At 35.4% G+C, this 72,089-nt stretch overlaps 1 protein-coding gene across 2 annotated transcripts; it reads right to left on the bottom strand.

The window, feature by feature from the left end:
- Nucleotides 1-3,005: 3,005 nt before the first annotated feature.
- On the bottom strand, nt 3,006-27,805 carry LOC131158442 (protein STRICTOSIDINE SYNTHASE-LIKE 4-like). 2 transcript variants are annotated; one of them, XM_058113315.1, is made up of 7 exons: nt 27,417-27,805; nt 27,035-27,253; nt 17,385-17,452; nt 10,882-11,118; nt 10,495-10,627; nt 4,212-4,494; nt 3,006-3,174 (listed from the first exon to the last, which is right to left on the bottom strand). In XM_058113315.1, exons 1-6 carry the CDS (start codon nt 27,612-27,614, stop codon nt 4,216-4,218), a joined length of 1,134 nt encoding a protein of 377 aa, XP_057969298.1. In that variant the 5' UTR covers nt 27,615-27,805; the 3' UTR covers nt 3,006-3,174; nt 4,212-4,215. The 2 variants fall into 2 exon arrangements, with proteins under 2 accessions (XP_057969298.1, XP_057969297.1); XM_058113314.1 differs by having other exon boundaries at nt 3,006-3,180.
- Between the last annotated feature and the right edge of the window lie 44,284 nt (nt 27,806-72,089).

The following is a 72,089-nucleotide window of genomic DNA, read 5'->3' on the forward strand; positions in this document are numbered from 1 at the left end:
GTGCATATTGTAGTACGCACCTGCTTAGTTGAGAAGCATCTTTTTGTGTACGTAAATTCATATTAATTGTATTTTAGGCGTGGGCCTGAAGAGGGAGGCTAGCCCTGTAAAAGAGTCCCAGATTGGCTTAGACCCGATTAGGAAAGTTAGGTGCGCCATCCTGGTAAGGCGTGTTGGTTGAGGTCAGCCCCTTGAATTTACCTGGTTGTAACCGATGTCGCTCCACCCATTAAGTGAGCATTAGTGGAATCCTCAAGCTTGCGACTCAAGCTTGCGAGCTAGAGGCGGGGACATAGGCAGTATTGGCCTAACCCCGTTAACATATCGTGTGTCTGTTTATATTTTCACACTTTATATTTACCGCATGTGTATGTTATAGTGTGAATGATGCGCATGATTTAAATTTTGCATATTATACTTATCTGCGCATTTGGGTAGACAGACTCTAGGTTGTGTAATATTGCAAATGTTTGGTTAAACCTATGATGAAATTTAAAATTCCAATTCACCCCCATTTTGGGAATACCCCAAAACTAACAATGGTTAAATACATAAATCTTGTAGCAAGATATAAATATTTTATTTTAATAAACCAGTTGTGATTGCTGTGGTGTGAGTACTTATATGTTTGTGTGATTTAATGTCCTCCATGCATATCGCAATAACGTTGGAAGGCAAATGAGGAGTTCATTTTATTGTCCATGATATAAGTTGCGATATAATGTTGGTTGGATTATGAGGAGTTCGTTATATTGTCATTTATATAAATGGGGCAAAAACGTTGGCAGGATGGATGAGTTCGTTTTTGTCGATGTGCTATGAATGGTGTTGTGTGTATTATATCTGTAAAATTCCTTATGTGAGCCACGTATTGAGATATGCTCGGTACGCAGTGAGAATGATGAATACTGAAGTACTTGTGCATTATCTTTGGTGGGTGTGAGTATGTGAAGGTGAATTGATTACATTATGATTTTGGATATGTTGTGTTATTATGAAAAGTATGGGTATGCGGATTCTATGGTATGATTGATGATGAATGTGTGTAAGTACATGTTTGTGAATTAAAATGCATAAACAAATTATAACAAGGTAAGACTCTCCGTTTGAGGGCTTGCTGAGTAAGGCGAGTGCCCTAATAGGTATCAGTTGTAGCCACACCCAAACTAAATGGGTAAGGTTACATAAGGTATCAGAGTAAAGAGGCGTTACATGTATGGGCTGTAATCTTCCCAATCCTCAGGAACTCTTGCTTTTAAAATAATGTTGCGTATGTGAATATAGTCTATAACTGTTTTAACAGTTGTTGTCATTTAACAAATGATTATATTTTGTATACACTAAAACTCATCCATCACACACTAATAATAATTTATTCCATCCTTATTGAGAAGTGTTTCATCGCATCATTATGAAATATTTTTCAGATGCCCTGTGGAGAGAGACATGATTCAGAGTAGCACAGTGGAAGCGTGGGTGGGGTTTGAAATAGTAGTGTAGATTAATAATTAAATTTATTATTTATGGTTTATCTTAGAATTTCTAAGAATATATTTAAATTTGTTATTGGAGATATTCTTGTAATAAAAGGTTTTTAGTACTCTGGTATATAAATATTGAGGTCTTCCGCTGTATAATTATTTGGTATCAGAGATTTATTATTTTTAAATAACACTCTGGACCCCAATTTTGGGTTCGGGGTGTTACAACGTACGTGGCTTCTCAATGGTCGTCCATATTGTGTTTCTTGCTTACAACTCAGATCATGCCAGGTAATTAATCCGAGTGCCTTGAACGCCCATTGCACGATTAGAATCCTTGGCGACGGTTCAAATCTCTACATGTCAGTGATCCGAAGCAGTCTCCCTTCTGCCATTGGATCTCTACTTCGCATTAACAGCTAGGATTGCCTATGTTAGAAGTCATCATGAGGCCGGCTCCACAACCTGCTAGTCGACACATGGCATGCCCAGCTGGCACAACTTTCTATCAAACGAGATATCCTTTGAGCCGTTGGATCTCTGCAGACTAGTGAACGTTCAAGATGCTGCACGAAACCTATCCCCACTTGCATGCTTCCCCCAATCGTTAGATAATATGTGGTTTGGCCTTGACCTGGCCTAAAACCAGTTGACCACCACCCTTTGACCAGTTCTTCCCAGAGCTGGTTTGGTCCATTAAATAGGTCATGGACCGGTTATGGTTTTGCTTTTTATTTATTTTATTTTATCATTTTAATGATTTAAAAATCATAAAAAATTCAGAAAAATCACAAAAAAAAAAATTTAGAAAAAATCAGGGGAAAATTTTAAAAATATTTTCATACTTAACTTTCATGATTTTGTCTTAAGTACCCTTTTTTTATTTAATTAACATTTGGGAAAAATTTGAAAAAAAAAATTTGGTAAATTAGAGAAGACAGTTTTGAGATCTAGAAAATTATTTTGCAATCTTTTTATCCCGAATGAATTCCAAAAACCTCTAAGAATATTATTTTCATATGTAGAAGAAACCCTTTAATTTTCAAAAATCCCGAGAGTTTATTTTTGTAATATATTTTTCTTGATTTTTCGATTCTGATGATTGCAAGAAAGGGCATCAACTCTTCGGAGTATTGTATTGCCCTAATTCTGAGGGAATACTTATATAGTATTCGCATATGCATTCATATTTTCAAAGGGCTATTAAGTTTATTTTGGGATAATTCTCGATTAATTAGATACCGTTCGTAGAACGGGCGTGTAGGGGGTGCTAATATCTTTCCTTCATGTAACCAAACTCCCGATCCCTATTTTGGTAATACAGACCGATTCTACCCTTACATGGATAGTAATCAAGTCTTCTAGCCACACTCCAAAAGGTTAGTGACGACTCCATTACACCATATTTTCCACACACACACACACACACACACACACACACACACACACATATATATATATATATATATATATATATATATATATATTTAAGAAAACCACCTTGTCCAGTTCGCCTTGGGAACGTCGCGGCAATGGTACAAATGTATTCATACCCCTTTTGATTATAAATCAATTAATACACTTGATGTTTGTTGTTTCAAAACTTGACGACTCTTCGATCACAAAGTCAATACTTCCATCCATATTCCACCTGAAGAATTTAAATTCAATATTGAAGGCACGGAGCTTCCCACTTCACCTTTCAAAACAATAGATAAAAAGTTACCACACATGCAACTTTAAAAGATATTAAAAATATTCAAAATAAATCTTCTCACAAAATCCACAAGTAATCAAGAAATTGAACAAATTCGATCTCATTTTGAAGATTCAATATATCAACCTTCCACTTCCTCTGCTCAACCAAGCATTAGTCAAGAATTTAAAGCAATAAGATCTCAATTGGAAGACTCAACAAATTAGTATATAAATACATACATATATACCATTATATATACATATTAGGAGTAAACATATATATATATATATATATATATATATCCATATATACACAATAATATTTATATGTACATAAATATTCACCAATATACATAAATTACATATATATACTAAATATATATAGATACGTAAGTACATACGAATAGACACCTACACATATATACATATATAAATATACACACACTAATATTCATAACTACATAAATGCATATATAGTAAAATATATATAAAAATACACCTGCTTATACATATATAGATATATATACATAAGCATACATACATAAAAGCAAACTTGGAAACATCTTACCACTGAGCAGCTGGGCAACACATCGTGGTATGTGAGAAATTATTCAGGAGACTTCCCCCTTCACGTGTTCATGTGTTTATTTCCTTAATTATACACTTACTAAAAATGGACTCCTTTTTTATATTAATAAATATAGTATCAATTTGTCACATGTTTAATATTAAGGAAACAGACACACGGAGAGGAAAATATCTTGTATAATTTCTGGTGGTATGATTGGTCTTCATATGCATATTAGCTCGAAGTGGGCTTGTACAAAATGGATTCGGTCAGCTACCCTAATGCTCATGGGGTTGACATTTTAAGCAGTACCTACATTAGTATGTGCATCGGAAGAAAACTCTCTTCATCTATTTATTTAATTTTTCACATCTCAGCTTGTTTAGTTTTGAAATTAAAAGCGACTTGTTCGTAATTTTTGAAAATTGAAAAATAAACACGATTATACATCTTAAAGGTCTTACTTTTTTATACAATATTTTCCAAAGGGAGTTTGCCAATGAAGGTGGAGTTCAGACTTCCCAAGTAAAGATGGTCCTCGAACTCTACTGCTGATGTCACAAACGACATCACGCTTCCACTGGGATCGTCGAACTTTCTTATAATACTCTGGCCATCCGCCGCCACGTTCACCACCGTCGCCCCTTTGCCCACGCCAATGACGAGCTTCATCAGTCCTGGGAATGCTGCTAGAAAGTGTTTAGCAGCCCTGGATGTGTGCACGAACTCCAGCCCCTTGGAAGTGAACTGCACCGCACAATTCCTCTATCAGTTTCGGCTTTAATATTTGATACATCACCCTGCTTATTATGGATTTTTTTTTTTTGGGGGGAGGGGAGAGGTGGAGGTTGGTGGTAAGCTCGGCTTCAGTTTATATTTGAATTAAGTCAAATTGAGCTTGGGCTTCAGTATATATTTGAATTAAGTCAAATTGATGCAAATTTTAAATTCCAAACTTGACTTAAATTGATCATGTTAAATAGTGGTCCAGGACCTTTTCAATCCTAAAAGCTATTTCATGAATGAGACTTTCTCTCACACTTAATAATTGATCACCAGCCCCTTTTACAATCGATATGAGACCCCTCACATATCGGGTTCTAAATTAGCGGTACCACGAGAAGAATATTGAACCATGACTCTGATATCAAGTATTGGACGGTTCAGGATCTTTTTAATCCCAAAAGCTAACTCATGAGATGAGATTTTTATTGGGTTATTTCTTTCCATGTGGAGAAAAGCCAAAGTGGGCTTGATTAAAAACCCAAAGCCTAGCCCTTTTAGTGTGAAAAACCTAAAGGAAGTTGTAAAAAGAGAAGGGAGAAGGGAGGAGTCGTCACTTCTCAAAAGAAAGAGAAAAAAAAAGTGATTTTTCTCATATTGTCCAGATTTCTTCAAGACTCCGATCCTGCTTTGTCTGTGATCTGATCAAGCTGAAATTTGAAGGAGAGATTCATGACTCAAGCAACTACAATCTGAACGATGGAGATCGGATTTAGAGCTCGGGAGTTGGGATTTTTGCCCGTGAATTTGGTATATTCTTTCTAATTCTCTTTGTATTTGCCAAGATTGTTGATATCTTTTTGAGAGATATTTATTTCCTTTAATTACGATTAGAGAAGACTTTGTGTACCCATTATTTGATTGATAATGAAGATTTCAATCGAACTAGGTCCTGTGGTTTTTCTTCCTTACACTGGGGAAGTTTTCCACGTAAAAAATTGCTTGTGTTCTTTGGCTTTGTGTGATTAATTATTTTTCTTATTATTTTTAGTACGTATAAAAGTAGAGATACACTATATTTTCTTACATATAGGGAGAAGAATTATTTTGCTGTGATTGTTTATTGATATCTCTCTCAACAAAGAGGTATTAGACCCCGGTTAACAGATTGTTAGGTTGACAGTTTGAGTTATGGAAGCAAATACCAGTAGAATGATAAATCTCAATGGTTCAAATTATCACATATGGAAAGGAAAAATAGAGGATCTTCTTTATGTGAAAGATTATTACCTACCAGTGTTTAGTGCTGAAAAATCAGAAAAAAAAGTCTGATGTCGAATGGACTTTGTTACATCGGCAGGTGTGTGGGTATATCAGGCAATGGGTAGATGATAATGTTTTGAACCATATTAGTGGAGAAACAAATGCGCACGTTCTCTACGGAATAAGCTTGAACAGTTATATGATAGAAAGACTGGAAATAATAACTTGTTTCTAATTAAACAAATGATGACTTTGAGGTACCAGGACGGGACTCATTTATCTGATCACCTGAATACATTCCAAGGAATTATTAATCAGTTGGCTGAAATGGGTATTAATTTTGATGATGAGATACAAGAGTTATGGTTGCTTGGTTTATTACCAGACTCGTGGGAGACGCTCAGATTTTCATTGTCTAACTCTACTCCAGAAGGTGTAATCACAATGGATATGACCAAGAGTTGTTTGCTAAATGAAGAGATGAGAAGAAAAACACAAGGATCCTCTTCACAGTCAGAGATCTTGGTTACAGAAAAGAGGGGGAGAAGTAAGAGCAGAGGTTCGAAGAACAGAGATAACAGTAGAAGCAAATCCAACAAGTTTGCAAATGTTGAGTGTCATCATTGCAGGAAAAAGGGACACATCAAGAAATATTGCAGACAATTGAAGAAAGAAAACAAGAATGAGAAAGGGAAGGGAATGAAGAATGGAGATGACAAAGATGGTGATGATAGAGTTGCTACTACCACTCCTGCATAATTCCTCATTGTTTATGATGATGAGATGATAAATGTTGCATATCATGAGACCAGTTGGGTGATGGACAATGGTGCCTCCATTCATGCTACATCTCGAAAGGATCTCTTTACATTCTATAGATCTGGTGACTTTGGAACAGTAAAGATGGGCAATGATGGCTTAGTTAAAGTCATTGGAAATGGGAATGTGTATCTAAAGACAAATAATGGCACGAGTTTAGCTCTTAGAGATGTGAAGCATATTCCTGACATTCGTTTGAATTTGATTTCTATAGGTAAACTTGATGACAAAGGGTATTCCAACACTTTTAGTGATGGCTAGTGGAAGCATACCAAGGGTGCTATGGTTGTGGCTCGTGGCATGAAGCACTTTGCATTGTACATTCTGCAAGAAAAGATCTCCAATGACATAGTTAATGCGATGGAGGATAATGGTGCAACAGAGTTGTGGCCCAATAGACTGGCTCATATGAGTGAGAAAGGATTAGCTTTACTGGGGAAGAAAAGTCTACTATGTGGACTAAAAAGTACACTTTTGAAAAGGTGTACCCATTGTTTGTCAGGGAGGCAGAGCAGAGTTTCCTTCAAGAATTCCCCTCATTCGAGAAAGTCAGAGATACTGGATTTGGTACATTCAGATGTGTGTAACCCTATGAAGACGAGAACACTTGGTGGCTCCAGATACTTTGTGACCTTCATAGATGACCATTCAAGGAAGTTGTGGGTTTATATCTTGAAGTCAAAAGACCAAGTGTTGGTTGAGTTCAAGAAATTTCAAGCCCTCGTTGAGAGACATACTGGGAAGAAACTGAGGTGCATCCGAACTGATAATGGTGGAGAGTATTCTGGTCCGTTTGATGAGTATTGCAGATAGCAGGGTATTCGGCATCAAAAGACTCCTCCGAAAACTCCTCAATTGAATGGCATACGAAAAATCCTCAATTGAATGGCATAGCAGAAAAGGACGAACAGAACCCTGCTTAAGAGAATGAGATGTTTGCTTTCACAAGTCCAGTTGCCAAATTCCTTTTGGGGGGAGGCATTGAGCACTATTGTTCATGTGTTGAATCTTACACCCTGTGTTCCTCTACAATTTGATGTGCCAAACCAAGTTTGGATAGGTAAGGATGTTTCCTATAATCATCTGCGTGTTTTTGGGTGCAAAGCATTTGTGCATATTCCAAAAGATGAAAGGTCTAAACTTGATGAGAAAATGCGACAGTGTATATTCCTTGGCGACGGTCAAAATGAATTTGGATACAAGTTTTATAATCCAATTGAAAAGAAAATTGTGAGAAGTAGAGATGTCGTGTTTGTGGAAGATTAGACGATTCAGGATATTGAGAAGGTAGAGAAATCTATGTCTCAACAGGGTGACAGTTTGATTGATGTGGATCCAGTTCCTTTGAAGAATTTTTCATCTTAAGTTGAGAATGATGTTTAGGATGACCACCAGGGTAGAGGTGATGTGGATGTTCCCTTACAGGTTCAGGGAGATGTTGAGACTGATGAGCAATTGATAGTGCCAGAGATTCCACCAGAGATTCCATCCAGGAGGTCAGCTAGAGACCGACATCCTTCCACTTGGTATTCAGCAGAATAATATGTGTTATTGACTTACGAGGGAGAACCCCAGTATTTTGCAGAAGCCATGGAAAATGAACACAAGACAAAGTGGGTTGAGGCCATGCAAGATGAGATGCAGTCATTGTATGATAACCACACCTTTGAGTTAGTGAAGCTACCTAAAGGAAAAAGAGCTTTGGAGAACAAGAGGATTTACAAGAAGAAGCCAAATGAGTTCTCTTCACCACTACGATACAAAGCTAGATTGGTTGTAAAAGGGTTCGGTCAGAGAAAAGGTATTAATTTTGATGAGATCTTCTCTCCAATTGTAAAGATGTCATCGATTCGTATAGTACTCGGTTGAGCAGCTAGTGTTGACTTGGAAGTTGAGCAAATGAATGTGAAAACTGCCTTCTTTCATGGTGGTTTGGAGGAAGAGATTTATATGAAGCAGCCAAAGGGTTTCAAAGTGAAAGGGAAAGAGGATTATGTGTGCTAGCCGAAGAAAAACCTATATGGATTGAAACAAGCACTGAGACAGTGGTATAAGAAGTTTGAGCCTGTTATGGTGGAGCAAGGCTACAAGAAGATAACTTCAGATCACTGTGTATTTGTTCAAAAATTCTCTGATGATGATTTTATTTTTCTTACTGCTTTATGTGGATGACATGTTAATTGTTGGCAGAAATGCTTCAAGGATTGACAAGTTGAAGAAGCAATTGAGTAAGTTATTTACTATAAAGGATTTGGGGCCAGCAAAGAAAATTCATGGGATAAGAATCAGTCGTGACAAGAAATTATATTTGTCACAGGAGGAGTACATTGAGAAAGTGCTTCAGAGGTTCAATATGGACAAAGTTAAAGTGGTTAGCTCTCCTCTTGCTACCCACTTCAGACTAAGTACAAAGGAATGTCCTTCTACAGATAAGGAAAAGGAAGACATGGAAAGAGTTCCTTACACCTCAGCAGTAGGAAGTGTGATGTATGCAATGGTTTGCACAAGACCAAAAATAGCCTATGTAGTTGGTGTAGTTAGCCGATTCTTGTCAAATCCGGGAAGAGAGTACTAGAATGTAGTGAAGTGGATCATGAGGTATCTTTGAGGTACTTCCAGTTTGAGACTTGGTTTAGGAAACAGACAACCATTGTTAGTTGGCTACACAGATGCAGATATGGCTGGGGATGTGGACACTCGTAAGTCTACTTCGGGCTATTTGATAACTTCTGCAGGTGGGACTATAGCTTGGCAATCGAGACTTCAGAAGTGCATTGCTCTTTCTACGACAGAGGCAGAGTTCATTGTAGCAACAGAAGTGACTAAAGAGTTGTTATGGGAAAAGAAGTTCTTGAGAGAACTTGGTTTCGAGCAGCAGAGGTATGTGTTGTTTTGTGATAGCCATAGTTCTATTCATCTTACTAAGAATTCCAGTTTCCATGTAAGATCGAAGCACATTAATGTACAATACTATTGGATCAGAGATGCGTTGAACAATAAGTTATTGGAACTTGAGAAGGTTCACACTGATGATAATGGATCTGATATGTTGACAAAGACACTACCAAGGGAGAAGCTTGAAGTTTATTGTTCGATCGTCGGGATGGTGATTCCCTCTTCATGGTTCGAAAGGGGAAAATTTATTAGGTTATTTCCTTCCATGTGGAGGAAAGCCCAAGTGGGCTTTATTAAAAGCCCAAAGCCCAGCCCTTTTAGTGTGAAATACCTAAAGGAAGTTGTAAAAAGAGAGGGGAGAAGGGAGGAGGCGTCACTTCTCAAAAGAAAGAGAGAAAAAAGTGATTTTTCTCATGCTACCCAGATTTCATCAAGACTCCGATTCCGCTTCGTTTGTGGTCCGATCAAGATGAAATTTGGAGGAAAGGTTCACAACTCAAGGAGCTACAATCTGAACTGTGGAGATCAGATTTGGAGTTTGGGAGTTGGGATTTTTGCCCGTGAACAGTAACCGCGAATTTGGTATGTTCTCTCCAATTCTCTTTGTATGTGCCAAAATTGTTGATATCTTGATGAGAGATATTTATATCCTCTAATTACGATTAGATAAGTCTTTGTGTACCCATTATTTGATTGATAGTGGAAATTTCAACTAGATTAGGTCTCGTGGTTTTTCTTCCCCACACTGGGAAAGTTTTTCACGTAAAAAATTACTTGTGTTCTTGTGGCTTTGTATGATTGATTATTTTTCTTATTATTTTCAGCACGTATAAAAGTAGAGATACACTATATTTGCTTGCATATAGGAAGAAATTATTCCGCTGTGATTGTTTATTGATATCTCTCCCAACAGTTTTACCTCACCACTAGTCCCATCTACAACCGATATGAAATAACCTAACAAATTACACTTCATTTTTAACCTATGAACTTGAAAAATGTGTTGTGTTTTGAGAAGATTGGGTTGTTGTTTTAAAGACTGCGTACCTGTAAGAGGGCAATCCAAAATGTTCCATCTGGGGCTAGATTAATGTTATCAGGTGAGCCGGGAAGGTTGTCAATAAAGATTTCTGTTTTCCCTTTTCTCTCCCCCTTCAGCCAATATCTCAGGCACCTGAATCTGATTACACAATTCAAGCACCGTCATTGCATTAAAAATTTAATTAAAAATTATTCTTATGACTAAGATTACTAGTTCAAACATCAACGAAAATTCGTAAAAAAATAAATTTTCTCATGAAATTTAAAAACTGATAAACGATAATATGGCATCAAATAAAAATTATGAAGAGGCATGTGTTATTATTGTGTAGCGCAGTGGCTTTGGGCTCAATATGAATAAGAAAAAGAAGAAAAAGAAAAGGGTGAACTTACTTCCATGTTTCGCAGACCACCAGAAAATCTTGATTCCTTGAGAGTGCGACGCCGTTTGGGAAGCAAAGATCAGGGAGCAGCACAGATGTGTGGTTTGATGATGGGTGGTACATGAGAAGCCGGCCGTGGGGCTTTGCCTCCAGTACGTCAAGGTACCACTCGTTAAGCCCAAATTTGGTGCTGGCGTCGCTGAAGTATACGCTACCGTCTGATGCCTCCACCACATCATCCGCAAAACTGATGCCAACTATCTAAATAAAATTAGTACCCACTACCTCGCACTTTGATTTTCTTTTATGGCCAAATAATTGATCACATGACTTAATTGAATTTAGAGTTATATTAAATTTAGATGATATGTAATATAATTATATTGAAAATTATTTAAATGCATTCAAATCTAAATTTAAAGTATAAAATTTATATTCTCAAATGCATTATTAGAATTACAAACAGTTTTTGGAGTTGTGTTTGAAAATGTAATTTACACATTAAAATAAATAAATTTAATTTTTTTAAAAAAGTATAAAACATATGTTTATATATTGTCTTAGTTTGAGCCATTTGACATATAGTGTTGGTGATGTAAACCTATAATTTATACTTTTTTTTTTTTATGATTATTATTATTATTATTATTATTATTTTTAAATTTTTGCTTTTTTTTTTTTGATCCATTTAGCTCCATAAAGCATTATGTAGTCTCTAAAAATAGTGTCTGACCTTTGATTTTCTTGGCAATAGAAAAACATACAATGTTGTCAACTGATGTGCCAAGATAGCAGCATAAGATGGCCCATCATAAGTTTCCTCAACATTCAATGAATTGATGATACATGTTGCTAATTTAAGAGCGAGCACATAGATTCTAAGTTGCCTACTAGGCATGATCAAAGATGGACATGGTTGGACCATTGATCTTTGACAAGTTTGCTGTAGTGACTGATTTTGAATTGACACAATTGGATGGTTAATTCGGATATAAGTGTCTCAATGACATATGATGTGTGCTTGTGCATAAGATAAGTTGACCATGGTTAAGAAGAAAACATGCATATAAGGAGTTGAATTGCTATCTGTGTGCAGTGTCAATGTTAAATGATGCAATGTTGACATGTTGACTAAGCAGGGCGATTACTTGACAATTTTCCTTGTATGAGCTGGCATACATGCTTGTCTAAAGGGATAACTTGTGGGTTGACATATAATAATGTTTCTAGCTACTAAATTATAGACATATTCGGTTGTGCCTTGTTGGAAAATGCTGGTTATGTCTAAAATAATTTAGGTAGTTAGGGTGGTCAATTATAGACCCCAGATAGTTAGGGGTGTCAATTGTATTAATATGACATATGAGTGGCATAACACACTAAAGGAAATTCATACATGGTGTGTTGACATTTTGAGTGATTATCTCCAAGCTGTTGCATATTTGTCCATACTCCACAATTGTCTCTTTCTTTCCTATGTTTCCTTTGTTGTTATTTGTACATAATAGACTAGGATCTCTATGATTATTAGTTTGTATCTAGGTAGTTATTGCTTTCCTAGATTATTCTATCACGATCCTAAACTTTAGGATCTTAACTTGTATAGTGGCTATTTATGCAATCGATTAGAAAAGAAGAGAAAGGCTTTTCCAAAAAACCTTCTTTCTGACTTGTTATTAGAGTGGGTTCATATCACCACTGAATTCTTATATTCTTTGCACCATGTATCAAATGCCAAACCTGAATCAACCTCAACACCAATATCTATGTTCAATGAGAAAATTATGGTTTCATAATCAGCGTCATTCTTATTGAATTCAACTATGATGTATGATCCTAAATCATGGAGATGCAGATTGCAGGACGTGAGAAGCTTGAGTATATTATGGGCAAAACATCCCTTCCATAGACTATTGATGCTTCCCATGTGAAGTGGTATGCTAAAAATCAAAAGGTCAAGGGATGGTTGCTCACTTCTATGTCGCCAAAGATTAAGAAGTGCTATATTCGATTGCGCACCGCACGTGAAATCTAGAGTGTTTTTGCCAAAGCTTTCAATGATGGGTAAGACAAATCGCAACTTTTTGCATTGAATCAATAAGTCTTTTATACCAAACAAGTCGGTCGCCCTCTATCAATCTATTATGGTGATCTTGTGGGAATCTTCCAAGAAATGGATCATCGTGATAGGATTGTAATGAAAGATCATGATGATGTTATCACCTATAGAAAATTAGTTGAATGATTGCATGTAAACATTTTCCTGAATTGACTGGATGAAGAATTTGAACAAATCCAAGGTGAGACTCTCATGAAGGATCCTATACTGTATCTTGAAGAAGCCTATGCATATGTATGTCTCAACTTTGTTTATAGAGCGACACTAAATAATGAACTTGATCGTGCTGGGTCATCTGCCATGGTGGCTCACTAGGCCAAGCCTAAACCAGATCTAGTATTTGGTCCCATTATTGACCAAAATCGGTTATATGTATCACAGAATTGTAGCTATGAAATTGGAACAACAAGATCAAAACATATTTGTACTCATTGCGGTGAAACTAGACATACTAAGTCACGAATCTATGAGTTGCATGGGTATCACGAACGGTGGGATCTTGCCAAGGCACACCGTATACGTAACACAAAAACAAATCACCATAATTCAGTTGTAGTGGCTGAACCTTCCACCATCACTCCCGAGGAAGCCTCATCTTTAACTGCTACATCTTGTAAGGCCCTTCATACTTATCCTCGTATTAGTAATAGTGAATGGATTATTGATTCTGGTTCTATTGACCACATGCCCTTTGAAAATCATCATATTTAGTCTATGAAGCCATATGAACAACATATAGTATCCACAGCAAATGGTACTCCCTCTCCTATTGTTGGAGAAGGTTCTATCACTCTTACTAAAAATTTGAGTCTAGATTCTGTTCTGGTGGTTCCTACCCTTAACCATAACTTATTGTCTATTGCTCAAATAACTCTCACTTTGTATTGTATTGTGATTTTTTGGCCTAACCTCCATGTTTTTAAGGACATCCAAACTTGGAAGACAATTGGTTATGGTACTAGAAGGGGGAATCTCTTTTACTTGATCTAATGCTAGCAAGTTCCCATCAGTTAGCACAAGTTTTCTTGGTGAATAAGTTTGCAACAATTATTTAAAGAAATTGTTTCAAAAGCTTTTTACTCAATTATCTATTTCATATTTTAAGAGTGACATTTGTGAATTGGCTAAAAACCATCGTGTTCCATTTCCAATAATTATGAATAAAAGTCCAACACCATTTATGGTTATTCACTCTGATGTATGGGGTCCAACAAATACCTCCTCTATTAGTGGTAGATGTTGGTTTGTTTCATTTATTGATGATCACACTCGTATGACTTAGATTTGCTTAATGAAATCAAAATATGAAGTTAGTTCATTGTTCCAAGAATTTCACAAAATGATGGTCACCCAGTATCAATCTAATATACAAGTTCTCCGTAGTAATAATGGTGGAGAGTTTGTTAATCAAGATCTGAAACAATACTTGGATGTTCATGACATTACCCATAAAAATACTTGCTCTTACACCCCTCAGCAAAATAGGGTTGTAGAGCACAAGAATCGTCACCTTCTTGAAGTTGTACGTGCTTCCTTGTTTGAAGCTCATATGCCTACCGGTTATTGAGGTGAAGCTATCACTGCCGTAGCTTACCTCATCAATCATAAACCTTCTAGTTCATTACAGTTTCAGACCCCCTTTAATTTTCTTCATGAAGCTGTGAGTGCTCCTACTGTGCTGAATCTATCACCTAGAGTATTTGGGTGTGTAGCCTTTGTGCATCTTCACAAACCATTGAGAAACAAGTTGGAACCTCGAGCTCTTAGGTGTATATTTTTTGGCTATGCTCAACATCAGAAAGGCTCGGTGCTATCATCCCCTTTTTTGCAAGCTGTATGTCACTTTTGACGTTGTATTTCATGAGGACAACATGTATTATTCTACTCCTGAGTCTTCAATTCAGGGGGAGAATAGAAACAAATTGCAGACTCTTAATCATTCTTTGGACACCTTGGATCTTATGAGTTTTGAAAAATTGGATAAGAGTGGTGAATGTCCAAGTGGTGAATAATTTGGTAATAGCAATGAATGTATAGATAATACAAATGAGCACAATTTTGGTAATATTTTGGAGCATGAGAATAGTCAAGATCAGATTGAAGTGGCACAACTAGTTACTCAGCCAACTACTTCCCCCTTTCACGATGTACCAGTTGATTAATTGCTTCAAATAGTTATGCCCATGTTTGAGTCTCAAGTAACTTCTGAAACTTAACTAAAGGTACTACCCAATCAAACCACAGGAGGAAAACCTAGAGTAAACAATGAATGTCATCTTAACTCTTAAGTCTCAGTATCCTATATGTAATTTTGTGTTTTACCATAGATTTTCAAAGGAAAGTGAACCATTTGTGAATAAATTATCTACTGCATCTATTCCCAGTAGAGCACATAAAGCTTTGAAAGGTCCTATATGGAGGGAAGCAGAATGAAGAAATGAGGTCCCTCCACAAGATTTCAACATGGGAAGTGGTTGACTTACCTGTAGGAAAGACACCAGTTGAAATTAAGTAGGTCTTCACTATTAAATACAAAGCTGATGGTACCATTGAACAATTCTAAGCAAGGCTTGTCGCCAAGGGATATACTCAAACCTATGGGATTGATTATATGAAGACATTCACACCTGTGGCCAAAATCAATATTGTTTGTATTCTACTATATCTGGCTATGAATCTTGACTAGCCCTTACACCCATTTGATGTAAAGAATGTTTTTTTTTTTTTTGTGTGGAGATCTCCAAGAAGAAGTATATATGGAGTTGCCTCCTCGATGTATTATGCAAACCAAAGGAAGCAAACATGTCTGTAAATTGACGAAGTACCTATGTGGTTTGAAGCAGTCCCTTAGGGCGTGGTTTGGAAGGTTCACGAAATTTATGAAATAAGTTGATTCGAATGCACAGTGAAAACACACATACAACTTGAATCTGAGCAAGCAATGCAAGCACTTAACGATGAATATATGGAACAAGCAATCACAAGGAGAATAAAGGAAAACAATAAATTCAATGACATAAGAAAATTACGTGGTTTGGCAAAGTGCCTACGTCCACGAAAGCAAACGACTAATTTTCACTATTAGATTGTAAAACTTATATCAAGGGTTACAAAACATAGTTTATATTCTAACCCTATGTGCATAGAAGAATTACAATACATCTAAAACACTTTTGTAGTAAATTCCGGAAGAAAAACCTTTGAATCCCCCAATCTACTGATCACCAAATTCAAAAATCCGCAACCTGCACCGAATGAAGTCATCAACGATTTCAAGAAAACCGTTGACGGTTAAATATCGAGAGCTGTTCCTGCTATAGACTAAAACGATCGACGATTTCCCTAAAACCATTGACAATTTGATATCGAGAGTAAATCGTCACTCATACTGTCGACCAAACCATCAATGGTTTGATCCTACAAATAGCTTGTTCTTTGCATTACCTTGCTTTCGTGGCACATGTGTTCCTCTCAATATGAGCCACATCTCCAACAATTTCCACCCTGGCGAATATTCACCACTTAGGAGAAATATGAAAGCATAACTTGTTGCTCCATCTAGGACAGTAGATTAGGACTGCCTCCTGTCTAGCACTTGGAGATGTTGATCAAGTTTAAGCACTGCTTGAACTTGTCCCTTGTGATAGACTTTGTTAACATATCAATTGCATTGTCAGACGTGTGAACCTTCTCAAGTAGAAATTCACGTGAAGTGATAAGTTCTCTGATCTTATGAAACCGCACATCAATGTGCTTTGTCCTCACATGATACACCTGATTCTTTGTCAAATAGATGGTACTTTGACTATCACATTGCAGCCGAACTTCACCATGTTGGACACCCAGCTCCTTGACCAATCTCGTAAGCCATAATGCTTCTTTGGCAGCCTCAGCCACTGCCATGTATTCCGATTCAGTAGTAGATAAAGTAACGAGCGACTGCACCATAATTTTTATTTATAATTTTTATTTTTGTAATTTTTGATAGTAATACCAAATTACTCCTCAATTATTCATTTAATTATAATATGTGTATCCTTAACATATCCTAACAGTGCCTAAACATCTAAATGGTGTAAACATTATGAGCAAAATATTAAGTACACTTGGTGCATAGATTGGATCTAACATGATTTTACCATATGTATAAAAAATTGCAAAATTACATTACATCCAATATATACACACTGTTGACATAATATTTTCTCAAACACTATGAGGTTGTGTTGGGAGTATAAATCTCAAGTTTTGAATTTGAATTTAGATAGATTTTGATAAAATTAACAATTTTATACAACATTTTATCAAAATTGCACAAATTCAAATTTAAGATTTAAAATTTAAGATTCCAAACATGGAATAAGGAAATTATGTAAGCAAAAACAATCTTGTACCTTATTTTGGAGCCATCCGCGTGAGAGGCAAGAATAGTCATACCATCTTCGCCAATTTTAATCAACCCCTATATATCACATAATTGTAAACATTAATATTACATTTGATTTGTTAAATATCTATTCCTATAAATAAATGAAAATATAATGAAAAAATTTACATGAATTTAATAGTTAAAAAAATACCCATTTAAACACTTCTATTATTCCATCCAATATAAAAAAAATAATACATACCACCATTTACTAATAATTTTTTTGAAAGATAGATAGCTTGTGCGGTTATAAAGGTATTTTAAGATAATTATGAGTAGCTATATAATAATTAAAGGTAAATTATTACTTTTCACATTAGAAATTTTTTATTTAAGATAATTATGAGTAGCTATATAAATAATTAAATGACAAAGCCTCCCTCTTTAAACTAATTTAAAACATATAATTAAATTCTCCTCTAGGTAAATATTCTTGGTTATGTCAAAAGGTAAATGTAGTGGGTTTGAACATATCTCCATCTAATAATTTCAAAATTTTGAATTTATAATTTGTAAATAGCAATTAAGTTTCTGGAACTCATCTAAACATTTAAGCAAGTTTTCCAATAAAATAATAATTAATTACCAATATATATATATATATGTGTATATATATATATGTGTATATATATATATATATATATATATATATTCATTATCTATATTATATACTATAGAAAAAGGGAGAAATTGTACAGGGAACCTTCCCTTTCATGTGTCTATGTGCAAATTTTCTAAATTTTAGAGATGAGTTTCCCTCTTTATATGTTTAATATTAATGAATGATCAATTTGTCACATGTTTAAGACTTTACAAATAGATATATGGACATGACTCTCCTATCTTTCTTAAATATTTTGCACCAATTTTACTCTTTTCTTTTTTCATATGACCTTTTTTGAATAAAATTCTGAGGAAAAAAATTTATTTCGAACAAAATTTTAAATATAATAATAATTTATAAAATTCATTTTTTTCTAATATATTTATTTTTGTGAATATAAGAGAAACAACTAATTAAATTATTTATTCCATCTCTTTTCACATATATTCAATGTCATAGTGAGTGGAATTTTTTTATAAGATAATGTGAGTTGTATAGTTTACAAATTAAAGAAAAAAAATAAAAATAAATAGAATGGTGTTGGAGTATGTGACTCATATTGAGCGGAATACATGCTCAGTGAAAGCAAGATGAAATGAGAACAAGAAAGTTGAGCTGTAAGAAGGAACCGTCGACAATTGGGTTGAAGACTTACTCTGAGGAGATAACCGTCAATAGTTTTAGTCTAGTTACTTCAATCTCTGCGTTAAACCGTCGATAGTTTCAGCAAACCGTCAACGATATTGTTCGGTGCTATTTACAGGATTTGATTTGGGAAGATCAGTAGATTGAGGATTTCAGAAGATTTTCCTTCGAAAATTACTTTAGGAGTACTTTAGATAATTTATAAGCCTTCTGCACACATAAGGAAGCCTATAAACTTTATTTTGTAACCTTTGGTTGATACGAAAGTGAAATTTAGCCCCTTGCTCCTGTGGACGTGGGCACATTACCGAACCACGTAAATTCTTGTGTTGTGTGTTTTTATTGCTTTCCTTTATTCTCTTTGTGATTGATTGTTTACGTATTGTTCATCGTTAGTTACTGCATTGCACGATTTGATTCAATTTGTGTTTCTGTTATGCATTGGTGTATACTTGGCACAACAAATTGGTATCAAAGCTGTTGGTTGCAATGGTTTGGTTTTCTTCTGCGAAGTTTAATGTTGTTAAGTTTGATGGAATGGGAAATTTCAGACTTTGGCAGAGGAAGGTTAAAGACTTGTTGGTGCAGTAAGATATGGTGAAGGCACTATACGGAAAATTGCTAGAAGGCATGGACGACATGAGTTGGAAGGAGTTGGAAGTGAAGGCTGTGACTACTATTAGGCTTTGTCTATCCGATGATGTGATGTATTACGTCATGGATGAGGAATCTCCAACGGCAATTTGTCTGAAACTTGAGATCCGATACATCTCCAAGTCATTGACGAACAAATTGTATCTTAAAGTAAAAATATATTGGCTTAAGATGGCAGAGGGTTCAGATATGAATTAACATTTCAATGTATTCAATTAGATAATTAGTGATCTGAAGTGGGTTGATGTGAAGTTAAGGAAGAAGACAAGGCGTTGATGTTGTTGTACCTATGTCACCTACATATAAGAATCTGGTTACGTCTCTAACATGGGGGAAAGAAACTTTGGAGTTGGAAGATATCACGAGTGCCATGTTGAGTTTCCATCATAGGAAGAAGGTCAGTTATGAGAATTCTGAAGGTGAAGGTCTTGTGTTGAAAGGTAATAAGGATCATGGGAGAAGCAAGTTTTGGAGTGGATCGAGTGACAATAAAGGTCAGTCCAATTCCAATAAGAGGAAGGATGTGCAGTGTTTTAAGTGTGGGAAAAAAGGGTGCATAAAACCGGATTTTCTAGAGAGGAAGAAGGGGAATACTGAAAATAAAGAAGGTTCATTAAACACGACGAATGTAGTGGAAGAAGGAGACTCTGGGAGCGGTGATGGTGATATGCTCTTGGTCTCATCTGGTTCAGATAGTCTTATGGATTCTTGGATCTTAGATTTGGCATACTCTTATCACATGATGCCCACAAAGACTGGTTCACCACTTACAAATTGGTGAATTCTGATTCTGTCTTGATGGGAAACGATGCTTCATGTAAAGTTGTCGGAATGGAAACATCAGAATCAAAATGTATGATGGTGTGGTGAGGACCTTATGCAATGTTAGGCATATATCGAAGTTAAGGAAAAATTTGATTTCTTTAGGTACTTTTGATTGTAAGGGGTTTAGTTACAAGTCTGAAAGTAGGATAATGAAAGTGTAAGGGTGTTCTGATTGTGATGAAGGGGTAGAAAGTACTAGGGAATATTTATACACTGCTAGGTACTACAGTTGTAGATGGAGTTGCGGCTATAGAGTCCAAGTCAGATAACAATGTCTTATGGCATATGCAGTTAGGGCATATGGGTGAGCGTGGAATGAAGAAGTTTCATAAGAGAAATATTTTGAAAGGGGTCAAATTATGCAAGCTGGATTTTTATAGATAATGTGTACTAAGGAAACATAATAGGTTCTAGTTCATCATGGCCATGCATAAGACGGAGGGAATCCTTGATTACATTTATTCAGATGTTTGGAGGTTGGTGAGAGTAGCATTATGAGGAGGGCATATGTACTTCATGAGTTTCATTGACGATTACTTATGAAAAGTCTGGGTGTACTTCATGTGGCACAAGTCAGAGATATTTGCCAAGTTTAAATTTTGGAAAATTGAGGTGGAAAACTAGACTTTACCAAGTTTAAATTTTGGAAAGTTGAGGTGGAAAACTAGACCAGGAGAAAGATTAAGTTGCTCAGGTTAGACAACAACACTGAGTACTCAAATTCAAACTTTAAAGAGTTGTGCGAGTAGCATGGCATAAGGAGACATTTTACAGTATGCAAGACACCAAAACAAAATGGTGTGGGGGAAAGGATGAACCAAACTCTAGCTGAAAGGGTTCAGTGAATCAGGTTGAATGTAGGACTCGCTAAGAATTTCTGGGTCAAGGTGGTGAGTATGGTGTGTTTCTTAGTTAACCAATCACCAAGGGCATCACATGATGGGAAAGTTTCCGAGGAGATGTCAAAAGGTAACAAGGTAGACTACTCTAGTTTGAGAGTATTTGGATGTCCACCCAATGTGCATGTTCCTAGTGAGGAGAGATCAAAGCTTGAGGTGAAGTCTAGACGGTGCATCTTTTTGGGGTATTAGAAAGGGGTAAAAGGGTTCAAGCTGTGAGATCTAGTGGCAAAAAAAGTGGTGATCAATAGAGATGTGCTTTTTGATGAGAAAGTCATGTTGCAGCATACTTAGGAAGTAAAAGAGAAACATGTGCCAGAAAATTGCAGCAATAGCAAGTGTATGGTGCAAGTGGAGTTAGAGACTCGAGGTGGAGATGAAAATGGTCAAGATGTAGGGAGCTATAGCTTGGGAGACAGTAATAGCATTACAGTATACCTGTAGATAGACCTAGACGCACTATCCGACCACTACCCAGGTACAAATTTGATGATCTAGTGTCTTATGCACTTATCACTAGTAGTGGGGATCCTACTACTTTTAAAGAGGCAGCGCACAGCCAGTAGAAAAGTAGTTGGATGGGTGCTATGGTAGAGGAGATGGAATCATTGCATAAGAACCAGACATGGGATTTGGTGGAGCTTCCAGTAGGAAAGAGGGCAATAGGATGCAAATGGGTGTATTGGAAGAAAGAAACAGTTTCAGAAAAAGAGAGAGAGAAGTTCATGGCTTGGTTAGTAGCAAAGGGTTACTCGCAGAGGAAAGTAGTTGATTATAATGAAATATTCTCCCATGTGGTTAAACACACTTCCATCAGGGTAATGTTGGGATTAGTGGCGCATTACGACATGCATCTGGACTAGATGGACATAAAGACATTGTTTCTCCATGGTGATTTGGAGGAGCTGATTTACATGTTACAAACAGAAGGGTTTTGTCAACCTGGATAGGATCACTTGGTTTGTAAAATGAAGAAGTCACTTTACAAGAAGAAGTAATTTGTGAGACAGTGGTACAAATGGTTTGAATCCTACATGATTTGTATTGGCTACAGGAGGTGTGAGTAAAATTGTTGCATCTATGTGAGGAGTCGTGAGGATGGTCCATGTTTCTATTGCTTTAGGTTGATGACATGCTGATTGCTGCAAGGAATATGACTGAGGTAAATCAATTGAAGACTCTATTGAGCAAAGAGTTTGGATGCTGACTATGCAGGGGACTTGGATGATAGGAGGTCTACCACAGGATATGTATTCATCCTTGTGGGAGGACATATTCATCTGAGGTCTATGGTGTAGTCACTTGTTGCTTTATTTAGTACTAAATCGGAGTACATTACAGTGGTTAAGGCTACCAAGGAAGCGTTTTGGCTTACAGAATTGGTCAAGGAGCTGGGTATCTAGCAAGGTGGAGTTCAGCTGTAGTGTGATAGTTAGAGTGCCATCTATTTGGCGAAAAACCAGGTGTATCATGTTAGGATAAAAGCACATAGATATGCTGTTTCACAGGATCAGGGAACTGGTTGTTTCTGGTGAACTACTAATTGAGAATGTTCACACATATGAGAATGCAGCAGATATGTTGACAAAACCTATTACAATGGACAAGTTCATGCATTGTTTGGACTTGACTAATGTCTTCAGGTGCTAGATGGGAGGCGTCCCAATCTACTATCCTAGGTGGAGTTGCGGGTTATGCTTTCATATTTCTCCTAAGGTGTGATTATTCGCCAAGGTAGAGATTGTTGGAGTATATGACTCATATTGAGTGGAACACATGCTCAGGGAAAGCTTAAGTCTTTTGTTTCATTCTTCAAGCTCATCCAATGTAAAAGTCCATTAAGTGATCATTTGGGCTTGAACTTTAATGTACCTACAACTAAAGTTCACATCCAATGTTGGACTTCGAGTGGTTGTCCACGTGTCACAATATTTATGAAAGATACTCGAGGTGCATGTTGATCCCCATAAAAAAGTAAGCTCCTCCCTAATGAATGTCGGATCCCCTTTGTGCCTTTCTCTTAGTCTCTTATTTATAATAAGAGAGCTAGAGTTGGCTAAAAACCAAAAGTTTATGAGAGTGCCCATTAGAGGAGAGAAAAATTGCTTCCTTGCCTTTTAGGGTTCTTGGAAACACAAATAAATATACTCTAAACCAAGACAAATAAAAAAAGGAAGATAAAAACCCCCAATAAACATAATCAGTACCTTAAAAATGCTTATTATGCCGTTAAAGCTAAAATATCCTTCAAAAGGGGTTCTAAGCCCCCACACAAGCACACCAAGCAAAGTAAAAATAAGGCCTAGTAAATAATGGGTATTGACACTTATTCACAATGGTACTCCTTAACTTAAATCTCTTTTTAAAAAAATTTTCCTTTTTTTTACCTTTTTAAAGTTAAAATAAAGTGGCAACTTTATTTTATAAAATAAAAAGGAAAGTTAGATAATCAATGATTTGATATTCTTCACTTGATTTTTTAATGGTCACGAAACATTTTGATAACTAAATAGGTCATCCAAGTCCGATGTTGACACTATTCATCATATAGAAGGGAATATCACAGGGTTAAAGACAATGACGATCACTAAACTTGTCACTTAAATCCAATTTGGTCACTATACTTTAAATCCTCGGATTGAAGTCATCTAATTTCTAAAAATGATTCAATGTCATCCAAAATATAATGCTCGTTAAAGAGAATGGGCGGAAGTCAACAACCCCAATAGTCCAGTCAACATCCACTTCTTGTTTCTTCATTCTCTTTTCTTTTTTAAGACTTTTCTTCTTCTTCTTCCTTTGTCTTTTTTTCACTTTTCTTCAGTTGTTGTCACGACCACTGGAAGAACATTGTGGTAACTATAAAGCCCATGATCAGAATTGCGCCTAATTGAATCTTAAACAGTTCTAGCGTCTGGCGGGAGGTTTGTACCAGTCATTTCAAAAGGATGATCAATTTGACCCAAAATAGGTACGCAAAGGTCAACACTGCCAATGATGGACTAACGTCTTTGTTGGTTTTGTTGGAGACTAATTTTCCTTTGGATATGCTGTCTATAGTCATTTTTCAACCAAACAAACAATAACCCAATTGAAGAAACTAAAATTCAAAGAAAAATAAATAGAAAGGAAAATTTTCACTAGGTGATCGACATACCGTTTTGGACAATCAATCGACCTTTTTTCCCTCCACTTTTGTTGCTTGGCACCACTAATAGGTGGTCTACTAGTTGTAACAAAATTCAAAAAGTTGATTTGTCTTCTTGTGATTGGTTGAGGAATTTAAGCATATTATGTAACTTAATAATCTCACATGTTAAGTAATGACATTAGCAGTGGTGGTTGGTAGTTATTTTTGAATTTGGATTTTCAAGATTCAAATTCAAAGGGGTTTTTCCCTCTATTCCATTGGAGCTCTATAAAAGGACTTCTTGGGGAAGAGAAATGGGTACGTCCAAGTGGGGACAAGGAGAGGATTTCCAAGAATTTTTATGGGGTCAAAGGGAGGCTTTTATTGAAAGGCAAAAAGGAGCAAAAATCACACATCTCTTCTTTTGTTTTGGGTGTTTAGGGAGTGAATTGAAGTGAGGGTGTCCTTCACTTAAACTATAGAAGATTATTATACAATAAGGTTAGTGCTCAACCCTATACTTATTTATTTCCACTTGTTTTGCGAGTTTTTGTGTATAGGCATATTGATATTTCTTTAAATGTTCATGTTTAATGCTTCATGATTTCTCTATTAGTTCATGTTAATACTTCATGTTGAAAGTTGTAGGACATATTTTTACCTCAATTGTAGAGAAAAACATGTTCAAAGGTCATAATATGGCATGTTTTATGGAAGTTTGTTTGTAGGCAGTTGACTGCCCCCTAACTTTTTGAAAAAAAAGGTACCTGTTGGGTACTAAATTTCTCATGAGATTTAATCCTTTGTATGGATCCTATGACAGCCTTTTTAAAGGGGTTAAGGGATGAAAAATTTCTGAAATGAACAAGCAAAAAAGAAGAAGGTTGTAGAGGGGCAGTCAACCGGCCTTTGTAGGTGGTTAACCGCTTGACCCCGCAACCTAGTTTTGAAATTTTTTTTCATATTTCATCAATTTCTTTTAGAAAGAAGATACACACACACACACACACACACACACACGTAAGACAAGTACAGTAACCATTTATAGAATGAGTGTTATAGGGTGCTAGTTTTTTGAATTTCAACAAAAGGGAATTTAACGAATTACCTTCCCTATTCACAAAATTACTCCTGAAACTAATCTCTTTCAAAAGGGCTTTCCTTTATATTGCATTTTGAAAATTAAAATAAAGTGGTGACTTCATTTTTTAAATATAAATAGATAAGTTAAGAAACCAATGGATTAGTTGTCTATACTTGTTTGGTTTGTAAATGGTCATTATCAAAATGTTGTGAACCAAAATGGGCCTCCTAAACCTGCATTCAACAAATATGCTCATGCTGATTGCTTCCTATAAGGTCAATTCATGCTAGTCGACCAACTTGTCGTCAGTCTAGGGATGCTTTATGCTTTGCTATTACTTGTTTAACCAAACTTTTTGTTTCACTAGAGGATCCTTCAAGCTCACATATCAACTCAAGAGAAAACTCTACATATGAAGGTGCTAATGTAGTCAAGCCTTTAGGTTGGTCGTCAAGGAATAGGATTATTGGATTATAGATTATATCGATTTAATGAATATGTGCCATCATTACCAGTTAGAGAGCCACCTATGTCGCTGATCATGATCTTGGCAGCATTTAGGAGCCTTAATTAATTGATCAGGGCTTGAACTCGCATACCCTTCTTGGATTTTGGAGAGTGTGTGGGGGAGTTTGAAGTCGAGTGAACATGAGTTCTTCGATTATTAGCATCGGAAGGAGGCAATCATCTTGCATTATATATATATCACCTTAAGAAGGCACGATTCCAATGCTTTGTCGTTTAAACTCATCATCCCTTTCAAGCTTCCTTTGGTGAATTTTTTCGCCAATGCATCAATCAATGTTGACTTCCCCGATTTGATGGCATTAAGCACGGCTGATATTTCATTTTTTTTTTTAGCTTCCTTGTAGATATCGTTCAACAAATTCTTCTTTCTCGAGAAATTTTTTTTGCCACTAAGATGATTGCAATAGAATTTAGGTACTGATTATGTTTCCATATTTAAATCAGGCTTTGATACCAAAAGGAGATGTAAGGGAAGAAGTTATAGAATCAGGTTAGGGTACAAGATTCATGGCGCGTTGTTGGCAGAAAAGGGTCAATGTAAGGTGGAGGACAATTGCAGTGACAAATGTTGCAGAAAATGGTGTGAGATCTAAATCTCTTAATATGGTCTTCGGGTGGTCAAGACGATGATTGGAGAAGAGAAGTGGAAGAGATGAAGGAAGAAAGAGAAGAAGAGTCTTAGAGAAGAAAAGAGAAGGGGAAAATGAGGAATGAATGCTAACTGGATGCCACAACAACATTTCAGTCACTCTATTTAGCAAATGTTAGTTTTTGAATAACATTGAATTAGTTCTAAAAGTTGGATGACTTTGATTCTAGGAATTAAAATATAGTAATCAAATTCGATTTAAGTGACAAAGTTCAGTGAGCTTTGGTTTTGATTCAAGATATTACGAAGTAGAAAGAGAAGTCCTTTGCTTTCGCAGGGGCTAGATAGGGCACCAATCAATAGCAGCACACCTAGGCGAGGAAGAAAGCATTTCAGGTTCTACCACAAAAGGGTGGGTAAGGCCGAAGCCTAGACACAAGAATAGTAAGCATCTTCCATCTGAGCCCACTTGTCTTTAACTCAAGACTTCGCCGCTATAACAAGAGATTTCTAAAGATAAGGGCAACGAATCCAGTATACTGTAATAAAAATTGACAAAGAAAAAAAAAAAAGTAATAATGCAAAATTTAAACAAATTCTTCATACTGCAATAAAAATGGAAAAAAAAAAAAAAAAACCAAACAACTCGATCCTAACCTTTTCAGTGTCACAGACTAGGAGATCACCAGCTGCCGTTGTTGTGATTCCAAGCAAAGTGCGACCCCCAATCATCTTCCAATTCTCCCATGTTCCATTTTTCATGTGTAGCCTTTTGATCCAACCATCTCTTGTGGCTGCATACAGTATCCCCTTTTCTCCATCCACACACACATCTTCTGGGTCCTCTACCAACCCTTCTCCAATTTTAATCACTCCCTAAGAATATCACACACACACACACCAAAAAAAAAAAAAAAAAAAAAAGAAAAACCAAATCACCATAATTAATATCAAGATTAAGAAGAAAAAACCAATTAAATCAATTATAAAAAAAAAGATCACCGTCATATGTGAGTGATGCAGCAGTTTAATTAATTACCTGCAAGAGGGTATTGGTGGGAAGAGAGGAAGGTGAAAATGGAGGGGGAAGTTGAAGTGGGTCTGGGGAGATTGGGGAGAAGAAGAAGACTTGAAGGGTGGAAGCAAGTAAACAAACCAAGAGGAAGCTTAAACATGCAGGCACGGAGTATTGTTTTAGTTTCGAGGGTGCCCGTACAGCTTGCCTCGGATTCTCCATGGGTTTCCGGACCCGGACTCAGATCCAGATCCAGATCCCGGCCCTTGTTGATTGAGGAGAGGTGGTGATCAAGAAGGTGACACTGTAGATGACGAAGAGCAGCTAACTGTGAGTGTGTAATCAGATAAGGTTGTGAAGATTATAAGCCAAGGAAAAAAGCAAAACTGATTAATGGATTAATATTGGAGAGGAAGAGAGTTTTGGGGCATTGCAAAAAGCCATGCATGTACAGCTAAGCCTCTGCAACTGGACAAAATTAGTACTGCGCTGCCCTTGTCGTGATTGAGGAGGACAAATTAAGAATATATGGAGATCCACTATCCCACGGCTCTCATTTCGGTATAGGAGAAAAAAGAACAAAAAGAAAAAAAAGAAATAGCGAGCAAATGTTGTTAAGAATTCCACTCGTGAAGTTTGTCTCATATGAAAAAGTAAGTATTTGATAGGTGCTTATATACATGGTGTAGCCCAACATCTAACAGGTTTAAACTTTTGGATCAAGTTGGTGCTCACCCATGTGTATCAAGCACACCTTTGGGTGAGTACCAACTTGACCCAAAAGTTTAAGCCTATTGGGTCTTGAACTGCACCATGTATATGCTACAAATCAAATACTTACTTTTTCTAGTGTGTGACAAAATTCACAGGTGAAATTGTCAACAAATGTTACTTGGTATATATTGGCTGGGAGAGGTTGGATTTGTTTAGAAGGTAAGGGTCCTTTTTTAGGTGCTTGGATGGGAGTGAAAATTAACTAATAAAATAATGAAAATGATGGGAAAAATACAAATGAGTTGTGTATATAGATTGAGGGATTCTTCTACTTCCGAATATATGTTTCTTTTATCTCTCCAAAATACTTTTTTTATAAGTGGGATAATTATTTGCATTTTTCGACCTTGATTAATTTGTGAGGATTTGTGCAGATGTTTTGACAATTGTTAGGGACGAGTAATGCCTTAGAAGGCTTTTGCATATGAACAAATTATTTAGAGATAAGAATACAATTATGTCAATGCTGCATTTGGAAGTATAAATTTCGGATCTTAAATTTGGATTCAGATAAATTTGGATAAATTTAAATACAATTTTACATGTGTTATTCAAATCCAATACATGTTGACTTTGGTGTATTCCCAAGAGGGGGGTAAATTGGGTGTTTAAAATTTATTCCTAGGTTTAGCTAATCCAACAGTAGTATTTCACAACCTAGGGTCTTTTTATATACACATAAACCCAAATGCGTAGATAATATGCGGAAATCAAATCATGCGCAACATTCACAATATATCGAATATAACATACACGTGTAGGAATATAAAATACTGGAAATATAAAGTACACGCATGATATGTTATTGGGGTTTGACCAATACTGCCTATGTCCCCACCTCAGTTCGTAAGCCCGAAGATTACCACTATTGCACGCTTAACGGGTGGAGCGACATCGTTTACAATCAGGTCAATTAACGGGGCTGACCTCAACCTATAAACACACATTATTGTGATGGTGCACCTAGTTTTCCTAATCGGGTCTAAGCCAATCTGGGACTATTCAATAAGGGAATACAACAGATATAAAATTTTACGCACAAGCAAATGCTTCTTACACAAGCAGGTATGTACTACAATACAACACAGTATAATCAATGCACACGAATAATGTAAGAACTATAAGTTCAATAGTGTATATGTGCAGTAAATACTCTAAGTAATGACCATCTCAATACAAGCACAAGAGTGTATCAATCAAGTTTATCTTTGAAACTATGTAAAGATAAAATCTCAATCACAGTTTAGGATTTTAAAGATTCGAACCAATAGAAATTTAGAATATCTCAAAAATAGTTTTCTTAATATCAAAGCATAAAGAGATATTCAATTATGGGCTTGTAAAAATGTTTTTGTACACACAAAATACAAGCCCAATGAGTCTTGCAATAATAATGCAAAGACTCACTTAGCTATAAGATTTTTCCAACACAAAGATTTATCAAATAAAATTTGGGGAAAAATCCTTTGCTTAACCCTCAATCCAAAATCAAATATATAAGAGCAAGTGAGGGTTTCTAGCACACTTGAACAATGAATAAACACTCACACAGCTTTGATTTATCAAGAGAATGGTAGTATATGAGTGTATAGGATGTGTATGAAGAAATAGAGCTTAGGAAATTTCAGAGGAAATATTGGCTAATCAAATCCCTAATCTCTTACTAATTTTTGCAAATGAAGGTATATATATAGCCTTCAACAAAAATATAACTGTTAGGACAAAAAGGGTATTATTAAATTTGTTTAATGATTTTTAAAACCAATTTACCCTTAATTAACCCGAGTTACCATGGTTAAAAATTAAGTAACTCGAAAGTTTCGGTCACCCAGACTCTAGGTTCAGTCGTCTGAACACTCACAATAGGAAAAGACAATTTTGAAGTTCAGGTGCCAAGTGAGAACTTCGGGTGATTGAACCAAGGCAATTTTCATTCTGTCTGAGGTTCGGTCACCTGGTCCTGAGTTCGGTTTTTCAAGTTCAGTCGCCCGAGGTGAAAATGAACTAAGAGTTCAGGCGCCCGTGGACGATGGAAAAGTACATGGTACGAGTTCGGTCGATTGTGGACACTCAAGTCATTTGAGTTCGGTCGCCTGAATCTAGGTCAACTTTTTTATCGGTCCACGGTTCGATCGACTGAGGCAATTTGACTTGCTAGGTTCAATCGCCCGAAATCTATTCATTTAGCCTTTTAAGTCTTGTTTTAAGTCAATTAATTCCCTTAATAAAATATGTGATATTGGGGACTATCTTATGTGTATGTGCAAGGACCTAAGGTCATTATAAGGTTTTAGGCATTTTAACTTAGCCTAAAAAATCTAGCGTTAAAGTCTTGTTTAAGGTCTCTCGATTTCCAAGTAATGTGTAAGGACCTAAGGTCGTTCTAAGGCCTTTGAGCTTGTAGTTCCTGCATGCATGATATGCAGATTATTACAGACCTTTTCCTATATTACTATTACAGTCCCGAATAAAGCATAATATAAATTACAATAAAAATAAACATTCTGGATCTTTAGTCTTCAAGTCTTTACATGTCACCATATGATCTTGCTGATATAGACCTGCATACAAACTTCATAGACATTAAATACCTGAATATTTGTTATAATCAAAACAGGGTATGACCAATTAGGTCAACAATACACATTCAAATTCAAAATCTCTCCAAACATAGGATAATATTAATTATAAGAAGTACCAACTTGGGATGCAAATGACAATCATAAGAGAGTTGTACTCGATTCAATCCTCAGTACGAAACAAAGCTAGTACGAAACAAAGCTTAGGTACTATGTAATTTAGCTATCCTTTCTAACCATATACTATATATACAATTGAAATTGGATGTTTTCTAAAGTCCTCTTTTATATAATCCTATCTCACTTTATCTAATATGTTTCATGAATAATTTTATAGTAGTTTTCTGTATTTTTTGCCACGCTTACTAGCTAATTCACTTCCTTTGCATAATCATAGACCGGGGACTTGTAATTATTCTTCTACGTGTAGTTTTCTGTTAACCTTTTATCATTCCAACTGATAATCTTTGCTATTGGTTGTCAAATCATTATTAACACATCACCCACTTATTGGTTACTATATGTACAATTCTAGACTATTCCTATGATAACAAAGTTGATGACAATTAATAAATATAGAAAAATACTAACTAGGCAACACATTTCAAGAAAATTTATTTTTAGCAACCACTAAATTTGTCCCCAAAAGTCACAAACTTGTCGCTAAAAACTTTTAGCAATGAAAAATTTTCGTTGCATGCTTGTCCCTAAAAGGATGTCAGTAAATGTTTTTAGGAAAGAATAAAGAAATTCGTTGCCAAAAGAGTTATTTTTAGGGACGAAACTATTAGTTAGCTTTGGTGTATTCCCAAGAGAGGGGGGGGGGTGAATTGGTATTTTAAAAATATATCTCCTAGGTTAAACTATCTAGTAGTAGTATTTCACAACCTAGGGTCTTTCTATATACACATAAACCCAAATGTGCAGATAATATGCGAAAATTAAATCATGTGCAGCATTCACAATATATCGAGTATAATATATACGTGCAGGAATATAAAGTGCCGGAATATAAAGTACACGCACGATATGTTATCGAGATTCGACCAATACCGCCTACGTCCCCGCCTCTAACTCACAAGCCTGAGGATTCCACTAATGCTCACTTAACGGGTGGAGCGGCACCAGTTATAATTAGGTCAATTAACAGGGTTGACCTCAACATATAACCACACCTTACTAGGATGGTGCACCTAACTTTCCTAACTAGGTCTAAGCCAATTAGGGACTATTCAACAGGGCTCGTCTCCCTCTTTAGGCCCACACTTGGAATACATCAACTGTAAAAATTTACATACACAGAAATATGCTTCTATATAAGCAGATATGTACTACAATACAACACAGTATAATCAATGCACATCAACACAATATATAGAAACTATAAGCTCTATGCAATAAGTGTCCAATTACACTCTTACAACTGTCAATATGCAATAACCACAAAGAGTGTACAATTAATCTATCTTTAAAACCAAGTATCAATATTGATCAATCATAGCAAGGGTTTCAAAGATTTGCAATAAGAGTGTTCAAAATATCTCACAAATGATTTTCTAAAAAATATAGCTCAAGAAATATTTGAAAAGTATGCTTGTAAAAATGTATTTGCATAATCAAAATACAAGCTTAGTGAGTCTTGCAATGGTGATGCAAAGAACCACTAGCTACAAGGTTTTCCCACACAAAGAGTATAGATTATACCGGGGAAAAACCTTAGCTAAAACTCTCCAACAAAATCAAACAATCAATCTCAAGTAAGGAGAGTTTTGAGCAAGTGTAGCTACTCAAGATCACTCAATAACACCTCAATAAACTTGGTTTATCAAAGGAATCACAATAGTGAAGTGTATTGGGTTTGTATGTGAAAAATAGGCACTTAAAATTTCAGAGGATTTTCAAGATAATCTAAGTGCTAATCATGTCTTAATTTTGCAAATGAACTTGTATATATAGGCATAGGCAAAATTATGACTTTTGAGGATATAGGGGTAATTATTAAAATTGTTTTAAAACCATTTAAGGAAATTAACCCTGTTTAACCATTCTTAATTGCGGTAAAAAATAAAACAACTTGAGAGTTTCGGGTGCTTGATCCAAAGTTTGGTCACCTGAACAGACACACTCAAAAAAGTTATATTTGAAGTTCGGGTGCCTGAATATGGGCTCGGTTTGTTGAATTGAGGAAATTCTCCAGAAGTCTGCGATTTGGTCACCCGGTCTAAAGTTCAGTTTGTCGAACTTCAACTTTCGGTCGCTTGAGGCATATTTGAACGTGGGAGTTCGAGTTGCCGAGTTGTTAGGAAAAGTCACAATCAAGGTTCGGTCGCCCGTGGACGTTACGGTCTATTGACCTCATTGGTCATACCCAGTTTTGATTATGACAAATACTCTTGATACTGATGATTGTACTGAAAAGTGCATGCAGGTTCACCTTATGTGCACTTTAGGACTAAAAGACGTATCATGATGGTGTGAGGTGTTTGTGCCGAAGAATGAAGATTTATGTGTTGTATTTTGTATTCATTTGATTATTTCTTCATTCTGGGATGTCATTTATTATGAACTGTGCACGCGGCTTGTAATAATTTGCATCATGCATGGTAGGTAAGTATGCTCAAAACGACCATAGTTGGACTTTAGGTACCTCCATAGACCTTAGGGATCACCCTTCGGTCGACCGACACCTGATTTCTCTTGTAGGATAGAAAGACCTTAGGTCTCTAAAGAAATGCACTAATAAGTCCCCATTATCATCTTCATATAAGGGAAATTACAATTGGCTAAAATTGGATTGAAAATTGGAAAGGTTGAGAGGATTCGGGTGACCAAACCTATGCTGTGTAAAGCAGCTCGGGTGACCGAACAAGTCAACATGTTGACTTAGTTTTGGGCAACCGAACCTCTATTGAACGTATCTTCCTTGGGCACCCGAGTGCTTCTTAGAGCACTTTTCAGCTACTCGGGCGACCGTCTGTTTACATTCAAATAGAGAGACTTGGGCGACCGAACTGACTGGTTCAGTTAACCAAACTCAGCCTCGGGCACCCAAACGTTGGACATTTGGCTACTGACTTTGGTTCAGCCAACTGGTCCTCAACTCAGGCACCCGAACCTCTTAAAGTTGAATTTTTGACTGTGTCTGTATGGACACTCGAACCTCAGGCCGGGCACCCGAACCTTGTGGGTTAAAATAATTTTTACTGATTTTTAAATGGGGTAAACTGGGTTAATTTTCTTAATGATGTTTTAAACAATTCTAATTATACCCATTGTGTCCCCAACGGTCAAAAAACCCTCCTTGCCTATATATACCAGTTGATTGTCTTAATTAGCAAGGATTAGCAAACTTGATTAGGGTAAAAATTTTCTCAACTCTCAAAACCCTAAAAGCCCTATATTAGCCAAATATTTCTTGAAAACACTCACATACTCCTCATTCTCTTTCTCTAAGCATTGTGAGTATTTCTTTAAGGCTACTATGCTTAAACTTCTCTAGCTAATACTCTCTCTTGATATATTGATTAATTGATTTTACTTGAGAGTATAGCCTAAAGTTCTTCCACCGATTTCATTTGATAAATCTAATGTGAAAAGACTTTGAGGGTTTTTGGTTCTTACATTATTGTTGCAAGTTACCAAAACCTAGATTTTGTGTGCAAAATCTTTTTTCAAAAAGCTAGTCTTTCAAACAACTCCATTGTACTTTATACATTGAAATATCCTATTGAGTTTGTTTGATTTATCTTGGTTAGCATATTTGAAACCCTGATATGATATTGTGATACTCAAATATCGTGTTTTAAATCTTGCTTAGATATACACTCTAGATCTAGACTGAAAATATATACTTGATTGAGTGTTTAGCACACATTAGAGCACTGAGCATATTTACATATCATTCGTGCTTGCATTATTGACTGAGCTATATTGGTGCACACATTTGCTTGTGTTGAAGCGCATTTCCGTGTACAAACATTTTCATACACATTAGTTGTATTCTAGGCACGGGCCTGAAGAGGGAGACTAGCCCTGTGGAATAGTCTCGGATTGGCTTAGACCCGGTTAGGAAAGCTAGGTGTGCCATCCTATTAAGGCGTGTCGGTTGAGGTCAACCCCTTGAATTGACCTGGTTCTATAGGTGCCGCTCCACCCTTTTAAGAGAGCATTTTAGTGGTAATCCTTGTGCTGGTGTGGCCAAGGCGGGGACGTAGGCACAGTTGGCCGAACCCCGATAACATATTGTGCGTGTTCTTTACATTTCCGAAATTTACATTTACTGCACGTGCATGTGTATTTGATGATTGCATAGACTAACCCTAGGCTAAATTACATTGTTGTTAAAATCAGTAGACCTAGGCAATAATTTTTTAAATACCCAATTCACCCCCCCTCTTGGGGTTGCACCATAATTATCACGGTCATTTAGGGTTCGGTCGCCCGAAGCCTAAGTCAACTTTTTGACTTTTTCACGGTTTGGTCAACCGAGGCAAATATACTTGCCAAGTTCGGTCGCTCGAAACCTCATGGATTTTGGGCTAAGGTCCTATTTCAATTCAATTTCTTCCCTTGATAGTACATGTGATATTGGGGACTATCATAAGTGTAAGTGCTGGGACTTAGGGTCTTTCTAAGGTTGTTTTTCTTACCGAAAAAATTCGGCGTCATCCCTAAGGTCTTTCTAAGGTCTTGAGCTTATAGTCCTACATGCATGATATGCTGATTATTACAGACCTTTTCGAATTTAAATATTATAGACTCGAATATGAAAATACAACAAGTAAATATGCTAGGGTCTTCATTCTTCTTCAAGTTTCTATGTGCCATATGATATTGCCAATTGATCCTGCACACAAACTTGACAAACATTAAGTACCTCGTATTTGTCATTTTCAAAAACAAGATAGGACTCAAAAAGTTAATACGATTTCATCCCTAAATATTGTTACGACTATTACATTTGCGTTTTGTGATAAAAAAAAAATTGTCCCTAAAATTAGTAAAATTTTATTTGACGAAATAAAGTCATCCCTGAATAACATATAATTAGAGGATGAGAGAAAGTTGTTAGCAATTATCACTAGACATGAATTAGTGACAAAAAATATTCATCCCCAAAGGTAGTTAGGGACAACAAAGTCCTCCCTAAAAGTTGTTGGTAATAGTAATATAGTTTCAGTAATGATACTTTTAATGACAAAAAATTTTTATTGCAAAAACTAGTCTCATTTTTCCCCTCTTTCCTATTTTTCTGTTATGAAATGAAATGTAATTCATGTACAATTTCAATAATCAAAAGCATTAAATATTAATTTAACACCTACTACTAAAAAGCCAAATTGTATTTGATGTTCCATTCAAATACACAATCAATGATAAAAAAGAAGGTCTAAATATCGAATGATATATTTCAAACGTTACTACATGAAACCATCATAATATTAACAAAAATGCCCAAAAAAATAATTTTGTTAACATTTCCAAAAAAGACCCATGCCTACGACTAAAATCATCCAAAATGTTAACAAAAATGCTAAAAAACATAATTTTGTTAACATCTCCAAAAAACTACCCATGCCTTCAACTGAATTACTCTAGCACATCTGCAAAGGAAAAAAATAAAAAAAGTAAAGAAGTAACATAATGAAGAAATTAAAATTATAAATAAAAGAACTAAAACAAGCATATTTCAATGTTGGATACCTAGAACCCCACTTTTGATTTGTTTTATAGGTCTTACGGTTCAAACTTGGGAACCATTGGATCATTTGACACAAGAATAATTCCCACGACTCATTTTATTTAGGAGAATGGTGGCGGTAGATATTTTATTTTTAGAATTAGTGTATTCCCAAGAGGGGGGTGAATTGAAAATTTTAAACTTTTCTCCTAGGTTAAGTCAGAAGTTAATATGATTTGGTGACCTAGGGTCTTTCTACACAATTTCAAATGTGCAAATAAATAAAATACATGGAATTTAAATCATGCACATCATTCATACAATAACATATATGTGCGGTAAATATAAAGTGCTGAAATGTAAATAGACACACGATATGTTATCGGAGTTCGGCTAACTGTGCCTACGTCCCCACCTCTAACTCGCAAGCCAGAGGATTCCACTAGAAGCTCACTTAAGGGTGGAGCGGCACCGTTTACAACCTAGTCAAATTAACACAGGGCTGACCTCAACCTTAACTAGGTTAATTAGCGGGGCTGACCTCAACGTACACGCCTTAACAGGAAGACGCACCTAGCTTTCCTAACCAGGTCTAAGCCAATCCGAGACTATTCCAGGGCTAGTCTCTCTCTTCAGGCCCGTGCCTGGATATACAACAAATGTGTATATAATCAGATGGTACAGTGATTGTGCTTTCGTGTAAAGCAGATATGTACCAAAATGAGCGCAATAACATACACCACAATATGATTCAATATGTAAGCTCGATGTGGTCTAGATGGTTCAACTCTCAAAGTATTTTCTATCAGTGTAATGCGTACGTGAGAGTGTCAAACAAACAATCTTTGTATCACAATATATTCAACAAATAAGTTCATACAAAGATGTTATGTCTCCAGTATTTCAATCAGCAAGATATCTCAAGCATGTTGGTATTAAATAATGTATATGCTTGGTTTGCAAAATATGTGTAATTTTTGTATTCAGCAAATAATATATGAGTGAAAGAATATTGCAACAAAGATCACTATCACACAAACAAATATCTCTTCAAATATTTTGCAAGATAAAAGCGCAATAGATATTTGGAAGTGTTTGAAAAGTTTTTGCAACCAAAAACAAATACTCTTCTCAAGATCTTGCAATGAAGGTGCAAGCTTTAGAAGCTCTAACAAAGTCTTCTTAGGATAGAATTATCAACAAAGTCCCTTAAGAATCCTTAGATTTTGCTCTCAAATAAAATCATGGCAAGCAAAATAGAACAAGGAGAGCAAACCTTTCCAAACACACTTAATCCACTTATAAATGATGTAGGCAATGATAGAAGGCAAGTATGAGTGATTTGAGTAAGAAAATGAGTAGTATAGGGTTTTTATTTTTCAGAGAATTCTTCCCTAATCAAGGTGGCTAATCTCCCTTAATTTTCTCAAATGAACTCATATATATAGGCATGAGAGAAAATATGACCGTTGGGGACCTATTGGGTATTCTTAGGAAAGTTTAATGATGTTTAAAGCATTTTAACCCTGTTTAAAAAATATTAACTATAGTAAAAAAATAGGATAACTCGAGAGGTCCGGTCGACCAGAACAAGCTTGGTTGACCAAGTCTCATATGCTTCGGTCGACCAGGGGACTTTTGAACTGAAGGCTCGGTTGACCAGGAGAGGGCTATTTCTCAATTTTTCGAGGTTCGGTCGATCATAGCATTTTGAACTACCTGGTTCGGTCAACCAGATCGTTGGAAATTCTCCCGAGGACCCTCCGATCGACTAGGTAGTTGGAGTATAAAAGTGGTCGGTTGACTAGATGGTCAAACTTTTGACCTTTGGGGGTTTCGGTCGACTAGGGTCTTTTGAACTACCTGATTCGGTCGACTAGGGCCTTGGTCAACAGTTGACCCAGGCCTAGTTTCGGTTGACCAGGGCAGAATGAACTGTCTGGTTCGGTCGACTGAAAGTGCACCAAGTGTGCATTTTGGTCCTGTTTCTAATCATATAAACCCAATTCAAGTGCCTAACAAGTATATGTGAAAATGTGTGTGTCCTAGGGTCACTTGAGGTCCAATTTAAAGACATCGAAAAAGTCCGGTGTCGGTCGACCTAAGGTCTTTCTAAGGTCCTTTTTCATTCATGGTTTATTTGAGCTTACGTAGTAAATCATACATGTGATGTGTGTGAGCTTATTACAGACCAAATACCTACTTACTATTACAAACCAATATAAATATATTACAATGCTGAATTATAAATTGGTCTTCAAGCTTTTCTTACTTTGTGCACATCTTGATCTTATCACTCTTAGTTCCAGCACAAAACCTCAACCACTCATTAGATACAATGAGTATTTGTCATAATCAAAACCGGGCGTGACCAATAAGGTCAACAGTTTATGACAAAGACATGTATATTTCACGTTTTTGGCACCTAAAACCCTATTATTGACTTTTTGAGTCTGATCCCTATTTTGATGTTGACAAAACACATTTATTTCATGTGTGCATTTAGTGTTTGAAAAGATTTATATTTTAGCACACACATGAGGTAAATGAGAAATGGAAGCTCGAAGGACTTAAAGAACAAATTGTATGGCGTATTACATGAAGAACTAGAAGAGCAAAAGAAGAAGAAGAAGACATTTATTATTTTATCTTGAGTGCATTTAATTTTGATTTGGTCTGTAATAATAGATATCCTGCATGATACGATGCTAAGCACAAAATGGCCATAGATTGATCTTAGAGCACCCAACATGGTAAAAGAAAAAACTTTTTCTTAACAACTAAAATCATACAAAAAGGTTTAAAATATTTAAGGTAAAAAATAGGGCCAAAATCATGTTTTAACTGAGCTCGATTGACGGACCATTGAGTATTCAAAACATCTCAGTCGATCGACCTATTATCTCGGGATTTTATGTTGCCTTAGTCGACCGACCCTTAAATGCTTTAATTTGGTCACCTGATCGACCCTTTTAATTTGACCACATTTTGACCTCTCAGCCGACCGACCTTTGTGCCTTAAGAGTGTTCAGCCAACCGTCATTATTCACTCTTGTTGACCCTACGAGTCATATCTCGGTTTTGATAATAACAAATACTCAAGTACTTAAAGGCTATCTAGTTCATGTGTAGGTTTATATTAGCAGATACATTGATGGCACATGAAGTAAAGCATGAAGACCTTGAAGATCATTTTTATTATATTTAATTATTCTTCAATTCGAGTCTGTAATAGTAATTAGGAGAAAAAGGTTTGTAAAATTTAATGCATATCATGCATGTAGAAAATACAAGCTCAAAGACCTTAGAATGACTCTAGGTTCCTACACAAAATCATGACCTTAGATAGACCTTTGGGAACACCCTTGTCGACCAATGTCGAATTTTTTTGGTGTCCTAAAAAAGACCTAGAATGACCATAGAACATTTATACACACACACACACACACACACACACACACACACACATATGGTCATATGGAAAGGGTGATCACATGATTAAACAGAACTGAAATGCACATAAGTTGCATGTTCGGTCGATCGTACTGCTCAAGCACAATATCACCCAGTCGACCGAATCGGGACTAGGTCAACACTTTGACCACTGCTTGGTTGACCGAGACATGCCAGTTCATTCTCACCCGATTTACTGAACTCCCTGTAAGTCAACACTTTGACCATATGGTCGACCGAGCCCAAATTGTAAACCAACTACCTGGTCGACCGAGTTCCCATGTGGGAACTCAACGGTCTGGTCGATCGAACTAGTTAGTTCAAAAGTTCCCAAACGATCGAATCGCGCGAAAAAGGGAAAATCGTCTTTAGACACCATGTCCGGTCGACCGAACTTCTAGTTCAATTTATTCCTAGTCGACCGAATTTGCACAACTCGGTTAACCGAACCTTCCTTCATATCGATCAGTGCTCTCGGGTTGCCCCAATATTTTTACCATTTAAATAGGGTTATGTTGACCTTATAGGTCACACCTGGTTTTGATAATGACAAATACTTGTTGTATTTGATGGCTTTCAAGTTTGTGTGCAGATTTATATTTACAAATCAATTGATGGCACACGAAGTAAAGCCTAAAGACTCTGAAGATTATTTCTTGTTGTAATTTATATTATATGGGTATGTAATAGTAATTAGGATATCGGTCTGTAATAATCTCTGCATGTCATGCATGTAGTTTTGTAAGCTCAGAAATGCCATACACTGACCATAGAGGCCGAATGACCTTAGGGCACCTGGTCGATTGATGCCAGGTTTTTGGCGTACTCAGTAAGACCTTAGAAAATACCCTAGGTCTCAACACTTGCACAAAAGAAAGTCCCCAATATCACTTATAATATCTGTAAAATCAATTGAAGTGAAAATAAATCTAATAGGCATAAAATTAGAGAGGTCGGGCGACCGAACCCCAGGAGTTCAAAACTCCTCGAGCACCCGAACTGCAGGGAAGTTAGCGGGTTGACTTGGTTTCGGGCAACTAAACCTTTTTGAACGTATCTTCCTTGGGCACCTAAACCCGTGTCAGAGTGCTTTTCACCAACCCGAGCGACCGAACTGTTTAGTTCAAAATGACCCCTGGGTGGCCAAACACAAGAGTTCGGGCTATCGAACCTAGGATCAGGCACCCGAAGTCTTGAACAAAGGCTACTGACTTTGATTCGGGCCACCGAAGCATGACACAGGCGACCGAACTTATTTAAATACCTTTTTAATCTGTGTCTATTCAGGCGACCGAACCAAGGTTCTGCCACCCGAACCTCGGCGGGTTAAAATTTTTTTAACTACGGTAAAATTGAGTTAATTTGGGTTAAATGTGCTTAAGCATTTTGAAACTTTTCTAATAATACCCAATAGGTCCTAAACGGTTATATTTTTGACCTTGTCTATAAATATGGGTTCATTTGTGAGGATTAGTAAGAGATTAGACAAAAATAATTAGTAAAAATCCTCTCTATCTCAAAATCCCATTTTGCTCAAAATACTCTCAAATATTTATTCCCTCGATATATTTTGATATTGTGAGAGTTTATTGAGTGATCTTGTGTTTATTAGATAGTGCTAATACTCCCATTTGATTGGTTGATTGTGATATTATTATTAGGGAGTTTGACTTAGTTTTATCCCACAAATTTCAATATTATAAATCTTGTGCTGGGGTAAACTTAGTGAGCTTAGGATATTTGCATTATTATTGCAAGTGTCCAATAGCTTGGTTTTTTGTTGTGCAAAGATTTTTCAAACAAGTGAAATATTTTCAAACTAGTATTGTACTTATTTCATTGAGGAAAATCTTCTTGAATTAGTTTGATTATCATATTCATATCTTTGGAACATTGATTTGCTACTGAATTGTGCTTTGCTTAGATTCCAAGATACTGCTTGTTTTGAACACTCTTGAGCATATCACTGATTATACCATATTGAGTGTTGTTAGCACAACTATTTGCATCATTGAGCTTACATGACCTACATTGTTGATGTGTATGTGATTGCGCGTATTGGGTACATATCTGCTTTACATGAAAGCATAATCACTGTACCATTTGAGTGAACATTTTGTTGTATTTCCAAGCGTGGCTTGAGGGAATTATGTAAAGGTTGAGGTCAGTCTTGTGAATTTAACCTAGGGCCTCATCCGCCTCGCAAGGAGAGTTTGTAAAGATTGAGGTCAGCCCTGTGCTAATTGACCTGGTTGTATTAGGTGCCTCTCCACCCATTAAGTGAGCATTAGTGGAATCCTCGGGCTTGCGAGTTAGAGGCGGGCACGTAGACACAGTTGGCTGAACCCCGATAACATATCGTGTGTCTGTTTATATTTCCGCACTTTATATTTATCGCACGTGTATGTTATTATGTGAATGACGCACATGATATAAATTCTGTGTATTATACTTATCTATGCATTTCGGCAGATAGACCTAGGTTGTGAATGTACTGTTGCTGAACTAGTTTAACCTAGGAAAGAACTTTTAAAATTCCAATTCACCCCGCTCTTAGGAATACACCAAAGCTATCAAGTTAATTGTGTTAAAATGTTTTAAAACAATAATAATAATACCCTATATGTCTCCAATGGCTATAATTCCTACTTCTGTATATAGCCCCTAATTTGCAAGGATTGGGTAGAGATTAGAAAAAGTGATTAGGAAAATTTATCTCAAATATTTTATACCCCTTTTGCTATATACTCAACATTCCAAGCAAATTTTTCACTCTCTTTGATTCTTCTTTGCAAAACCATATTTGATAAAGAGAGCGTTTATTTGTATCCTCTTCATTTGCATTATTGTTGCAACTTGAAAAGTGAATATATTTGTGTGTTTTCATACATTATTTTAAAGCTAGTATACTCTCTCATTTATTATTGTTGAAATTATTTTTAGAGAGTTAACATGAGTTTATCTTAGATTATTTCATTGATAAATACTATTTTGGGATAACTCGTTTGAGCTTGTGAATCTTGCATTATTGTTGCAAGTATTCAAAAGCTTGTTCTTGTGCTTTGTGAAATATTTTTCAAACAATCTTGATTTCAAATATCTCTTGTGTTAGAATCTTGAGAAAATCATCTTAGAGATATTTTGATTACATTTTTTGAAAATCTTTGAAACTCTATTTGTGGTTGATATATATCTATATATAGTTTCAAAGATAGATTGCAAACACACTCTCACACTTTGATTGCCTAGTGACATTATCTTGAGAGTTGTAGTATTATCTACACCGAGCTTATAGTTCTTATCATATTGATGTGCATTGATTATTGCTTGTGCTTAATGGTACATATCTACTTAGTGTAAGAAGCATTTCCGTGTACGCAAAAATTTGCATATAAAATTTGTTGTATTTTAGGCACGGGCCTAAAAAGGGAGACTAGCCCTATTGAATAGTCCTAGACTGGCTTAGACTCGGTTAGGAAAGTTAGGTGCGTCATCATGGTAAGGTGTGTTGGTTGAGGTTAGCTCTTTGAATTGACTTGGTTGTAACCGGTGCCGTTCCACCCGTTAAGTGAGTATTAGTGGAATCCTCAGGCTTGCGAGCTAGAGGCGGGGATGTAGGCACAGTTGGCTGAACTCAGATAACATATCATGTGTGCATTTTATTTTTCCATAATTTATTTATCGCACGCGTATGTTATATTATGAATGCCATGCATAATTTAATTTTTGAACGTTATATTTATCTGCGCATTTGGAACTGTATAGACAAACCTTAGGTTGTGAATATACTGCTGTTAGATTAGCTAAACCTAGGAATAAATTTTAAAATTCCAATTCACCCCACCCTTCTTGGGAATACACCAATTCTAACAACTCGGTAGACCGCAGCTTTGGTCAGTCGACTGAACCTATGAAGGTTTGGAAATCGCCTTTGACAGCCGACCGACACCTTCCATAGCTGACCGAACCCATTTTAAAATTTGAATTTCTTATGTGTGGTCACCCAACCAGCGCTAGCATCGGTTGACCGAACCTCTCGGGTTTCGGTTATTTTTCAATGCTAAGCATGTTTATTTTTTTAATTAAGTAATTTTAAAAATGCCAAACGTGTCCCCAACGGTCAAATTTTTCAGAAATATATATATACATACATACATACATATATATATATATATATATATATATATATATATCATATCTTTGATTAGCAACTTTGATTAGTTTTCAAAATTGTCTCAAATTTTTTCTTAATCAAAGTTCCCCCATATTCACTTTTATTTCAAAAATATTTTCGAGGTAAAATTTTATACTCTCCTTCGCTTTTTATTTTTTCCCTTGAAAAATCTTTTTGTAAAGAGCATGTTATTTTTAGGCATTCATTTTTATTCAAAGCATAATACTCTCATCCATTTCTTATTTTTGAAAATTAATTTTTGAGGCTTGCTTATAGTTTTTTCCATACATTTTTCTTGATAAATATTTTTTTTGGGAAAAACCATGTTCTTGCTTGTGAATCTTTTGCACTTTCCATTGCAAGATTCATAAGATCATCATTCTTTATTGCACAAATCCCTTTTTGAGCTAAATCTCTAAAATCTCTTATTCTTTATTTTGAAAATATTTTTGGAGATTTCATTTGAGAATTTGAAGGTCTTTGAGGTACTCATTGCATACTTCATTTTTTAATCAAAGACCATATGCTTTTATTTGTGCAAAAACTCTGTGGAAGCAAACCTTAGGTTCTCTTATTATTCTTTGAAAAATATTCTTGAGAAAAAATTTTATTAGGGTTTAAATCTTTGAAGCATTTATTTTATACATCCTATTTCAAAGATTGAAAATATTACTTTGAGAAAAACACCCTTACTCTCTTGAGCATAAATTATACCATACGAGAGTGCATTTTAGAGCTTCAACGTGTACATCCTTGCTTGTTTTTTAAAAGCATTTTTATGTACAAAAATTATTTTATGTACCGGTTTGGTTCAATCCGATAAATTGAACTGGGGAGTCTCTACCCCATAAAGAGACCCGTTTGGTTCAACCTGGGTAATTGAGCTAGAAGGTGCACCTTCCTATCAAAGGGTGTATGACTTGGTTTCACCTAGAAAGTGAACCGAGGTGTCTCCACCTCTTAAGGAGAGTCGATTGTGGCTCAACCCTGTAATTAAGTTTGGGAGACTCTGCCCCGCAAGGAGAACTTGTGGCTCAACCTCGTAATTTGAGCTGAGGAGTCTCCGCCCCTATAATTAAGTTGGGGAGACTCTGCCCCACAAGGAGAACTTGTGGCGCAGCCTCATAATTTGAGCTGGAGAGTCTTTGCCTCGTAAGGAGAGTTTAACCGGATTATGCTCCCCTCGTTTAAGTGAGCAGGTTAGTGGAATCCTTGGGGGGTATGCCTAAGGTGGGGATGTAGGCAGTATTGGCTGAATCTTGATAAAAAATCTATGTGTCTCTCTCTCTCTCTCTCTATCTCATTTAATTACTGCACTTTACATTCTATATGTGTATGCTTGCTCACTTATGGTTATAATTATTTTGCAGGCACACATTTAAATTAAATAAGATATATATGCTCCACACTTGTATGTTTGCATTCATAGCTTAATCATTTTACATACACGTTTATGTTTTGAATGAGATATGATATGTGGTGAATCGACGTAAATTTAATTTAACCAAAAATTTTGAAAAAATCCAATTCACCCTCCTCTTGGGATCACACCATAACTCTCAATTGGTATGAGAGCCCAGTTGCAATAAGCTTAATTGCGTTTGCACGAAGATTGCAATGTCTCTTTGGTGTATCCTTATTTTAAGGGTCAATCTTTTACAAATTATCTATTGGCTTTATTGTATAGATTTTACCATGTGAAAATTGAAAATGATTGTCTTTTTTGTAAAATCAATTATTTGGAGGATTTGGAAAGTGATTGTTAAAGAAAGTTTATATCCCATTGAAAATGTTTTTAAAATGCACAGTTTCCCAAACTTGAAAATGTCTTGAATGAGCATGACATAGTTTTAATGCATATCATTTAAGTGCCATGCATTTGTTTATATTGTACCTTAGTTACTGATGCTTTTACAAAGTTTATGATTTATACTAGTACTAAGGTTTTGGGGAAAATTTGAAAAGTATGGAAAGATCAAGAGAGAGGAGAACGCCACTCCAATCTTAAACGATTATGAAGGAGTAAAATGTATTGGTATATCTTTACCTCCTCCTATTTTATTAAATATTTCATGCCATGATTCTTGTGATATATATTGTGATATGTAAATATATTAAGCTTAGATTGGATCTTATCGCATATATATCCATATTGGCACGCTTTTCAATAGTTCTTAGTATAACAACAATGTATACTAAAATTTAAAATTTTAAGCACACAACATTTTTTCATACTTAATCTTAACATCTTATGAGTATTAATGAAATTTCTTTTTAAGTATCTCCTAAGATAATATGCTATAACAATCCTTTGATTTAATCATGTGTTATAGCATATTATCTTAGGAGATACTTAAAAAGAAATTTCATTAATACTCATAAGATGTTAAGATTAAGTATGAAAAAATGTTGGGTGCTTAAAATTTTAAATTTTAGTATACATTTTTGTTATACTAAGAACTATTGAAAAGCGTGCCAATATGGATATATATGTGATAAGATCCAATCTAAGCTTAATATATTTACATATCATTATGATTGGGTAATATTGGAATACATTGACTATAGTATGCTTAGAATATATGTACTTTAGTATATATATATGTTGACCTTATGGGTCATATCCCGTTTTGATTATGACAAATACTCTAGTATTTAATGTTTATCAAGTTTGTGTGTAGGTTCAAATTAGCAAGATCGTATAATGGCACATGATGACTCAAAGTCAAAAGAAGACCCAGAAGATTCACTTGTTGTAATTGTAAATTAAGTTTAATTTGGGTATGTAATAGTAATATATGATCGGTCTGTAATACTCACTGCATATCATGCGTGTAGGAGCTATAAGCTTAGTAATGCCATAGACAGACCGTAGGTTAATCAGATGGCTTTAGGGCTGACTTCGGTCGACTGACGCCAGGTTTTTGGGCGTACTTGAAAAGACCCTAGGTCCTTGCACAAACACATAAGATAGTTCCCAAAATCACTTATAATATCAGGGGAATTAATTGAAGTAAAATTGGACTTATAGGGCAAAATTGTGAGGATTCGAGCGACCGAACCCCTGGTGTTCAAAATACCTTGGCCGACAGAACCCTTGACCAGTCAGAACGTTGACTTGGTTTCGGGCGACCGAATCGCTATTTTGACTTTTTCCACCAACTCGACAGCCCGAACTTTCACATTCAAAATACCCTTGGGCAATTGAAGTGTCAAGTTCAAGCTATCAAACTTAGGAATATGCGATCGAACCTCGAGCGTTTGGAAAATCGCATGGTTTAGCCACTCGAATATAAAATCGAGCACCTAAACATGGAAAACTTGCTTTTTCCATTGTGTCTATTTGGGCAACCAAGCCTATGGCTTGGTCGACTGAAACTCTTGGGTTGGCCCACCGCAGTTAATTAGGGTAAAATTGGGTTAAATGATTTAAACTCATTTAAAAAAAAAATTAATTATTACCCTTGTGTCCCAAAAGGTTATTTTTTGAGTGTGCCTATATATATATATATATATATATATATTGAAATTGGAATAGCTTTCCTAAGAGGGGGGTGAATTGAGATTTAAAATTTTATTCCTCCTTTTTAATACCTTTTGTGTTATAAAAAAAATCAATGCTCAAATACAATCAAAATTAATTCAGAGTAATCATAATAAAAGTAAAATTATCAGACACTCAATTTTTGTAATAATAGCCCTGTATCAATATGAAAATTTGCTAAACTTGAATAAACCCTGTATCATAATTACACTTCTTCCCAATGTTCAACTTTTAAATAAACTTTCAGTATAATAAGTTGAGGAAGATCAACCAATGTAGTCCCTTTCGGTTTCCACAATCAATGCTGATCAAACCAAAACAAATTACCTTCTAGTCTATTTAACAACTGAACACTAAGAATTTATTAATTTTAAAGCGACCACACAGATTGTAACCTTTGCTGAAAAATAAAGAGTAGGGAAGAGAAAGAAGAACACAGGGTTTTACGAGGTTCGACTTCAACACAGCCTACGTCCTCACCCTTGGTAAAATCACCAAAGGATTCACCATCACCGTTCCTTTACCTGGAAGAACTATACCAGTTACAACACTCCTTGGGTAAGGTTAGAGCCCGCCTTCTCCAAACATATCCCCTTGTTTGGTCCAACGATTCAGCACTCGAACCGTCAATCAATCTGTTACAAAGATTCAAAACAAGGCGTACAAGAACTTGCTCCTCAAAGAGTTGATTAGTACAAATTGAAAAACTATGTATTTCAGTAAATTCAGAATATGAAAATTCAATATGAAGGTCTTAAGATTTATCACTGTAAGTATCTTTCAATAGATGAAAGAATCAACAATCGATGCACAATCACAGTGAGAAACTCAGCAAAACTTAAGAGATTTTCATGAGCGATGAGAGTAATAGAAAGCCTTCAGAATTTCAGTAAGCTTTGAGAGAGTATGATAGCTGAATTGATTTCTTGGTGTGTAAATTAATGAACCTTGAGGGTATTTATAGATGTTGAAAGATTTCTTACTTGTTCCCTAAGTTTACTTTGAGTAGGATCCAAGTTGTAAATTAGTTTGGGCTTCAAATAATTTAAATTTAAAAAATATGCCTGTTGGAAATTTTGAAATCTATCGCGAGCCAGACGACTGTGTAGTCACTGGCAGTCATCTATCCATATATATCATACATATTTTTCCAAATAGAAAGGTGGTAGTCGGCTGTCCTCATGGTGGAAGTCGTCTGTCACTGAACAAAACTATTTTTCAAAACACATAGAATGGTGGCAGTCGGGGCAGAACACACACAGATGACTCACTGGTCACTGGCAGTTGCCTGTCAATTGCTTGATGGTCATTTGTCAGGCTTCTTTGGCATGTTTATAATCCTTTAAAAATATGCCAGTCATCTGTTCTTGTACAGATAGTCGTTTGTCAGCTGGCTGTTTCTCTTTTCAAGTCATTTTTGATTTCTCTCTCTTTGGTTTAATTAACCTTGGAATTTTAACTTGTTTTAACTTTTGAAAAACATGTTCCAAGACTTTAAAACTAAGATTTCTAAGTATGTCTTTGCCTAATGAGCTTCAAAATGAAATTTCATATTTGAATCAACTTTGAAGCACTTACAAAGCTTGTTCTATAAACACATTTGACACTCCTTTGCTTTGAGTCCTTTTGATGTTGCTCTTTAATCTTTTAGACTTCTATGAGCTTTCATTATGGATCTCTGGTATTCATGTGTGACTTTCTTTGTTCCTTGATCATTGTAAGCTTTCATGTCAGGGTATGTGAAATTTGTGCAAATCATCTTTGCCTGAAATAATATCACTTGGAAATACATTAGATAACTTTACTTTGTTATCATCAAAATCAAGAGTTTGTAAGCCTAACTAGGCCAAAAATCTCCCCCTTTTTGATGATGACAAAGAAAGAGCAAAACTATAAAATAAAATTAATGCTCCCCCTGTCAATAAGCATAGGTTTAAAATAATCTCATTAAGACATAATTTCAGAAGGGTGAAAGTTTCAAATTTATCATTGAAGTATATACATACATAAAACTCATAAATCATAGAACTCACAGTACATCAAACATACATGGACTCATAGACTTTGCTCACACACATACTTCCCCTTTTGAAATCAACAAAAAGGCCTAAGACAACCAGAAACGAAGCATGTGTAGCATACAAAATAGCAAAAAAAAAACATCGAAAGTCTATGTATCAAAATTAGTGTCACTATCTGCAACAATTCCTTTTCCTTCTTCTTCTTCTTCTTCTTCTTCTTCTTCTTCTTCTTTCTTCTTCTTCTTCAGCTTCAGTAATGACATCTGATTTTGCCTGAGAGTCTTCATTATCAATTTTCATTACTCTCTTTATCTGAGTCAGTGACATTTTGAATGACATGATGCTCTATTTTGGTAATGCATTGGTCCAATGAAGAATATTTATCATCAATGTTTGAGATCTTATCCTAAACAGAAGCAAAACCATCACTCATTTTAGAACTAAAACTGGCATAATGTTGATAAAATGGAAGAAACCATGTAGGCATATCAACTTCTTTTGGCCCTGGGTTAGGTTCTTTTGGTGCTAGTCATTCCGGCCTATTCCCTCTAAACATCCATCCCTCGGTATATTTCTTGTAACCCTTTCTCTTTAGTGTTGTGGAGGAGAAGACGTTGTAATGGGTTCGCTTCACTATTTTTGAAGATGGAGTGAGGACTTGAAAGTGGGAGAAGACCAAGGAAAGAATGCCTCCGTATGGAAGTCCAATTCTTGGAGATTCGAGCTTTATGACTATCCATTTTAGTATGAGACTAGCTAAATCTAATTTTTTCCCTTTTAATATGTACCACATAACAAAACAATCGAAGAAAGACACATGATCAAAGGATCCTGACCTCGAAATTATATTATAAGAAATAATCTTGTGAAGGATTTGTGCTTGGAGATTGAGCTGTTTGTATGGCGGGAGACATATTCGCTTGTTAACATATCTATCCTATTGTCCTTAACATCTATTGTTCCTTCATATGTCACTTCTAATTTGTCCCATGTTTCTTTAGCTGTCTTGCAAGCCACGATCATATTAACTTCGTTAGCACCTAAAGCACAGTATAAAGCATTTATAGCGCTTGAATTGATTTGAAGCATTTTATAATCTGAATCGGTCATATCCTCTTTCTCTTTTGGAATCTATTTTCCATCTACTATCTTAGTGGGAATAAGGTCTCCATCTATAACTACTTCCCGTGCTTTCCAATCCATGTGTTGGAGATAGATTTGCATTCTATTTTTCCAAAACATATAGTTGTGTCCACAAAAAATTGGTGGACGGGTTGAGGATTGGCCCTCACCGAAGGGTGCTACTCCTATATTTGCCATTTGATCTTTTTATAGTTTCTTGTTACGAATTACTATAACTAGGCTCTAATACCAATTGAAATTGGAATAGCTTTCCCAAGAGGGGGTGAATTGGGATTTAAAATTTTATTCCACATTTTTAATACATTTTGTGTTATAACAATAATTAGTGCTCAAATACAATCAAAATTAATTCAGAGTAATCACAATCAAAGTACAATTATCAAACACTCAATTTTGGTAATAATAGCCCTATATCAATATGAAAATTTTTTGAACTTGAATAAGTCCTGTATCACAATTACACTTCTTCCCAATGTTTAGCTTTTAAAGAAACTTTCAGTATAATAAGTTGAGGAAGATCAACCAATGTAGTCCCTTTTGGTTTCCGCAATCAATGCTGATCAAACCAAAACAAATTACCTTCTAATTTATTTAACAACCGAACACTCAGAATTTATTAATTTTTAAAGCAACCACATAGATTTTAACTTTTGCTGAAAAATAAAGAGTGGGGAAGAGAAAGAAGAACACAGGGTTTTACGAGGTTTGGCTTCAACACAGCCTACGTCCTCGCCCTTGGCAAAATCACCAAAGGATTCACTATCACCGTTCCTTTACCAGGCAGAACAATGCTAGTTACCACACTCCTTAGGTAAGGCTAGAGCCTGCTTTCTCCAAACAATATCCCTTTGTTTGGTCCAATGATTTAGCACTCGAAATGTCAATCAATCTGTTACAAAGATTCAAAATAAGGCGTACAAGAACTTGCTCCTCAAAGAGCTGATTAGTACAAATTGAAAAACTATGTACTTCAGTAAATTCAGAATATGAAAATTCAATATGAAGGTCTAAAGATTTATCACCGTAAGTATCTTTCAATAGATGAAAGAATCAACAATCGATGCACAATCACAGTGAGAAACTCAGCAAGACTTCAGAGATTTTCGTGAGTGATGAGAGCAATAGAAAGCCTTCAGAATTTCAGTAAGCTTTGAGGGAGTATGATAGCTAAATTGATTTCTTGGTGTGTAAATTAATGAACCTTGAGGGTATTTATAGATTTAGAAAGATTTCTTGCTTGTTCCCGAAGTTTACTTTGAGTAGGGTCCCAGTTGTAAATTAGTTTGGGCTTCAAATAATTTAAATTTCAAAAATATGTCCGTTGGAAATTTTGAAATCTGCCGCGAGCCAGACAACTGTGTAGTCACTGGCAGTCGTTTGTCCATGTATATCATACGTATTTTTCCAAATAGAAAGGTGGTAGTCGGCTGTCCTCATGGTGGAAGTCGTCTGTCACTGAACAAAACTATTTTTCAAAACACACAAAATGGTGGCAGTCAGCTGGCAGAATACACACAGATGACTCACTAGTCACTGGTAGTCGCCTGTCAATTGCTTGATAGTTGTTTGTCAGGCTTCTGTAACATGTTTATAATCCTTTAAAAATATGCTAGTCATCTGTCCTTATACAGACAGTCGTTTATCAGCTGGCTGTTTCTCTTTTCAAGTCATTTTTGATTTTTCTCTCTTTTGTTTAATTAACCTTGGAATTTGAACTTGTTTTAACTTTTGAAAAACATGTTCCTAGACTTTAAAACTAAGATTTCTATGTGTGTCTTTGCCTAATGAGCATCAAAATGAAATTTCATATTTGAATTAACTTTGAAGTACTTACAAAGCTTGTTCTATAAACACATTTGACACTTTTTTGCTTTGAGTCCTTTTGATGCTGCTCTTTAATCTTTCAGACTTCTATGAGGTTTCATTATGGATCTCTGGTATTCATGTGTGACTTTCCTTGTTCCTTGATCGTTGTAAGCTTTCATGTTAGGGTGTGTGAAATTTGAGCAAATCATCTTTGCCTGAAATAGTATCACTTGGAAACACATTAGATAACTTTACTTTGTTATCATCAAAATCAAGAGTTTGTAAGCCTAACGAGGCCAACATATATATATATATATATATATATATATATATATGTTCATTTGGTCAGATTAAGGGGAGATTAGCAATTTGATTAGTGGAAAAATTCTCTGAATTTTGGAAGATCTTTTTGTTCTTTCAAGCCAAAAATACTCTTCCATTTAGCATTCCTTTGAAAGTTAATCTTGTGTGAGAGTGTCCTACTTCATCCTACATTGATTCTACTCACCTAAACTCTCATTTGTTTAATTGATTAAATGATTTTTATTTGAGAGTTTTAGCACAAGGTTTCCCCCGATTTAAATCAATAAATCTTTTGTGTGGGAAACTTGAAAGCTTGTGGGTCTTAGCATCTAGATTGCAAGACACCTTAGCTTATAATTTTTGTGTTCGCAAAAATCTTTTTACAAGCTAAGTTTTGAATATCTCTTGTGCTTGAATATTGAGTAAATATTTGTTAAGATATTTTGATTTATCTTGGTGAAAATCTTTGAACCCTTGGTTGTGATTGAGATACACTTTCATATATATATTCAAAGATTAGCTTGTTATACACTCTTTTGCTTGATTGAGTATAGACATAATCTTAAGTGTTGATTGCACACATTTAGCACTGAGCTTATAAATCCTATATTATTGATGTTCATTAATTAGTGCTTGTGTATAGTGGTACATATCTGCTTGTGTAAGAAGCATATTTCCGTGTATGCAAATTTTCTTATATTTTTTATTCCAGGCGTGGGCTTGAAGAGGGAGACTAGCCCTGTAGAATAGTCTTGGATTTTCTTAGACACGGTTAGGAAAGCTAAGTGCACCATCCTGGTAAGTTGTAGGTTGAGGTCAGTTCCGCTAATTGACCTACTTGTAAACGGTGCTGCTCCACCCATGAAGTGAGCCTTTAGTGGAATCTTTATGCTTGTGAGTCAAGGTGAGGATGTAGACAGTAATGGCCAAACCCTGATAACATATCGTGTGTGCACTATTTACATTTTTCCAATTTATTTACTGCACGTGCATGTTATATTATGAATGTTGTGCATGATTTAATTTCCTCATCTTACTTTTATCTGCACATTTGGGTTTATAAGTATATAGACAAACCCTAGGTCGTGTATTACTTCTTGTGAAATTGAAATCAATCTAGGAAGTTTTAAATATCCAATTCACCCCCCTCTTGGGAATACACTAAAGTCAACAATATATATATATATATATATATATATATATATAAAATATAGCATATTTTGTCCATCACATTGTATTGAGTTTTAGGAAATTAATCTTATGGTATGCAATGTATAATCCTAAACTCATCATTAAGCTTAAAAGATTAATCATATCGAAATGCATTCAAAAGCTCATCCCTTGGTTAGATATATCAAATTGGATCTAATTATAAAACGCCAAAGTTAATTTATTGGAAATTTAAAATGTTTGGGTAAGAGTTAATTGTTTTGGCTGCGTAACTAAGGGGGAGTAGCATAATAAAAAGTACTCATCCCATAAACATTTTATTTGTATAGCGCATAATATAGAAATATTTTATTACTTCATTTACATTAGATGATCTATATGAGTTAAATGCTACCTTCCACTACTTGCTTAAAGTTTTATCATATTTGATGGATGAAATATATTCTGGATGTGATCTCTTGTTGAGCTGAATGCAAATATCCATTTGTGCTAAATGATTATATTTTCTGATGAATGTATGATTTTTTTTATAATTTGTTTTAAGCAGAATGCCACTATCCATGAATTGCTACATGTTTAAATTCATTTGATGGATAGGTTTTATTTATATGAAGCCAAAATGGATTGAATGCGAATCTAAACTGAATGCTTACTGTCCATTCTTTGCTTAAAAATTATTCATATGTGATGGATAGTTTATATTGATTGGCTATACTGGTCTGCATGCTTGAATTGGAATGCCAATTGCATGACCGATGCAATATTATGAAATGCATGCTATTAGTTGATTTTAGGAGTGCATGCAAATTGAACTGAATGCCACATGCATGGCTGATGCAATGATATGAATTGCATGCTGGTAGTGGATCTAGGTTGATGCATGCTCAATATGAACTATTTATTGAAAAACAACTAGATTTTAGGTGCATAAATTTTTGAAAAATGCTCTATTTATAGACAGCATGCTACCAAATTTTCGATAGATTTGTCCAAAATAAACAAAGTAAATAAGCCATGTGCTGAACAATTAACATATGTGGCATGTTGGACTTTATTTTAAAAGGACGACTATATAATAAACAAATATCTGTTCATCATCCTTGTTTGCTAATGCATTTTAAAAGGATCATTTGCATGTCGTATAGTCAATGTTACTCCATAATTATTGCATGCTAAATGATAAATGTTTTTGAAAGAATATTGCATACTAGTTGGATTTTATGAGCATCTTTATGAATGCAAAATTATTGTATAGGTAGTTGTGCATGTTGTACCCTAAATGGTATACGCTAAATTGAATTACATGCACAATAATTCATAATTTATTGAATCTTCCTAGACACTCTAAATTATGCACATTGTCTACACCTAGGAAAATGTAGTTCATAGACACCATTTGGTCCAACTCTTTGGGTTATGTACTTTCACTCAAAATCTAAATTGTAAAGCATCATCCTTATAATCAAACATCACTTCATTTGATGATGCTCCATAAACTAAGAAATTTGTATGACTTAGGGGGAGCTTTTCATCTTGCACACACTCATTGTGTATTTTGAGTTGTGCCATCTTTATATTAAACCCCTTTTTGCACAACTTTTGAGTATAGCCTTGATTGCCTATCGTGTTTTTAAATTGAAATGCAATATGTCTTGCTTGTGTGCTAAATGTCTAATATTTGTTGCATACTGAAATCCTTTGAAAGAATGAATATATGATGAATGCTTTTAAATGAACATCATCCTTGAACTAAATGCAAGTATGTATACATGCAAATATACATGGGAGCTTAATCCACACTCTTAAGAAAAATAAACAAGTGCTTAGTGCCTATAATCTCTTGCATGTTAAGTTTTGTTATAAAGGATAAAATTCATCCTTGACCGTAAATGCACTTATTTGTGCTTGAGAATATACCGGGGAGCTTAAGTCTCATCCTTAAGATAAGGATTATAGCTCACTTGCCCCATGGACTCACATTGTTATTATTTCTACTTTTTGGGTCCTCTAGAAATTCATGAACGTCATATCTTGCACATAGTGAATCAATAATGGATATGGATTGCTTTTGAGGGCATATGACCACATCGCAGATGACTCAATAATAACAAATTTCTGGTGCATATGGGTTCTAGAAATGGTTTTACCGGTGAAACACTAATTGTTTAACATAAATCAAGTAAAATCTGTTAAGGATAAAAAATTGTTGCTTATACTATTTTAATGAATTTTCACAATTGATATCATTATAAGTGATTAATTTTATCTAAGCTAACTCTTAAATCCAAAAGGGGAGATTTTGTAAAATTCCATTACTTAAGTTCTCCCCACACTAGGCTTAGCTCAGAAGGTTATTGTGGCCCGTATGATTAGTATAGTGAATTTCCTTTTGCCCACAGTAAATATTAAACTCATAGCATCTAAGCACATATTCAAAATCGATAGGGGGAGCTTTTGAACTTACATTTCCATCTTATTGCGCTCACCCATTCTTAGGCTTAGATGTGCATTAAGTTGTAATGTGGCATGTACTTAAATTATGATAATTTTATTGAAAATTTTAAATGAAAATATATTGCTTAGCCACGGTTCTTTGTTTTTCCATATGATCCCTATTTTTAAATTTATCTAATATCTTTGGATCTATATGGTTACATTTTTCTAGTTATATTATGAATTATACTCAAATGCTTAACCAGGAAAATGATGCATGCTTGAACTTTATATTAAAGTTTCTTTTTCAGCAAGCATCGTCCCCAGTACTTTTTTGAAAACATCAAAAGGGGAAATATGTTTTTAAATACTTGTGGGCTAGAAATGTTTCTTAATGTACATATCTTTTCTCTTGCCTCAATTTTTATTATATATATATATACATACACATTTTTTTTAAAAGCAAGAAATGAACTTATATAGAATATATTTTATCTCTTGTTTGTGTGCTCAAATGTTTTCATGACTTGTGCTATCTCGGTGTTAAAATTTTATGTCATGAAATTTCAAAAATTTTAAGGGGTGTTGCATAACTGGTTCATTGATTATATATGAAATGCATGTGAACTAGTTAAACCTATTTTATGCTCAAACCTACTTTTTCATATGCCGCATACTTTAATTCCAATCTTTTGCGGGTCTTATATAATGCGTAAACTGCAATGGTTTGAGGATATCTCTAGTTTGACCTTATTTATCATGACATTTTTTTTACCAGTTATACTGTTTTTGTGAGCATAAATGCCAAAAGGGAGAGAATGTTATGAGAAAATTAAAAAATTTTCAAAAAGGGGGAGTTTCTCTTTTAAGCTAAGGATTTTTTTGGACTCAACTTTTATACTTAGCTTAGCCTTTTTTTTTTTTTTATGCCAAAAAGGGGAGAGATTAATGAGTAAAATGCTAATCTTTTATGTGAGGGACAAATATAGGGGCATTTGATATTGGGGCAAATGTTTGAGCTTAAATGTGCTTTAATGCAAAAAATTGAATGCATAATTAATTTGAAATATCTTCTTTTTTGAATGTGCTTGAGCTATAATGCCTATGTTTTAAGTTATGCATATTGTTATGGGGAGCTTGTTAGCCTTGATGTATTCCAAATGAAGGGGGGGGGGGGGGGGGGGTGGGGGGGGTGAATTGGGTATTTAAAATTTCTTCCTAAGTATATTCAAGTTAGTAGGAATAATATTCATCCTAGGGTCTGTTTATATACTCATAAACCCAAATGCGCAGATAAATGAAATGTACAAAAATTAATTCATGCGCAACATTCATTAAATAACATACACATGCAAAAAATAAATTACTGAAAAGTAAAGTACACACACGATATGTTATCAGGGTTCGGCCAATTGTGCCTATGTCCCTGCCTCTAACTCGCAAGCCCGAGAATTCCACTAATACTCACTTAACGGGTGGAGCAATACCATTTACAATCAGGTCAATTAATGGGGCTGACCTCAACCTACACATTATCAAGATGGTGCACCTAGCTTTCCTAACCGGATCTAAGCCAAACCAGGACTATTCCACAAGGATATTCTCCCTTTTCAAGCCCATGCATGGAATATAACAAATACAAAAATTTGCGTACATGGAAATGCTTCTTACACAAGCAGAATATATACCACCAAGTACAATCACAAATCAATGCACACCAAACATGTAAAAACGATAAGCTCAGTGGTGTATATGTGCAATCTACACTCAATACAATGATAATCTTAAGTATGCACAAGAGTGTTCAAACAAGCTAATCTTTGAAAGCAAAGTATAACAAATGTCAATATCAGATAAGTGTTTCAAAGATGCTAGCAATAATATTCAAAAGAACTCAAAAATATTTTCTCAAATTGTATCAAGCACAAGAGTTGTTTGAAATCAAGCTTTGTAAAATATTTTGCACACAAAAGTTATTACTTAAGGAATCTTGTAATGAAAATGCAAAGATCCTCAAGCTAATGAGTTTTCTCAACACTATATTTATCAAGTTAAATCTGCGGGAAGAACCCTGGCCAAACTTTCAATACAAAAATCAAACAATACAAATTTCAATGAGAGCATAGGGTTATTTAGAATGAAGCACTAATAATCTAAACACTCTCTCTAAGCTTGGATGATCAAAGAAAATGAATTAGGAGAGTCTTTGGGAGTATTTGAGAAATATAGGCTTTGGAATTTTTCATAGGATTTTTCACTAATCACTTTACTAATTTCTCACTAGTCCTTGCAAATGAACTTGTATATATAGGCATAGGCAAAATTATAGTCGTTGGGGGACATATAAGGCATTCTTAAATTTATTTTAAAATGGTTTAGAAAAAATAACCATGTTTAACAATCTTAACCATGGTAAAAATATAAGACAACCCGAGAGTTTTGAGTGCCCGAGTCAAGTTTTGGTTCGCTAAACATATGCGATTTCCACATTGTCCGCGATTCGAGTGCCCAGTTTGAAGTTTGGTATGCCGAACTCATAAGTTTGGTCGCCCGAGGATGATTTGAACACTGAGGTTGGGGCGCCCGAGTTAGTCAGAAAATACCTAACACAGGTTCAGTTGCCTATGGAAGATTAGTTCATTTTGGTTCGGTTTGTTGAACTCAGGTCAACACTTTGACCCATCCACGGTTCGTCAACCAAGGCAGATTGAACTGCCAGATTCGATCGACCAAATGCCTTCTGATTTTTATCTAAGGTCATTTTCTTTGCACTAATCTTTCTCTGATAATATGAGAACTATGTTAGGGCTTTGTGCACTTAAGTATGGGAACCTAAAGTCCATATAAGGTCATTTTGAAATGGTCCCAAAAATTTGGTGTCGGTAGACCTAAAGTGATCCCTAAGGTCTGTCTATGGTCTTAAGCTTATATGTTCCTAGATGCCTGATATGTAGATTATTACAGACCTTGGTTCATTATTATTACAAACTCGGCAGAAGGAAATATAGATTACAACAGTTAAAGAAACATTTAGGGTCTTCATTTTCCTTCGGGTCTTTGAGTGTCATCATATGATATTTGCTAAGATAAACTTGCACATCAACTCAGCAGATATTAAATACCTGAATATTTGTCATAATCAAAATATGGTATGACCCATAGGGTCAATAGAGCCTTTTCAGGATGAACCTATTTTGTCTTGGTGCGTTTGTCATCATAAAAAAGGGATAGATTGTTGGCTTTTTGAGTCCAATCCCTGTTTTAATGCTGACAAAGCACATTTATCTCATGTGTGCATTTAGTGTTCGAACAAGTTTATATTTCGGCACATATATGAGGTAAAGGAGAAATGGAACCTTGAAGTACTTAAAGGACAAATTGTCTGGCGCATTCTATGAAGAACCATAAGAGCAAAAGAAGAAGAAGAAGAAGACATTTATTGTTTTATCTTTTAGTGCATTTAATTTTGATTTGGTCTATAATAATGCATATCCTGCATGATATGATGCTAAGTTTAGAATGACCATAGATTGACCTTAGGGTACCTAACACAGTAAAAGAAAAACCTTTTTCTTAACAACTAAAATCATACAAAAAGGTTTAAATTATTTAAGGTAAGAAATAGGGCAAAAATCATGTTTTAATTGGGCTCAGTCGACCGACCATTGAGTGTTCAAAACAACTCAGTCGACTGACCTATTAACTTGGTATTTCATATTGCCTTAGGTGAACGAACCTTAAATGCTTTAATTTGGTCAGTCGACCGGCCCCTTTAATTTGACCACATTATGACCCCTTAGCCGATTGGCCTTTGTTCCATAAGAGTGTTCTGCCGAACGACACTGTTCACTTGGTAGACCGCAACTTTGGCCAGCTGACTGAACCTATGAAGGTTTGAAAATCGCTTTGGTCAGTTGTCCAGCCGATCTAACCCATTTTAAAATTTGAATTTCTTATATATGGTCAGTCGATTGGCGCTAGCACCGGTCGACTGAAGCTCTCGGGTTCCGGTTATTTTCCAGCACTAATCATGTTTAATTTTTTAGTTAAACAATTTTAAAAATACCAAGTGTGTCCCCAACAATCGAATTTTTTAGAAATTTATATCATTATCCTTCATATCTTTGATTAGAAACTTTGATTATTTTTCAAAATCCTCTCAAATTTTTTCTTAATCAAAGTTCCTCCAAATTCACTTTTAATTCAAATATATTTTTGGGGTAAAATTTTATACTCTCCTTCTCTCTTTATTTTTTCCCTTGAAAAATCTTTTTGAAGAGAGCATGTTATTTTTGGGCATTCATTTTTATTGAAAGCATAATACTCTCATCCATTCCTTACTTTTGAAAATCAATTTTTGAGAGTTGCTTATAGTTTTTCCCATACATTTTTCTTGATAAATATTTTTTTTAGGAAAAACCATCTTCTTGCTTATGAATCTTTTGCACATGAATCTTTTGCACTTCCATTGCAAGATTCATAAGCTTATCATGCTTTATTGCACAAATCCCTATTTGAACTAAAACTCTAAAATCTCCTATACTTTATTTTGAAAATAATTTTAGAGATTTCATTTGAGGATTTGAAGATCTTTGAGGTACTCATTGCATACTTCATTTTTTAATCAAAGATCGTATGCTGTTATTTGTGCCAAAGCTCTTTGGAAGCAAACCCTTGGTTTTCCTATTATTCTTTGAAAAATATTCTTGAGAGAAAATTTTATTAGGGTTTAAATCTTTGAAGAATTTATTATATACATCATATTTCAAAGATTGAAAATACTTTGAGAAAAACACCCTTACTCTCTTAAGCATAAATCATACCATACGAGATTTAAGAGCTTCAACGTGTACATCCCTGCTTGTTTTCCATAAGCATTTTTATGTACAAAAATTGTTTTATGTATCAATTTTGTTCAGCTCGATAAATTGAACTTGGGAGCGTCTGTCTTGTAAAGAGACCAGTTTTGCTCAGCTTGGGTAATTGAGCTAGGAGGTGCACCTTCCTGTCAAAGGGTGTATAACTTGATTCCGCCTAAAAATTTTACCGAGGTGTCTTTGCCTCATAAGAAGAGCTGGTTGTGGCTTAGCCTTGTAATTAAGCTGGGGAGACTCCACCCCACAAGGAGTACTTGTTGTGTGTCAGCCTCGTAATTTGAGCTGGGGAGTCTCTGCCTTATAAGGAGAGTGTAATGGGTTTCTGCTCCACCCATTTATGTAAGCAGGTTAGTGGAATCCTTTCAGGGTATGCCCAAGGCAGGGATGTAGGCAATATTGGCCGAACCTTGATAACAAATATGTGTGTCTCTCTCTCTATCTCATTTAATTACCACACTTTAATTTCCGTATGTGTACGCTTTCTCACTTACAATTATAATTATTTTATAGGCACACATTTAAGTTAAATGAGATATGCTCCACACGTGTATGTCTGTACTCATAGCTTAATCATTTTACATACACGTTTATGTTTTGAGTGGGATATGATATGTGGTGAATTGGCATAAATTTAATTTAGTCAAAAAGTTTAAAAAACCCAATTCACCCCCCTTTTTGGATCACACCATAACTCTCACCCATTTTTGACTTGTTTGGTAGGTCCTATGGTTCAAACTTGGGTATTATTAGCCCATTTGATGCAGGTTTAGTTCCTACAGCTCATTTCAACGAGTATGATGGTGGTAGTTGGTTTATCATAACAACAAGCATATTTCATGTTTTGAGCACCTAAAACCCCATTTTTGACTTGTTTTGTTGGTTCTACGATTCAAACTTGGGAACTGTTAGCTCATTTGATGTAGAACTAGTTTCCATAGGTCAGTTTACTTACGAGTACGGTGGCAGTAGTTTTTTTGTGATATGAACAAACATATTTCATGTTTTAGGCACCTTGAACCCTATTTTTGACTTATTTTGTAGGTCATATGGTTCAAATGTGGCAACCATTGGCTTATTTGACCCAAGTTTAGTTCCTACAGGTAATTTTACTTACAAGATTGTGGTGATAGTTTATTTGTAGCAAGAACAAGCATATTCCACGTTTTGGGCACCTTAAACTCCATATTAACTTATTTTGTAGGTTATACAATTCAAACTTGGGAAATGTTGGATCGTTTGACACAAGTTTAGTTCTCAAGGGTAATTTTACTTACGTGTACAGTGACGACAGTTGGCTTTTGAAAAGAACAAAATATTTCCATGTTTTGGGCACCTTGAAGCCCATTTTTTACTTGTTTTGTAAGTCATATGGTTCAAAATTGAAAACCGTTGGTTCATTTCACACAAGTTTAGTTCACATGGGTCATTGTACTTACAAGCATGGTCGCAATAGTTGGTTTTTGATAAAAGCAAGCATATTCCACATTTTGGGTACCTTGGACCCCATTTTGACTTATTTTGTAGGTTATATGATTCACTTTTGGGAACTATTGGCTCATTTGATGTAGGTTTAGTTTCTAGGGTAATTTTACTTACGAGCATGATGGCGATAATTGGTTTGTGACAAAAACAAGCATATTCCATGTTTTGGAGACCTTGAACCCCATTATGACTTGTTTTGTAGGTCATATTGTTCAAACTTAGGAACGATTGGCTCGTTTGATGCAATTTTAGTTCTCACAGGTCATTTTACTCATGACCACGTGGTGATAGTTGAATTGTGACAAGAGTAAGCATATTCCATGTTTTGGCCACCTTGAACCTCATTTTTGACTTATTTTATTGGTCATACGGTTCAAACTTGGGAACCGTTGGTTCATTTGATGCAGCTTTAGTTTTTATGGGTCATTTTACTTATGATACAATGATAGTAGTTGGTTTGAGACAAGAACAAAATAGTTCTATGTTTTAGGCACCTTGAACCTCATTTTTGACTTGTTTTGTAGGTCATACGGTTCAAACTTGAGAACCGTTGGTTCATTTAACGTAGGTTTAGTTCACATGGGTCGTTGTACTTACAAGCATGGTGGCGATAGTTGGTTTTTGAAAAGAACAAGCATATTCCACTTTTTGACCAGCTTGAACCCTATTTTAAACTAGTTTTGTAGGTCATACAATTCAAACTTGGGAACCATTGGCTCATTTGCTGCAGGTTTAGTTCCCACAAATCATTTTACTTACAAGCTCGGTGGCAGTAGTTAGTTTGTGAGAAAAACATGCATATGCCATCTTTTGGACACCTTGAACTCCATTTTGACTTGTTTTGTAGGTTATACAGTACAAACATGGAAACCATTAGTTTGTTTGATGCATGTTTAGTTCACATGGGCTGTTTTACTTATGAGCATGATGACGATAGTTGGTTTGTAACAAGAACATATTCCACATTTTGGGCACCTTAAACCCCTTTTTTGACTTGTTTTGTAGGTTATATGGTTCAAACTTGGGAACCATTGGCTCATTTGACACAGGACTATAAAAATAGATGATGATTTGGAGCTCATATAGTGTTTTGCTAACTAGAATCCTAGCCTTCTCAGCACGTTTCAAATTTGTATATGCTCCTTTACTAGCACTATATAGATTGTCATCCTGTAAAGTTAGAACATAGTTATCGCTCATGAGTCCAATGTTAGCTAGAATAACATGATGGAATCATAGAAGAAACCTCTCCACACTATGTTGGGGGTGGAGATGGGGTTGTGGTGAGGGTGGGAGTTGTAAAGTTGCATTAATCTCATGTGAGAGCCATATGCACTGGGTTGCCCTTTCTAGATAAGGTAATCCAAATTTTAGTGTCAGAAATGCACCACTAGATTAGGTAATCCAAATTTGATAGGTTGATAGAAAAAAATTTTAAGATTAAATGCAAACAAACAATACTCATACTATTTTGTTTTTGGATGAACTCAAATGAGTTAAATATTGAATTAGAAATCAACAAATGATTTAGCTAATACTAATTTTTGATGAATTCATGCTCTACTATAAGAAACTGAATTTTTATTTCATTTTATACATACAAATATTGCTAGTGCTTTTGTTTGTGTGTATGAAAGAATGATAGAAAGTAATAACTAACAAACAACAATTCGAAAATGTGTAATCAATTCCTACAACACTTATTCTTATGGTACATCTTCAACCAATAAAGACCAATTCTTTTGTAAGTGTCAAAACACTGTTAATTATAGCTAAACACATTTTTCTTGTCAATTTCAGACATGCTAGCCATCGATATTGTAAAAATGCGTAACATGTGTATGACCATTCACAACCATCAAAGACAGGTAAAGGCAAGATCCCATCATGCTACCCCTCAATATATAAGGAAAGGTACCCTACATCACCTAGGCAATTTTAAAATTCCCAAACATGAATTTATCCACCTAAAGGAATTCCCATCATCAAAGAAATTACATATTGAGTTGCAAATTTCAAATTTCAAATTTTATTTTAAAAAGCTATCGACTACCAAGCAAAGGAGAAGCCCCTACCTAAAGTTAGTTAAAATTTTAACAATAATAAGCATTGTTGGTGGAGAAGATGTATTCTCTTTGATGGTAAAGAATTATCATTTGAAGCTTTGAGTAAGAATTGGGAAAAAATATTTTTTAAGGAAAAAGGTTCTCTCACCTATTTAGTTTTCAATTCTATATTAGAATAGGCAAAAATATTCACTTGGCATACTTTCTTTAATTACAATCTTTTCTTGGTTAAACAAAAAAACATTTACTCTCAAGCACAAAGGCCATATAAGACATCACCCACACGAACACCCTAATCTCTCCCCCCCCCCCCCCCCCCCCCAAAACACACAAAATAAAAAAGCAAACTAAGCTAGTTGAATTGTTGAACTAAGCTCTTAAAAATTCCACACACACAATATTTGCCCCCTCAAGTAACACACACAAAATAAAAAGAATAAACTAAGCTAGTTGAATTGTTGAACTAAACATGTGAAGGTCTGCTATTGGATGAATGGTTTGTTGTCTTCAAGTAGAAGACAGCAAGGAAACTAAAAATAAAAATTGAACCCACAAGCCCTATTGTTCTTTGTTTAAATCACAAAGAAAAAAAATCGCCAAGCATACAAAACATGAAGATCCAAATCAAAACAACGCATTTCCATCAATACCGATCGCAAGTTATACAAAATTTTTCCAACCCAAACAGAATCAGCAACAATGCTGATTCCTCCAACCCAACCCCTAGTCTCCCTCTTATGGCCACCCACATCCCTTGCATGTCCCTACCGTGCTTTGAATTATATAACAGAGAAGGAAAAAAAAACAAAAACTATAGGAATGAAAGATCTTAAAAGAGAAAATTGATGTGTTCCTAAATATGCTTATTTAGTCCCCCATTTACATGTGTGATGTTTATATTAACTTCGTAATTACCACTTCTTATTATTGTTTGGAGTTACACGTGGTATATTTGATGTTTTGGGAAATCGGAGTTTAAATCGAAGAGTTGTACAGTGCAAGAAGTTAATGCAGCAATTTGGAAGCACAAGGCTTGACGCAGTGCAAATCACAGCTCGACTAGGTCTCCATGACCTTGATCAACTGCAGCAGAAGTTCCCTCATTGACCATGTGGTGCAACCAAGAAGTCATATGGGGTGACCAGGTCGAGCTAGAAGATTTCAGAGTGCCGGTTAACAATAGTTTCACAGATACCCTCGACTAGGGTGTGACTAATAGACCTTGGAAGTGCGACCTGGTCAACGATGCTACCGAATGAGCACAAAGAAATAAATGAGATCTTCCAAACTATATCAACCATGATGCGCCATGGTCATGACGATGGTGTGACGAGTTGCCCCTGGTATAAGATGCTCGACAATGAAGGTTCCAAGGAAGAGTTCGACTAGGGCACTGAAGGCATAACAAGTTTAGCATGGTCGACTGAGTTTGATATGTTCCTAAAATGCACTATTTTCAGCCCCCATTTACCATGGTTTTGTCTTCATTTATCTTATAATTACCATTTGTTATCATAGTTCGGAGTTATGCAAGGTTTGTTCATGTTTAAGTAAAATAGGTTAAAAATGAGGAGTTAAGTAATATGAGAAGCCAAGGGAGTAATTCGAGTGCATAAAGCTCAAATTAGATTCTTAACCAAGCCCCTAGAGCCTTAATTCATAAAAGGAAAGAAAACCCTGTTCGACTATGTGCTCGACCAGCTAACACAGGGACGACTAGGTCACAAGTTGCAGACTCCAAGGTTTAGATTGAGAAAGAAATGTCGCAAGGTTCGACTAAGTGCTCGACCAAGTGATCCCAAGGGGCGACTAGGTCGAGATAGTGAAGCTGACTGGGCCAGAGATATTGAGAGTCTTGACTAGGGAGACCATGAAAGGCGACCAAGTTGAGATCCTAAGCTTTCCAAAAGACCGAGATCCTGCAAGTCTCGACTGGCAAGACTCAGGAGTTTGACTAGGTCGAGAAGACCTGACTTTGAATTCCTGATTTCCCCCTAGTCTTGACTAAGGCGCGACCAAGGAAGAATAAGGGTGCAACATGGTCGACAAATGTGAACTGCTTCGCAAGATTTTTGCAGAACTTTTCTATTTTGAATTTTAAACCTTGTAAACCTTGTTGGGTATAAAATATAGCTTTTTCTATGTTCTTAGGGTTCCTCTTTGGCTATTCTTAGGTTAGTGATAGGCCTAGGAAGCTATTGAGAGCCACATAGATTAGGATTAACTGCTTTTGATTTCAATTCTTGTATTGGTTCATGTTTGGATTCGCTGCAGGTATGTGACAACCTTCGTGTTCCTTGTGCTTCCGCTTAGAGTAGATGGTACTTGATTGTATCCTTGATTGTTATTGATAAACCTTTGAGTTGAAATTGAAGCCAATTTTTACATGCTTTCTTTATTGCTTTCATTTAAATATATCCACTTAATACCTGCACTTTAATTTCTATGCAAGTTTACATCTTTGATTGTGTTAAGATCCTAGGGCAAATGATAGCCTAGCTAGGGATTCATTCACTTATACAGACTAGGCTATGGTTCAGGAAATTGGAATAACTTTCCCAAGAGGGGGGTGAATTGGGAATTTTTAAAAATTAATTTCCGTTTGTAATACTTTTGTGTTATAACAATAATCAATGCTTAACCACAATCACAAAATTGAATAAGAGTAATCATAACCAAAACAAAATAATCAACCACTTAATAATAGCCCTGTAGTAATGTGTAAAGCTTGCTAAATTTTTAGAAGCCCTATTGTTAAATTCAACAAACAACCTTCTTCCCAATGTTCAGCTTTTAAAATAAACTTTCAGTTTAATAAGTTAAGGATGATCAACCAACATAGTCCCTTTTGGTTTCCGCAATCAATGCTGATCAAACCAAAACAAATTAACTTCCGATCTATTTAATAACCAAACACTCAGAATTCATAAATTTATAAAGCATCCACAAAGTTTGTAAATTTTGCTGAAAAGTAAAGAGTAGGGAAGAAAGAAGAACACAAGATTGTACAAGGTTCGGCTTTAACACAGCCTACATCCTCGCCCTTGGAAAAACCACCAAAGGATTCACTATCACTGTTCCTTTACCAGGCGGAACAATACTAATTACAACACTCCTTCGTTAAGGCTAGAACCCACCTTCTCCAAAAAATATTCCCTTGTTTGGTACAACGATTCAACACTCAAGCTGTCTATCAATCTGCTACAAAGATTTAAAACAAGGCATATAAGAATTGCTCCTCAAGAGCTGATTAGTACAGATAAAAACTATATACTTCAGTAAATTCACAATACGAAATTCAGATTGCAGCTCTAGAGTTTTATCACCATAGGAATCTTTCAATAGATGAAAGAATTAGTATTTGAAGCACAATCTCAATGAGAAAATCAGCAGAACTTTAGAGAACTTCGTGGATGTTGAGAGCAATAAAGAACATTCAGAATTTCAGAATGCTTGAGAGAGAGTTTGATTGCTGATTTGAAATCTTGGTGTCTAAATCAATGTATCTTGAGGGTATTTATAGATGTAGAATTGTTTCTAACTTGTTCCCCAAGTTTACTTGGAGCAGGGTCCAAGTTTTAAAATAATTTGGGCTTCAAGTAATTGAAAATTTAAAAATATGCTCGTTGAGAAATTTGAATTTTGCCGCGAGCCAGACGACTATGGGATCTCTGGCAGTCAGTTGTCCTCAGGGTGGCAATTGTCTGTCACTGAACATCTTAGTTTTAAAAAATCATTCAGAATGGTGGTAGTCGGCTAGCAAAACACATGCAGATGCCTCATTTGTCATTGGCAGTCTTTTGTCAAGAACTTGACAATCATTTGTCATGCTACAGTCGTCTATCCAATAGGCTTTCCTTCTTTTAAAAACATTTTTATCTCTCTCATCTATGCTTAATTAATCTTGGAACATAAATTTGTTTAACTTTGAAAAACATGTCCCAAGACTTTAAAATTTCAAGTTTCTAAGTGTGTCTTTGCCTAATGAGCTTCAAAATGAAAATTTGTACTAGAATCAATTTGAAGTACTTACAAAGCTTGTTCTATAAACAAATTTGACACTTCTTTTCTTTGAGTTCTTTTGTTGCTGATCTTTCAAACTTCCTTGAGCTTTTATTATGGATCACTTGTATTAATGTAAGGCTTTCCTTGTTCCTTGATCATTGTGAGCTTTCATGCTTGGGTATTTGAAGTTTGAGCAAATCATCTTTGCCTCAAATAGTATCACTTGGAAACAATATTAGATAACCTTACTTTGTTATCATCAAAATCAAGAGTTGTAGGCCTAGCTAGGCCAACAGTCTCCCCCTTTTTCATGATGACAAAGAAAGAGCAAAGATATAAAAAATAAAACTCCCCTTGTCAATAAGCATAGACTCAATTTCATTAAGACATAATTTCAGATTTAACATTGAAGCATATACTTTAACATTGAAGCATATACATAGAATCCATACATCAAACTAGAACTAGAAAAATAGGCTCATAGACTTTGCACTTTGCTCACACACGTACTCCCCCTTTTGACATGAACAAAAAGGCATAATACATCTATAAATTGAGCATGTGTAGCAAACAAAAACAACAAAAAGTTCATTAAAAGTCTTCATCTGATTTTGTCTGAGAGTCTGTAGTCAAGTATTAGAAGTTATGTCATTATCTGTAGCAATGCCTTTTCCTTTAGATTGTTGTGATCCTTCTTCTTCTTCAGTTTCAGCAGAGTCTTCATCTGATTTTGTCTGAGAGTCTTCATCATCATTTTCATTACTTTCTTTATCTGAATCAGTGTCATTTTGTGTGACACGTTACTCGATTTTGTCAAGATGTTTATCTAGTAAAGTATATTTATCATCAATATTTGTGATCTTGTCTTGAAGAGAAGCAAAACCATCCCTCATATCAGAGCTGAAGCTGGAATAATGCTGATAAAAAGGAAGAAACCATGTAGGCATATCAGCTTCTTCAAGAGCTGGATTATGTTCTTCTAGTGCTGGTCGTGTAGGTATATTACCCCTAAATATCCATCCCTCGGTGTACTTCTTGCAACCCATACTCTTTAAAGCAGTGGAGGAGAATATGTTGTAATGTGTTCACTTAACTATTTTGGAAGATGGAGTGATGACTTGAAAGTGAGCAAAAACAAAAGGAAAGAATGCCACCATATGGAAGCCCAAATCTAGGAGATTCGAGCTTCATGACCATCCATTTGAGTACAAGGCTAGCTAAATCCAATTTCTTTCCTTTTAGTATGCACCACATGATGAAGCAATCAAAGAATGAAATTTAATCAAAGGAGCCTGATCTAGGAATTATATTATAAGCAATGATCTTGTGAAGAATTTGTGCTTGCAGATTGAGCTGTTTGTATTGTGGAGGGTTTCCAAAATAGATGGGTTGATCATTCATCACAAGAGGTAGAAATTCTTGTGGGAAAAAACCTTGCTCCATTGTCCTTTATTTTTCTAATGGATTGCACTCAAATCACCATGCTTAATACGAAGTATTTTCCTTAGTGAGTGTGGAGTAAGCATGATCTTTTAGCCAAATACTTCGGTGTCAAATCCAACATCTTTCTTTACAAAGTTTGAGTAGAAAAGCTTAATCTGATCAGGGTAATATCCCTTAACTTGGTGAAGAACAAACTTATCCCATCCTACATTTTTGAACAACTCAAGAATCTCAGTGAAATTTTCTTCAAAGAAAGAGACATCTAGCACCTTACGAAACATTGGATTGATTGTAGAGATGTGATTTTGGTACGAAGCTTTTGTATGAGATGAAACTAACCATTTTTCAATTTCGTTGTTGCTGACAGGCCTTGAAGAAGAAGCTTTGTCCTTTTTCCCAACTGATTTGGTTCTTGGCATGATGATGAAGTAGTAATTCGAGAAACCCTAGATGTGAAGGATTTAGGGTTTTGATGGAGTGACGTTGGGAAAAGTTTGGAGAGGAGAAACTTAGAGAAGAGATGAAGAGAGGTTGTTTTAGTGAAGGGTAGACGAATGGACAGGCGTCTGGGCTTTAAAAAGAGTGTTTTTCCATGTTAAGTAAACTTAAGATGCCGGGAGACAGGCGTCTGTTATCAAGGTGACAGTTGTTTTCCAAATGTGTTTCCATATAGATAGTAGCTTGTTAGGCATCTGCTTAGTGTCTGGCAGTCGTCTGCCCTAAAAAAATTCTTTTCTCTCTTAGTTACCCTCTAGTATATGTAACATTCCCAATTCCCATCGGATAAATACAAATTAATCTTCAGCTAGTGGTTTTGTGAATATATCAACTAATTGATCATGAGTGTTAACAAATTCAAGAACTATTTCTTTCTTATCTACATTATCTCTTAAGAAATGATGACGTATATCAATATGTTTGGTTCTTGAATGTGATACTGGATTCTTTGAAATATTTATAGCATTTGTATTGTCACACTTTATAAGGATTGTTTGATATTGAATTTTGAAGTCCTTTAATTGTTGTTTCATATATAAAGTTTGAGCACAATAGCTCCCAGCTGCTATGTATTCTACTTCAGCTGTAGATAATGCTACGAATTTTTTTTTCTTTGAAAATCAAGAAACTAGTGAGTGTCCTAGAAAGTGACAAGTCCTACTAGTGCTCTTTCTATCTATTTTGCATCCTACATAATCCGCATCTGAATAACTTATCATTTTGAAATCAGTTCCCTTTGGATACCATAAACCTATATCAAGTGTGCCTAGTAAATATCTAAGGATTCGTTTAATTGTGATTTGATGTGATTCCTTAGGAGCTGATTGAAACCTTGCACACACACATACACTAAACATGATATCCAGTCTACTTGCTGTTAAATAAAGTAAGCTTCCTATCATTCCTCGGTAATGTTTGGTATCTACTTGTTTTCCCTTTTCATCCTTGTCAAGACTCGTTGAGGTGCTCATGGGACTTCCTATGGGTTTGCTTTCTTCCATATCAAACTTTTTTAACATGTCTTTGATATATTTAGTTTGATTTATGAATGTTCCATTTTTAGCTTATTTAATTTGTAACCCTAGGAAGTAATTTAATTCTCGCATCATACTCATTTCAAAATCTCTTTGCATAGTTGTAGCAAATTCATTACATAAATCTTCATAAGTTGTTCCAAATATGATATCGTCAACATAAATTTGTACTATAAGCATATCATTATTTTTAGTTTTTATAAATAAAGTGC

The sequence above is a fragment of the Malania oleifera genome, chromosome 6, assembly GCF_029873635.1.
Source record: "Malania oleifera isolate guangnan ecotype guangnan chromosome 6, ASM2987363v1, whole genome shotgun sequence".
NCBI classification, from domain to species: domain Eukaryota; kingdom Viridiplantae; phylum Streptophyta; class Magnoliopsida; order Santalales; family Ximeniaceae; genus Malania; species Malania oleifera.

What these genes read in the sequence shown, in the direction of transcription:
- LOC131158442 (XM_058113315.1), bottom strand. Translation starts at nt 27,614, where the DNA reads ATGGAGAATCCGAGGCAAGCTGTACGGGCACCCTCGAAACTAAAACAA. An exon ending in TAGTCTGTGACACTGAAAAG is followed by an intron (nt 17,453 to 27,034) that starts GTTAGGATCGAG and finishes TGTGATATATAG; the next exon opens with GGGTTGATTAAAATTGGCGA. An exon ending in GCGGATGGCTCCAAAATAAG is followed by an intron (nt 11,119 to 17,384) that starts GTACAAGATTGT and finishes AGTTGGCATCAG; the next exon opens with TTTTGCGGATGATGTGGTGG.